A 72,089-nucleotide genomic window follows, 5' to 3' on the forward strand; every position below is an offset into this window, starting at 1 on the left:
CCTCTGCTCGTTGATCAGCCGTCAGTCCCGACTCTCAGTCACATTTAGTTCCACTTCTAAACCGGCTGATTTCATTTTCCAAGAGCGTTTTAGTTTGGTGAGATGCTGCTGCCAACGCACAGACCGAAACAACAGACCGTCCGTCCGTCCGTCCGTCCGTCCGTCCGGAGCCTCAACAGCGGGACAACCTTTAAACTCAAAACAAGGGAAAGAGAGAAAGAAAACTTTTTTCTTCTTCTTTTCTGGAATCCTAACCCTCTGTGGAACTTTGCATGTATTTATAAAGTCCAGTTATCTTGTCATGCACTGCTAATGTTTCATTCATTCCTGCTTATCATTTTACATCAATGTCATACATGTTAAACATTTATTCATGTGAAACTACAATAAGAACAACAGCGAGTGTCCTCCTTCCAGGTTGTTGGAGCTCAGAGCTGGGCTTGTTGGAGCGTAGACGACAACACAAGACTGATGTCCAACCTGGACTTCTGAACCCTTTACACTTTAGATTTTTTGTTTCTAAACACGTTCATGTACTTTCACTAATTAATATCTAAATGAAAGATGAGAATCAACATGGCACCAAAACATAAAAATCACATCATCAACCGTTCTTGAAGAAAAACATCTGAACATCTTTAATGATCCAAACACCAAAAACAGAAATTCAGATGGAAACGTTCTGAGCTGGATTTAATCATGTCCCTGATAAGATTACAAAAGCAGAAAGTCTAAAGAGGAGACTTTGAGGAAACAATCGGAGTAAGACGGTGAGCGAGGAGGAGGAAGTGTAAACGATTCCTTCATTACATTAGGGTGAATGTTGACGGATCACTGAAACATAAATGGAGGAGCGTGGAGCGCTGACCAAGACCAAGTTGGATTGTTGGGAAGGAATGTGTTTCAGCCAAGACGTGTTCTTCAACATCTCTCTATCCGACTTCCAGACAGCAGCAGGACTAAACGCTGAATTCTGGTTCTGTTAAACCTACGCCGTAGGGTACGCGGCTACGTGGGAGTCTCTCCGTAGCTACGCCGTAGCCTGACCTGCACCTCCCAAAACATTTAACTACGACCCAACGCAGACCGAGAGGCTGGGATTGGTTTGCTTGGTAGCAACGCATTTCTGGTTTTCTCTCGGTCGCCATTGTTCAGTGACTACATTTACATGCAGTCAAAATTTGTGTCATTGCTAATATTCCGGTTACTGAAACATTGGGAATATTCCGTTTACATGGTAATTAATCATTTGGGATATCTGGATCAAACCAGCGACGCACGGAGAACATCATGACGCAATTCCCGTCATTTCCACTTCTTCTTCCTGTATCCAAATTCAAAACAAATGCTGCTTCGCGCAACTTTTCTCTCTCCTTCTTGTAAATCTTCTATCCCGGTACTTTCTACCGTCTACAAATGCAGAAATGTTCATATCCTTCATTACATTTATGAAGTGATTAGTCTCCTCCTGGTCTTGTGTTTCTCCATGTTTATAAGAACTTCCTGGACTCAAAAGACCAGGATTCCTTGTGAACAGAGCATGTGCAGAAAACTAATTCCTGTTCCGTTTGATGGGGATATTCCGTTTGGTGTTTACATGACCCAATATTCTGGTTTTAAAAGGAGTAACCCAGGGCTCATATTGGGGTTTTTAAAAACCAGAATATGAGCAAATTCAGGTTATTCAAAGGGGTTATTGGTGTTTACATGGCCGTGCAAATTCGGGTTATTGACAATGATGCATGGAAACACAGTCACTGTGACCGGAAAAGCCAGAAGCTAAACAAAGAATCAACTAGAGACGACGATAATAAAATTGTTGTAATTCAGCCAGATTGGAGGGTTTTCGAGCATGAATCGCCTTTTCTTTTCTCCGGAAAAGAACGCAAGCCCCTAGTGCTCTGGGGGAGTACTGCACCGCGGAGAAATGGAGTGACGGAGAAGTCCGAAGGTTGACGATGGCGTCACGGCAACGGCGTAGGCTCTGCGTTGGATTAACGCAGAACCTTAAATCAGGCTTAAAGGTGGAGAGACTGCAGTTGAGAACAGATGGTAAATCTGTGGAGGAGACGGCCTGATCCCTGTCCAGAGTTTGTGTTCATGTGGTCTTCTACAGGCAGGGCTGCAACCAATACTCCACGTAGTCAAAAACAAATTTAAATCAATGACCAGTACTGGAGTTGAGGGGGATGAGGGGGGATGGAATCCCCCCTGAAATAAAAACGGTCCAAATCATCCCCCCCTGAAATAAAAACGGTCCAAATCATCCCCCCTGAAATAAAAATGGTCCAAATCATCCCCCCCTGAAATAAAAACGGTCCAAATCATCCCCCCCTGAAATAAAAACGGTCCAAATCATCCCCCCTGAAATAAAAACGGTCCAAATCATCCCCCCTGAAATAAAAACGGTCCAAATCATCCCCCTGTAAAACTGCCATCCCCCCTTTCCATCCCTTATGTCATTTCATCAATGAATGTGGTTTTACTGCTATTTCAACATTTAGAGTCATCACCAGAAAAATAACACCAGAAAAATAACTTATTTGACAATTTTCACCTGTTTCAAGTAAATTTTCACTTGAAATAAACGGAAAATCTGCCAGTGGGACGAGATTTATCTTCTCATTACAAGCAAATAAATGTTGATCCACTGGCAGATTTTTCAAGTGAAAATCTACTTGAAACAGGTGAAAATTGTTGTTTTTTCCAGTGATGAGTCTTGCTTTAAGTGTAATGAGATTTTTTTAACTAAAATGAGACATTTTAACTAGAAATAAGACAAATATTCTTGTTAACATTGAGTTTTTGCAGTGATCCATGTTACTTATCCTGTGAAGGACAGAGTCATATTGATAAGTTCAGAAAAGTGTTTTTTATTGTTGTGTTTTGATGTATTTGATGTAAGCCCAGTGGATATTTCAAGCTTACAGAAGGCTGCATTTAACTGCTGCTATGTCATTCCTGCAGTATTTCTGCAGGTGTTTTGGTCACTGCTATTATTTGTAATATATTATATTATTTGTAATCAGCACAAATTATCTGTCCCCATATGATCAAATCCACCATCCCCCCTGATGTTCTTTTACAACTCCAGTACTGTCAATGACCAAGTGCCTGCCAGCGAATTAATAACTGATTATTAGTCGGTGACATCATCACTTGTCTGTTTCGTGGTGTGGATTTAAACGGACAAAATTCTTTAAGGAATAATCCTCACGTTTCTTTTAATGACATCAGTCAACATAACAACTTTAAAAAGTTTAAAAACACATCTTTTCCAGTGTGCTCTCCGTCTGCTGGCGGGCGTGTCTCACTCGTGAGTGCAGAACTCGCCATGAGCGACACAGAGCAGAGAAAACTGACAAAAAACATGTGTTGTGTTGTTTATGAGACCAACACCCAAATAACTCACAAATTGCTCTCCAAAGCTGGATAAAACGGTCCATAACTCTCATTATTCAAAGCTGGTCGCTCAGTGTGCATTTACCGTATTTTCGCGACCATAAGGCGCACATAAAATCTTCTTTTTTTTCTAAAATGTGCCGCGCGCCCTATGAAACGGTGCGCCGTATCTATTACCTGTATTACGGTAATGTGAGGCGGAGCCACCATGAGAACGGTAAAGGGAGAAGGGGGCGTGTGAAGCACCCGTGAGTTGCGGCTGAGTCCAACTGAAAGCAGTAGCGCTGGCGGGAGAAATGAAAATTGAACATTTTCATGGAGGTCCGTCCTGGTGCTTTCGCTTCATGAAATGTTGCCAGCGCAGCAGCAGCGCCCGGCGGATTACATGGAAAAGATGGAGAGCTTCCGCTCATTCTGCAGCCGACACATCCCCGACATGGACGAGGTGCCGCTCACGTTCCACATCCCGGTGAATCACACAGTGGAGTTAACGGGGACCAGCGCCGGGGAGCAGACCGGGTCCACCGCGGGGGAGCGGACGACCGGGTCCACCGCGGGGGAGCGGACGACCGGGTCCACCGCGGGGGAGCGGACGACCGGGTCCACCGCGGGGGAGCGGACGACCGGGTCCACCGCGGGGGAGCGGACGACCGGGTCCACCGCGGTCGGGATCTGAACAACGGGGTATGAAAAGTTCATTTACTGTTGTGCTTGCCTGCCACGCTGATGGACAGAAACTGCCGCCGATGGTGATTTTTAAAAGAAAAACGTTGCCTAAAGAGACTTTTCCAGCCGGAGTCATTATAAAGGCAAATGAAAAGGCAGGTTTATGTGCGGCGACCCGGTGGTTTATTTTATTCTTTAATGCGGAAACAGAAGATGAACCTTTGAAGGGTTTGATTGATGTGAAAAGTGAAATAAAATATCAAACTAAGTTTTGCTCCCGCTCTATTTTTAAATAAGCACACTTGTGTGTGTGTGTTCTGCAGCGCGTGTGTGTTTTGCGGCGCGCGTGTGTGCAGCTCCGTCTCTGTAGACGGCGCCTTTTGGGTCGGTGCGCCGTATGTGTGTTTTAAATCCAAAAATTACACACAAAACTGAGGGTGCGCCTTTTCACACGGTGCGCCGAATGGTCGTGAAAATACGGTACTGTAACATGGAGTGTATCACACGGTTCACCAAAGCTCCTGCTTCTACTTTCAGAAACTGTTTAAATGTTTGATTTGCACCAACCATTCAGGAGTAACGGTAGTGAGAAGGTAACGTTACAAATGTGTGACCATAGGCTGTACATGGGTCAATGACGTGACGCCTATGTTTGTCCAGATGTTGAGGAAATTAATTCATTTTAATATGAATCATGGTTGCACCACATGACTTTTAAGGCTAGTGCCCATTCATCTTGACAAAAAACTCAAAAAATTGAACTGTTGAAAATCCTTATTGGTCATTGACCCAGATACGTGTGACGCGCTGGTGAATCTGGTCTGGGATTATCTGTGATTCAGAAGTCCTGGTGATCCCGTAAAGACTCGTAGATGTGAGCAAAGCTCTTTTTTCTCTGCTCTTCCCTTCAAGCGTCTCCCCACTGAATTATGCAGCTCCTTCTAACCCCATCTTCAGCATCCTCTTCTCTTACACCCACTAACTTCTAACTAGACGTTTCTGAGTTTTACAGATAACCTAAACACACTAGGAGTTCTGGTTGTGAGAAGTACTCTGATAAAACTCGTTGGTGATGACAGGACATCATTAAAGGGGTTTTCATTTCACTCAACTTTGTTTATTTTTTCCATAGTCTTATGAGCAGCAAAGTTTGTTCATCACACAAGTTAAATAAATCACATGTTGGACTGTGAAATCATTTTTACTGTGTTTTTGTTAGTTGCCTCAAACAATCTTAGGCTAACTTTAAAACCTAATAGCTAAAAAAAATCGTTTAAATTTCAGCTCACAATTTGATTAATTGTTTCAATAATCGATTGATTAATTGAGCATAAAAATGGTTGTTAGTTGCAGCCTAGTTACAGTGGAGCAAAAACGTATTTAGTCAGCCACCAGTAGTGCAAGTTCTCCCACTTAAAAAGATGAGAGAGGCCTGTAATTTTCATCATAGGTAACTTCAACTATGAGAGACAGAATGGGTGGAAAGAATCCAGGAAATCACATTGGAGGATTTTTATCGAATTAATTGGTAAATTCCTCAGTAAAATAAGTATTTGGTCACCTACAAACAAGCAACATTTCTGGCTTTTTCAGACCTGTAACTTGTTCTTTAAGAGGCTCCTCTGTCCTCCACTCGTTACCTGTATTAATGCAGCTGTTTTAACTGGTTACCAGTATAAAATACACCAGTTTTAACTGGTTACCAGTATAAAATACACCTGTTTTAACTGGTTATCAGTATAAAAGACACCTGTCCACAACCTCAAACAGTCACAATCCAAACTCCACTATGGCCAAGACCAAAGAGCTGTCAAAGGATGTGAGAAACTAAATTGTAGACCTGCAGCAGGACCAGGACCAGGACTAGACCTGGACCAGGACTCAGACCTGCACCAGCTGGGAAGACTGAATCTGCAATAGGTAGCAGCTTGGTGTGAAGAAATCAACTGTGGGAGCAATTATTAGAAAATGGAAAACATACAAGACACTGATAATCTCCCTCCATCTGGGGCTCCACCAAGATCTCACCCCGGGGGGTAAAAATGATCACAAGAACGGTGAGTAAAGATCCCAGAACCACACGGGGACCTAGTGAAGGACCTGCAGAGCTGGGACCAGAGTAACAAAGGAACCATCAGTAACACACTACGATCAGGGACTCAGATCCTGCAGGGCCAGACATTCCCCCTGCTGAAGACAGTACATGTCCAGGTCTGAAGTTTACTAGAGAGCATTTGGATGATGCAGAAGAGGACTGGGAGAATGTTATATGGTCAGATGAAACCAAAATAGAACTTTTTGGTGGAAACAACTTGTCGTTTTTGGAGGAGAAAGAAAGCTGAGTTGCATCCAAAGAACACCAAACCTACTGTGAAGCACGGGGGTGGAAACATCATGCTTTGGGGATGTTTTTCTGCAAAAGGGACCAGGACGACTGATCCATGTAGGGAAAGAATGAATGGGGCCATGTATGGTGAGATTTTGAGTGAAAACCTCCTTCCATCAGCAGAGGAAGATGAAACGTGGCTGGGTCTTTCAGCAGGACAATGATCCAAACACATCACCACGGCAACGAAGGAGTGGCTTCGTAGGAAACATTTCAAGGTCCTGGAGTGGCCTAGCCAGTCTCCAGATCTCAACCCCATAGAAAATCTTTGGAGGGAGTTGAAAGTCCCTGTAGCCCAGCGACAGCCCCAAAACATCACTGCTCTAGAGGAGATCATGGAGGAACGGACCAATCACTGCTCTAGAGGAGATCATGGAGGAACGGACCAATCACTGCTCTAGAGGAGATCATGGAGGAACGGACCAATCACTGCTCTAGAGGAGATCATGGAGGAACGGACCAATCACTGCTCTGGAGGAGATCATGGAGGAACGGACCAATCACTGCTCTAGAGGAGATCATGGAGGAACGGACCAATCACTGCTCTAGAGGAGATCATGGAGGAACGGACCAATCACTGCTCTGGAGGAGATCATGGAGGAACGGACCAATCACTGCTCTAGAGCCGTGATTCCCAACCCCCGGTCCCCGGACCGGTACGTAGAGCCGTTACTACCGGGCCGTGGAATGGCTTGTGTTCCGATCATAATTAGGGCTGCAACGATTCGTTGACGTTGTCGACAAAAAGCGATAATCAAAATTGTCGGCAATTGTCACCAGACGTTTTTTTCCCAATGGAGTGAGGCATCTCACTTCACTTCAGCTCATACAATCTCTGCGTACAGCCGCGCTGCACGGCACCCTTCTCGCACGGCAGGGTCTCTCTCAGCGCAGCTTTTTCTTTTTTTGCGTCTCAGCGCAGCTGCGGGTAACAAAACTTGGCACTGGCGGTTCTAGGATTTTTCTGAAACAGGGGCCATTATGGGGCCAAATGTAGCCTTCAGGGGCCAACAGTATAAAGCCCCTTTCAGGAGGGCGCAAAGCGGCGACCGCCGCCGGCTTTCCCATTCATTGTGTATGTGCTACCGCAGCGCAAGAGTGGACCGCTCTGCTGGCGAGCTTGGCGGCGCGCGAGAGGCCACCTGCCACGGGCGTTTCACCTGCCTGCGCCTGAATTGAACATTTTTTAATTTCATCGCGCTGTGAGGGCATCTCGGTGCGACCAATAGGAGAGAAGATGGTTGTCATCCTGCTGAGGACCCACTCCAAAACTGGCTGTCAAACTGCTCCCTGTTCAATCTGAAGTAGACCTGGTCATCATGGAGCTGTAGCTCCAACGAGCCTGGATTCCCCCGAATCCTGTCTTCTCATGAGGATTTCATGGAGGGTCCCTGAAATAAAAACGGTCCAAATCATCCCCCCTGAAATAAAAACGGTCCAAATCACCCCCCCTGAAATAAAAACGGTCCAAATCATCCCCCCTGAAATAAAAACGGTCCAAATCATCCCCCCTGAAATAAAAATGGTCCAAATCATCCCCCCTGAAATAAAAATGGTCCAAATTATCCCCCCCTGAAATAAAAATGGTCCAAATCATCCCCCCCTGAAATAAAAATGGTCCAAATCATCCCCCTGTAAAACTGCCATCCCTCCTTTCCATCTCTTATGTAATTTCATCAATGAATGTGGTTTTACTGCTATTTCAACATTTAGAGTCATCACCAGAAAAATAACACCAGAAAAATAACTTATTTGACAATTTTCACCTGTTTCAAGTAAATTTTCACTTGAAATAAGTAGAAAAATCTGCTAGTGGGACAAGATTTATCTTCTCATTACAAGCAAAAAAATCTTGTCCCACTGGCAGATTTTTCTACTTATTTCAAGTGAAAATTTACTTGAAACAGGTGAAAATTGTTGTTTTTTATTTACTTTTTGTATGAACAGCAGCAAAGTTGAATAAAATATTTATTTTTTATTGAAGTACCCATCTTTCTCGTGTTTATTATCATTTGCCACATAATTAAAGCAACCTCATACTAAATTTAAGAAAACAATTTTTGCATTTTTTTGTCATATAATTAGGTTAGGTACAGTCAGCTGCAGAGATGAGCGGACCTCAGCAAACCTCCATGAGCCCTTTCTTTACTGGTTGTTCGAGTAAAAGAAATAGTGATGAACAAGTGGAAAATCCTACCAAAAAGAAAAGCAAAAGCTTTAATCGCAAGTACGACATTATGTATATAAAATACGGATTTGTTGCAACGGGCGATTTGGAGACGCCAAACACACTATGTATTTTATGTGGAGAAACGCTCGCCAACGAAGCAATGAAGCCATCCAAGCTCCAAAGACACTTAAATACAAAACATCCTTCTCTCAAAGACAAACCAGTGGATTTTTTCGAAAGGAAAAAACGTGAGTTAGATTTGCAGAAGCAAGTTTTAAAGGCCACAACATCAGCTAACGTCGCTGATGATAGCCTGCATTTTAAAATGCATTGTTTTTTTCTGAAATGTTTATTAAAATTGACATAAATTGTTAACCGGTCCCTGAGCTTTTTGTTTATACTTCTGCTGGTCCTTGGCACAAAAAAGGTTGGGAACCCCTGCTCTAGAGGAGATCATGGAGGAACGGACCAATCACTGCTCTAGAGGAGATCATGGAGGAACGGACCAATCACTGCTCTAGAGGAGATCATGGAGGAACGGACCAATCACTGCTCTAGAGGAGATCCTGGAGGAACGGACCAATCACTGCTCTAGAGGAGATCATGGAGGAACGGACCAATCACTGCTCTAGAGGAGATCATGGAGGAACGGACCAATCACTGCTCTAGAGGAGATCATGGAGGAACGGACCAATCACTGCTCTAGAGGAGATCATGGAGGAACGGACCAATCACTGCTCTAGAGGAGATCATGGAGGAACGGACCAAAATACCAGCAACAGTGTAGAAAACCTTGTGAAGACTTACAGAAAACATTTGACCTCTGTCATTGCCAACAAAGGGTATATAACAAAGTATTGAGATGAACTTTAGTCATTGACCAAATACTTATTTTCCACTATAATTTACAAATAAATTCTTCATCAATTTCATTTTGTCTCATAGTTGTACGATGAGTACAACTATGGGCCAAACTAAGACAAAGAAAAATAGGAAATTACGAGAAATAAGTCGTAAAATTACGAGAATAAAGTCGTAAAATTACGAGAATAAAGTCGTACAATTACGAGAATAAAGCCATAAAATTACGAGAATAAAGTCGGAATATTACGAGAATAAAGTCGGAATAACTTGTACAATGGGTGTCTGACTAAATACTTTTTGGCCCCACTGTACCTGCTGATGCTGCATCGCCATCAGTCATTTCCAAGCAACACAACAGTTCAGTACATTTATGGAGATCTCTAGAGGTTTCACACCTGTCTCTCTGATACACTTCAGCTTTTCAAGAGTTTGAGTGAAGTCAAGTTGTTTTCTTAAATATGCATTTATTCTCAATTTATAATCCAACCACATAGACTTTATTCACATTTGGAGATGAATAAAGTATGATAAAATCACACGTGTGTGAGAGTCAACATTTCTCCCGCTTGTGGATGATCATGTGAGACTTCAAGTTACTTCTTTGAGTGAAACCTTTTCCACATATGCCGCATGAATACGGCCTCTCTCCAGTGTGGATTCTCATGTGAATCGATAATTTAAAGCGATAAGCAAAATTCTTGCCACATATTGTACAGGAAAATGGCCTCTCACCGGTGTGGATTCTCATGTGAGCAAACAGACCACTATTCTGAGTAAAGCGTTTCCCACACGTCTGACAAGAGTACGGCCTCTCGCCCGTGTGAGTTCTCATGTGTGCCACCAGAGTACATTTTTGACGGAAACTTTTCCCACAAGTTTTACAAACATATGGTTTGACACCTGTGTGGACTGTGTAGTGACGCTGCATGTTGTACATACCTCTAAACACTTTTCTGCAAACATCACATTTGACAAACTTTCTACCTGACTGAGTTTTAAAAGGAGTCTGTGACTCAGAAGAGAGGTCTGCAAGTTTCCCGCCTGGGCTGTTCCTGTGACGTTTCATGTTTGGATTCATCTCTACGTCTGTAGTTGATCCAGAGTCCAGGTTCTTGCTTTGTTCACTTAAAGGAGAGTTCTGAGAGTAAAGCTGCTCAGTGTTTGGTTCTGCTTCACTGAAGTCACTTCCCTGGTAAGTGGGAGTCAACATGAAGGTATCAGTCTCCTGCTTCAGAACCAGCTGCTCTCCATCCTGACTGCTGCAGAGTTCTGGTTCCTCCTGTTCCTCTTTAACCTGAGGAAGTTCTGGTTCCTCCTGGTCCGGGCCGGAGCTCCTCTCCTGGATACGGAGCTGCTGCTCAGAGAGATCTTCCTCCGCTTCAAAGTCTTGTTGATGTGGAAGATCTGGAGGTATTAAAAAAAAAAACTGCTTTAAATATTATTTTATTCTCCGACATCTGCAATCTCGCCAGGAAAAGCTGCTGCTTCCACCTGCCTGCGGTCCCCACCCCCCTATGGTCATCCCGCTGCTGCTTCCACCTGCCTGCGGTCCCCACCCCCCTATGGTCATCCCGCTGCTGCTTCCACCTACCTGCGGTCCTCCACCCCCCTCTGGTCATCCCGCTGCTGCTTCCACCTGCCTGCGGTCCCCCACCCCCCTCTGGTCATCCCGCTGCTGCTTCCACCTGCCTGCGGTCCCCCACCGCCCTCTGGTCATCCCGTTGCTGCTTCCACCTGCCTGCTGCCCCCCCCCCCCCCCTCTGGTCATCCCGCTGCTGCTTCCACCTGCCTGCGGTCCCCCACCCCCCTCTGGTCATCCCGCTGCTGCTTCCACCTGCCTGCGGTCCCCCACCCCCCTCTGGTCATCCCGCTGCTGCTTCCACCTGCCTGCAGTCCCCAACCCCCCTCTGGTCATCCCGCTGCTGCTTCCACCTGCCTGCGGTCCCCCACCCCCCTCTGCTCATCCCGCTGCTGCCTCCACCTGCCTGCGGTCCCCCACCCCCCTCTGGTCATCCCGCTGCTGCTTCCACCTGCCTGCGGTGCCCCACCCCCCTCTGGTCATCCCACTGCTGCTTCCACCTGCCTGCTGTCCCCCTCCCCACTCCCCTCTGGTCATCCCGCTGCTGCTTCCACCTGCCTGCTGTGGTGCTGACGTCCCCAACCCCCCCAGTCTGGCCCTCGGCAGGAGGGTCCCCCCTTATGATCCAGGTCCAGGTTTCTTCCTCCTAAAGGGGAGTTTTTCTTGCCACTGTTTTGGCTTAAACTCCCACTAGGAGAGTTTTTAAAATTGAATTGAATTGAAAAAGAATGAGAGAAATGGCTGTGATTTATATGTTCAATATTATCTTAAATTGTGAAGAAAACTTTCTCTAAAGTTGAGCATCACCCTTCCACTGACACAGACTGCCTGGATCAGTCATGCAAATGTATTTACACAAAAACACACAAAATAAATGCAATGCGAGACTTATGATTACTTACTGCTACTTTTGCTGGACCCGTAAATAATGTCTTGGTAGCTGCTGTGGTTTCTTGTTTTGATGCAACAAAATAGTTATACATTACTTAATTTTCCTCCTTGAGCTGCCACCTTATTGTGGTGGAGAGGATTGGGTGTTCCAGTGATCCCAAAAGATCAGTAAGTAGGGTCACTGAAGGCCAACAGGTCGTAGGTGATGAATGAGACAAAGCGCAGCACATAGGCACTATGATGAATGACTACGTTTACATGCATCAATAACCCTTTTCCAACCGGAATATTAGCAATAACCCGGTTTATGCACGGCCATGTAAACACCAATAACCCCTTTGAATAACTGGAATTTGCTCATATTCTGGTTTTTAAAAACCCGAATATGAACCCTGGATTACTCCTTTTCTAACCCGAATATTGGGTCATGTAAACACCAAACGGAATATCCCCATCAAACAGAACAGGAATCTGTTTTCTGTGCATGTTCTTTTCACCAGGAATCCTGGTCTTTTGAGTCCAGGAAGTTCTTATAAACACGGAGAAATGCAAGACCAGGAGGAGACTAATCACTTCATAAATGTAATGAAGGATATTAACATTTTGACATTTGTAGACGGTAGACAGTACCGGATAGCGGGATTTACAAAAAGGTGAGCGAAAAGTTGCGCGAAGCAGGATTTGTACAAACGCCAGACCAGATCAAGCTCCGCTGGAAGACGCTGAAAAAGGAGAACTACAGGGCTGTTCATTATCCGCCGTGCTGCTGTTATTGTTGTTGTTTTGAATGTGGATACAGGAAGAAGAAGCGGAAATGACGGGAATTGCGTCATGACGTTCTCCGTGCGTCGCTGGTTTGATCCAGATATCCCAAATGATTAATTACCATGTACACAGGGATAACCCTGTTTGCTCACGCATGGAAACACATTATTCCGAATGTTTCAGTAACCGGAATATTGACCATAACCCCAATTTTGACTGCATGTAAACGTAGTCAATGATAGCTTTGTTTTCCATTCCCCCTTGCCTGGGCAATCGGGGCCCCCCACGAGAGCCAGGCCTGGAGGCAGAGCTTGCTATCAAGCCTGCACCCATGGGGTCCACCTGGGCACAGCCCACAAAAGCATCGTGGGTCCCTCTTCCCATGGGCTCACCAGCTGTGGGAGGGGCCATAGAGGTCAAATGTGAGCTAGGCGGTGGCGGAAGGCAGGGACAGATATTTTGGGGCGGCAGTAGCTCAGGTGGTAGAGCGGGTCGTCCAATGATCGGAAAGTTGGCGGTTCGAATCCCGCTCCGTCCCAGTTGCTGTCGTAGTGTCCTTGGGCAAGACACCTTACCCACCTTGCCCCGTTTGAATGTGTATGAATGTTTGGTGGTGGTCAGAGGGGCCGTTTGGCACGATATGGCAGCCATGCTTCCGTCAGTCTGCAGTGCAGCCGTGGCTACAAACGTAGCAGCTGTGGCTACAAAACGTAGCTACCTCCACTGGTGAGAATGTGGATGAATGAATAATGATCTCTGTAAAGCTCTGGGTGCCTTGAAGGGCGCTATATAAAACCAAGTCATTATTCATTATTATATCGCTCTACCAAGGTGTCCGAAGTTGGTCACTATCCACAGCTCGTGATCATAGTTGAGGGTAGGCAGGTACACCGACTGGTTCATTATCATGACAGACTGATGAAGAGTCCGCATGAATGCGGACGCCACACACCGATCCGCCTATCGATATCCCACTCCATTCTTCCCTCACTTGTGAACAAGACCCCTAGATACTAGAATCCTCCACTTGGGGCAGGATCTTTTCTCTCTCTGCAGGTGGTCGTGGGTGGCTTGTAGCTTGCATTACGGAGCACAAGTCTTTCCCTGACCCTGCACCCCAACCTGAGACTTGCTGATTGGGCCGGAGCTTCGGGAGCTGTGTGCTGGCCTGCGGTCCCCACCCCTGGTCATCCCGTTGCTGCTTCCACCTGCCTGCTGTGCTGTTGCTGTCCCTGACCCACCAGTCTGGCCCTCGGCAGGAGGGTCCCCCCTTATGAGCCTGGTCCTGCTCAAGGTTTCTTCCCTCCTAAAGGGGAGTTTTTCCTTGCCACTGTTTGGCTTAAGGTTTTTCTCCCACTAGGGGAGTTTTTACCTGCCATTGTTTATGTAATAACTGCTCGGGGGTCATGTTCTGGGTATGGGTCTCTGGAAAGCGTCTAGAGACAACTCTGTTGTATTAGACGCTATATAAATAAAATTGAATTGAATTGAATTGAATCTGATTCTCGAGCCAGAGAGGACACTCCACCCTTTTCTGACTGATGATCATGGTCTCGGATTTAGAGGTGCTGATTTCCATCCCAGCTGCTTCACATTTGGCTGCAAGCCGCTCAAAAAACCCGGGGCCTCATGCACAAAAAGTGCAGCGATCCTTCTGGATTCCTGAACTGGTCCCAGCAACGCTCCGGTTCGGACCAACATGATGCTTTATTATATCCCATAATTGTGTTAAAACACAATTTGTAGCATAGAAACGGTTCTGTAAAGTTGTCTTTTAAAATAAAACTAACATGTCACTGAAAGGTTGGTTGGTATGAACTGATGTTACTCAGCAATGAATGAATACAGTTTTTATTGAATGTTTATGCTACTTTCAGAGTATTATATTAGAATTAGAATGTATTAAAGGATAGCCCCTTGAGATGTAACATCTCATTTTCAAGGGGGTCCCAAAAAACATACAACATTACAATATATCACATTACAGTACAGACATACATGACATAAAACAAACAGACATCTTGCTCAGCCTCCCACACACAACCCCTACCCACATAAGTCTAGTTACAAAGTAGACTAATTGAATAACCGAAACAATGAGATAAATATAACATAACAGAGAAAAAAGAAAAATAAATAAATAAATAGAAAAAAAGGACAAAAAAATACATAAATTAAAAACATAGGCAATTTGTTTTAAGATGAGAATATAATGACAACTTAAAACAATGAAAAAAGGTAATAGAATGCAAAAAGAGGGGAAGATTATTCCAATCTGATGGAGCTTTAAAATAAAATGATCTTTTATCAACCTCTCTAAAATTCTAGGAACAAAGAAAAAAGGAAAATTCATATGTCTGAGTGAGTATGGAGAGTTATATGGAATCATGAGTTCTTTTAAATATGGAGGAAAAACAGTGAAAATAAACACATTTAAAAAGGAACTGAAGCCAGTGAAACTGCCGTCTAGATTTGGGTTGAAACCAGTTCAATGAATCAAACATAAAACGATGTTCTGAAAAGGACAACGTAACACAAATCTACATAATGAATTAAATAATACAGTCAGAGGTTTAAGATGGGTGTCTGGAGTATTTTGATAAACAATATCTGCATAATCAACAAGTGGGTCAATGAGTTGAAAAATTAACCTTTTTCTGACAGGAAGTGAAACAGTTGATTGAACGGTAAAGTGAAGCGAGACAGCCATGTGCTTTTTTAACAGTATAATCAATGTGAGGTTTAAATGTGACTTATATAAGATGTCCCCGTCCCCCCCAGTTCCCCCTTATGATCCAGGTCCTGGTCCAGGTTTCTTCCTCCTAAAGGGGATTTTTTCTTGCCACTGTTTGGCTTAAGGTTTTTCTCCCACTAGGGGAGTTTTTACCTGCCATTGTTTATGTAATAATTGCTCGGGGGTTTATGTTCTGGGTCTCTGGAAAGTGTCTAGAGACAACATCTGTTGTATTAGACGCTATGCAAATAAAATTGAATTGAATTATATTGAGTTGGCTGCAGGTAAATGGCTTACAGTTATATAGCGCTTTCCAGCTGTACTCTTACAGTTCCAACACTGTACACCCACAAGCCCGTACACCCGTACACCCAAACACCCACACACGGTTGTCGGCGGAGCTGCCACACAACGGCGCTGGCCTTGACAACCGAGAACAACTGGGAATTCAGTGTCTTGCCCAAGGACACTTTGGTGGACACAGGAGGAACTAGGGCTGGAACCACTGACCTTCAGGAAGACTTGTAGTCAAGACCGCCTAAACAGAGACCAAGACGCAACGAAGACCGGAGAGTATCAAGACCAAGTCAAGACCAAGACTAGTTCAGCGAGACCAAAAAAGTTATTTTGCAGATATCCCAAATGATTAATTACCATGTAAACGGAATATTCCGAATGTTTCAGTAACCGGAATATTAGCAATAACCCGTATTTTGACTGCATGTAAACGTAGTCACTGAAAACGTATGTGAACAACTGCTGAAGGGAAAGGAGTGCAGACTCACACGTCTCCTCCCACCGACTGCAGAGCAGCGTAAAGAGCAGCGTAAAGGCAGCTGTGAACATCACACCAACCACAACTCACCTAAACCTCTCGCAGCTCCGTCACCCTGAACATCACTTCAACATTTCACATCTGGAAACATGGAAAAACTGACTGTTGTCTGGTTTCTTTCAGTTCTCGTAGGTACGTATGTTTCTGGCATAAATATCTGGAAAAACAAAGACATTTTTTTAAAACGTTCACAAGATGTGGTCACTTCATGACTGACTAAATAGTTCACATCTGTTTTCACAGTAACTTTCACTGTTTGTGACTTTGGAGCTGTAAATGTAACATGTTGTTTGATCAGCAGGTAACAGCCTGGAGGATGATATTACTCCCACCAGACATGAAGTATTTTCTTCAGAGGCTCGTACAGTTACTCTGTCCTGCAACTACTCAGTTAAAGCTGATAATCTGCAGTGGTATCGACAAGATCCTGGATCAACTCCTCAGTTCCTTATCCTGATCACTGATACACTAACACCAATGGTGGTGGAAGCAAAACCTCCACACCCTCGACTGACTGCTGAGCTGAACAAAGAGAGAAACCAAGTCCGTCTGCAGATCTCCTCTGCTGCAGTGTCAGACTCTGCTGTGTACTACTGTGCTCTGCAGCCCACAGTGACAGGAAACACCAAAACTCTGTACAAAAACCTGCAGGAAGACGACACAATACTCCACAACATCCACTAGAGGACCTCACACACTGTTAAAGCTCTGATTGTTGAGTCATTGGGCTGATGACAAAGACAACAGAAACATGAAGCAGCAATCTAGCAGCCAATTTTTGTTTAGGTATAGAGGTGTCAAAGTCTGGAATAGTTGGTACCAGACAATTGTCCCTATCCATCTTCAAAAGTCGCACAGTGTAGCCAAGAAAGCTCCTGCTTTTCCCACTGTTAATGTTTCTTTTGTACTTCATATTCTGTGTTGCCACTTGTTCAGAATAATATTCATATTTTCATGATCATGTCTTTATAGGTCAACAGTAATTTTTTTATTTTCATTCATGTTCTGCATGCAATTTTCATGATGTATTTTTTTTATTTTATGATTTTGTATCCTCATAACTATATTGTTAAATGTTATTAGGTGGGGGCTCCTCATAAGCCTGCTGGCTCGCTCGCTCCTCCCTGCAGTTTCTTTTAACTGCACTTATTTGTGTGATGTTATTTTTATTGAATGTGCTAAATAAAACCAAATTAAACTAAGCGGTAAAGATCAGAGACAGAGACAGAGCTGCTGAGGAAACACAAAACTATTTGATTGGTTGAGTTGAAGTGAAACAAATCATGTCAGGAGGTAATTGGCCCCGCCCACTGAACTTCAGCTCATCAATGACATTATTTCTTCCTCATTCTCCTGCAGTGGAAGAACATAGTTCATCTGCTGTCTGTCTGGCTTGAAGATCTCCAGACATTCAGCTGTTTCTGCTTCTATCTCACATTCTAGGTGAGTTTAAGAACAGGGGTTCAAGTTTTGTTGAAGCTGCTGCATTAACCACATATCCAGACTGTATTTCACTTCTTTTTTGGTTTCTTTGCTTTGCTTCTTTGCCATTGCTTATCTTACGACAGTGCGAAATAGTGATGTAGTCGAGGCCAGTGACCTGGGTTCTACCTCTGCAGATGTTGATTTCCTTGCTAGTAACACTGCTGATTTGTTGCATTCAGCTTTAGATGAAGTTGCTCCTCTGAAAAGGAGGGTTTCTAGCCACAGGAGCTTAACTCCCTGGTATAATTCAGATATCCGCATGTTGAAACAAAGCGTGCGTAAAATAGAAAGGAAGTGCTACTCTTGTAGGTCTGTAGACTCTCATCGTGAATGGAAAGATATTCTAATAGTATATAAAAAAGCCATTCGCAAAGCCAGAACAGCTTATTATTCAACGTTGATAGAGGATAACAAAAGTAACCCACGTTTTCTGTTCAGCACTGTAGCCAGGCTGACAAAGAGTCACAACTCTGTTGAGCCGTGCATTCCTGCAGCTCTCAGTAGTGAGGACTTTATGAGCTTCTTTAACAGTAAAATCACGAGAATTAGAGAAGAAATCAACCAGCCGGTTGTGGGCGTTTCTTCAGCTTTAGCGACTTCCCAAGGCTCTGACTTGTCTCTAGACTATTTTGATCCTATAGACCTCCCTGAGCTGACCTCACTCGTCAATAGAGCCAAGTCTACCACATGTATGTCAGACCCCATCCCGACTCGACTATTCAAAAATGTTTTTTCTCTTATTGGTGCGACAATACTGGACCAAATTAACCTATCCCTAAGTTTAGGATATGTACCACAGGTTTTCAAAGTCGCAGTAATTAAACCTTTACTTAAAAAACCTTCTCTTGACCCAGACACCTTAGCTAATTATAGACCAATTTCCAACCTTCCATTTGTGTCTAAAATTCTGGAAAAGGCAGTTTCAAGCCAGTTATGTGACTATTTGTATAGAAATGATCTGTTTGAAGTCTTTCAGTCAGGGTTCAGAATGCATCATAGCACAGAGACAGCACTGGTTCGAGTTACGAATGACCTCCTTATGGCCTCAGATAAGGGATTAGTGTCCATACTGGTTCTACTGGACCTCAGTGCTGCTTTTGACACTATAGATCATGGCATTTTACTGCACAGGTTAGAGCATGTTGTTGGGATTAAAGGGACAGCTCTATGTTGGTTTAAATTATACCTATCTGACAGGTTCCAGTTTGTTCATGTACATGAGGTTTCTTCAAAACAGTCAAGGGTCTGTTATGGTGTTCCGCAGGGTTCAGTGCTAGGGCCAATCTTGTTCAGTTTATACATGCAGCCGTTGGGAAGTATAATCCAGAATCACGGCATACACTTTCATTGTTATGCTGATGATACGCAGCTCTATTTGTCTATGAAGCCGGATGAAACAGAACCGTTAGTTAAACTTCAGGCATGTCTTAGGGACATCAAGGACTGGATGTCCAGAAATGTCCTGCTTCTAAATTCAGATAAAACAGAGGTTATCATTCTTGGTCCAGAGCATCTTAGGAAGGGATTAGATGGTGTTGCGATGGCTTCCAGTGCAACTGTGAGAAATCTTGGTGTTATTTTTGATCAGGATTTGTCGTTTAAACCATATGTCAATCAGGTTTGTAAAATAGCCTTTTTCCATCTCCGTAATATTGCAAAGATTAGGAAAATCCTCTCACAGAGTGATGCAGAAAAACTAGTTAATGCGTTTGTATCTTCTAGACTAGATTACTGTAATGTGTTGTTAGCAGGATGTCCAAGTAATTTGCTGAATAGGCTCCAGCTGATCCAAAATGCAGCAGCACGAGTACTGACAGGAATTAGCAGGAGAGACCACGTCTCTCCAGTGTTAGCGTCGCTCCATTGGTTACCCGTAAAATTCAGAATCCAATTTAAAATTTTATTACTTGCGTATAAAGCCCAAAACAGCTTAGCTCCGCATTATTTGCAAGACCTGATAGTGCCTTATGTTCCTGTCAGAGCTCTCCGTTCTCAGAGTGCAGGTTTACTCGTAGTTCCTAGAGTATCTAAATGTAGATTTGGAGGGCGGGCGTTCTGCTATCAGGCGCCACTACTATGGAACCAACTTCCAATCTGGGTTAAGGGGGCTGACACCACCTCCACCTTTAAAACTAAACTTAAAACATTTCTGTTTAGTAAAGCCTATAGTTAGTGTTTAGTAAACCTCTAGCTGGTGTTGGTAAATCTCTAGGTAGTGTAAACTTTAGTGTGTCAGAGTCGCTCCTGTGGTTTCTTGTGCTGGCCCCCCCTTCTCCTCCCTTTTCTCTCTTTTGTCCATGTTGCAGCATCCTTTGCCGGACACCGGAACCTGCAGGTGGTCGTGGGTGGCTTGTAGCTTGCATTACGGAGCACAAGTCTTTCCCCGACCCTGCACCCCAACCTGGGACTTGCTGATTGGGCCGGAGCTTCGGGAGCTGCGTGCTGGCCTGCGGTCCCCACCCCTGTTCATCCCGTTGCTGGCCCCCCCTTCTCCTCCCTTTTCTCTCTTTTGTCCTGCAGGTGGTCGTGGGTGGCTTGTAGCTTGCATTACGGAGCACAAGTCTTTTCCTGACCCTGCACCCCAACCTGGGACTTGCTGATTGGGCCGGAGCTTCGGGAGCTGCGTGCTGGCCTGCGGTCCCCACCCCCGGTCATCCCGTTGCTGCTTCCACCTGCCTGCTGTGCTGTTGCCGTCCCTGACCCACCAGTCTGGCCCTCGGCAGGAGGGTCCCCCCTGATGAGCCTGGTCCTGCTCAAGGTTTCTTCCCTCCTAAAGGGGAGTTTTTCCTTGCCACTGTTTGGCTTAAGGTTTTTCTCCCACTAGGGGAGTTTTTACCTGCCATTGTTTATGTAATAACTGCTCGGGGGTCATGTTCTGGGTATGGGTCTCTGTAAAGCGTCTAGAGACAACTCTGTTGTATTAGACGCTATATAAATAAAATTGAATTGAATTGAATAGAATGGAAATCATGTTTTCATTTTCTCCACTTTTTCCAGGACTAATAGCTGGAGACACAATCTCTCCTGAACAAGATGAAGTCAGTGGAATAGAAGCTTCTGTAACGCTCACATGCAACTATCAGACAAGTAGCAGTGGTGCTCGTCTTAACTGGTACAAACATCATTCTGTCCTTACTGTAGTCTGTTGTCTTTGTGAAATGGAAATGCCCCCAAATAAATTATTTTTCCAGGATGTCCGCAATCACCACTCTCATAAGTACAACACTGTGAACAACAAAAACTTTTGTTGTCTAGGTCCCGGTCTCTCATCACCAGGAGGAGAGACTGCCCTCCATCACCGGAGACACACTCTGGATTCCTGCAGCAGCTGCAGCTGACTAATATCAGACTCTGAAAGTTGCATAAACATTCAATACAAACTTTTTTGCTGAGTCACATCAGTTCTTACCAACCAACTTTTCAGTGACATGTTAGTTTTATTTTAAAAAGACAACTTTAGGGAACCAAATTTTATTTTAACACAGTTATGGGATGTTTAGGATCTGGCTTTGATCTCGAGTAGTCGTCCCATACGGTCGTCATGGTGACAGAGATGTCCGACCTGTTCCAGTTCAGGACAGAGATCCAGAAGATCCTCTTGGTACCTAAACCAGCTGATGGTCCAGTCTTAGTCCTGGACCAGCAGATCTACCTGGTCCCTGAAGACTCGCTCCTGGTGCTGCATCAGCAGGTTCCTCTGATACCCCTTTTACACCAAGCTGGTTCCAGGGCTGGTGCTAGTGCTGGTGCTAGAGCCGGTTCGCGGTTGGTTCTAAGTAAGAACCGGTTGAGAACCGTTTGCTTTTACACAAGCTGGTGCTGGCCAGCAGCTGGCCAGAGAGCCACGTCATCACGTTACTGTATACGTCACCACCACTCCCCCTTGTTTCCATCCCCACCCTGATCAGGAAGCTGAGAGCCAAAAGCTGTTTTAATTTCAGCTGTAAAACCAAAGAACTGGTGCTAAGTCTGGCTCTAGCCCAGAACCAGCCCTGGAACCAGCTTGGTGTAAAAGGGGTATAACAGAACCAAGGCTGCCATTGTGATTGACAGGTCTCATCGTTGTGCTCCTGCCTTTACAGGACTGTCTCAGAAAATTAGAATATTGTGATAAAGTTCTTTATTTTCTGTAATGCAATTAAAAAAACAAAAAAGTCATACATTCTGGATTCATTAGAAATCAACTGAAATATTGAAGCCTTTTATTATTTTAATATAGCTGATTATGGTTTACAGTTTAAGATTAAGATTCCCAGAATATTCTAATTTTTTGAGATAGGATATTTGAGTTTTCTTAAACTGTAAGCCATGATCAGCAATATTAAAATAATAAAAGGCTTGCAATATTTCAGTTGATTTGTAATGAATCCAGAATGGATGACATTTTTGTTTTCGTAATTGCATTACAGAAAATCACAATATTCTAATTTTCTGAGACAGTCCTGTATATGTTCATGTGGTGGATTCATGTGGTGGTGAACTTGTTGACGTCACGTTTCCTCATATTCTGGACTTCACTGCATCACCAGTGAGCGTCGCCAACGGACCAAACCTCAGAAAAGTGCGTACGCCAGACTTGATGTGTGAGTGAAGGACCGCAACTTTTCACGTCCAAGTCACTTTTTGAAAATCCGACCGAGCGTAGTAAGTGGCGTATGCACATTTTCTGCGTGCCGCACATTTTGTACATGAGGCCGCAGGGAATCATCCCCACCACACACAGTCATGGTGGTGCACAGCTTCCCCTCCTGAGCTGCTGGGTGTTGGACCAGAATCTTTTTGAAGAAGCCCAGAAGTCGTTGTTTTTACTCATTATACGAGGTCTTTAGAGCTGCACCTTGCTCCTCACCTAGGACCTATTTATCTTGGGGGATCCTACCAGGGGCATAAAGCCCTGGACAACTGAGCTCCTAGAATCTTTGGAACACGTTACCCCCCCATGTTATTCTTTGTTTTTCACTTAATAGAGAATTACGGTGGCCGAGACCCGCCATTGCTGAAAATTAAAGAAACGCTGCAAATAAAAACAAACGCCGCTGCAAATAAAATAAACGCTTTGCAAATAAAAGAAACGCTGCAAATATAAAGAAACGCCGCTGCAAATAAAAAAAAACGACGCAAATAAATAAGCCACAACAGAAGTGAATTACCGGGGACTATTTTTGCTGATGCACCGGTGTTTTTTACGTGAGAGGAGAAGAAGATGAAGAGGACGTAAGTGAAAAGGAAGAAATAAGAAGAGCGAGGAATAAGAAGAACAACGAACGAGAAAATAAGTGAAAAGGTTAGTGTTCAACATCGCTACGTGTCATTTTTTAATGTGCAACACCGGTGAATCGGCAAAAATAGTTCCCGGTAATTCACTTCCGTCGTGGCTTTTTTATTTGCGTCTTTTTTTTTGCAGCAGCAGCAGCAGAGTTTATTTTATTTGCAGCGGGATTTCTTTATATTTACAGCGTTTCCTTTATTTGCAGCGGCGTTTGTTTCTGTTTGCAGCATTTATTTTATTTGCCAAGCGTTTCTTTTATTTGCAGCTGCGTGGTTGAAATCAATTTAATTCAAATCAAACCTTTGTGTGTGTGTGTGTGTGTGTGTGTGTGTGTGTGTGTGTGTGTGTGTGTGTGTGTGTGTGTGTGTGTTAACATTCCTCACCTGTGTGGATTTTCACGTGAGACCGCAAGTGACTTCTTCGAGTGAAATCTTTTCCACATTTTCCACAGGAATACGGCCTCTCTCCAGTGTGGTTTCTCATGTGGGCCAACAGACTGCTCTTGTGAGTATAACTTTTCCCACAAGCTTTACAATCGTACGGCTTCACGCCTGTGTGGATTATGTAGTGACGCTGCATGTCGTACTTATTTCTAAATGCTTTTCCACACACGCCACATTTGACTGACTTTTTACCAGACCGAGATTTAAACTGACTCTGTGACCCGGCAGAGAGGTCAACAACTATACCGTCAGGTCTGTTCCTGTGACAGCTCGTGTTTGGATTCATCTCTATGTCTGTAGTTGATCCAGAGTCCAGGTTCTTGCTTTGTTCCTGATTTGAACTCTCAGCTACAGCAGAATCGTGAGAGTAAAGCTGCTCAGTGTTTGGTTCTGCTTCACTGAAGTCACATTCCTGGTAAGTGGGAGTCAACGTTAGGGTATCAGTCTCCTGCTTCAGAACCAGCTGCTCTCCATCCTGACTGCTGCAGAGTTCTGGATCCTCCTGTTCCTCTTTAACCTGAGGAAGTTCTGGTTCCTCCTGGTGCGGGCCGGAGCTCTTGTCTGGGTTGTAGAGCTGCGGCTCAGAGAGATCTTCCTCCTCCTTACATTCATGTTGCTGGGGGAGGTCTGGAGATAGAAAGGAAAAAAACCAAAAAGGTTGCTAATTTAGACCAGCGTCTTCATTTTTTTAACATTTTTTTTAATTTCAGAAACAGCAGGAAATTGTTTCAAATAGATTAAAGAACAAGGAAATAAAAATAATAAAATAAGGTTTTCAATCAATCAAATAGGGCTTGGTCGTCTTGACGTCATCACTTGGCGGAGCCGCCATGTTGGAAGCTACCTGAGCTGCTCTTCCGAACACTGAGCACCGTGTACAGACGTGCTCCCTTTTCGTTGTGTCTTACTTGTAATCGTTACTGTGGCAGGGTGGAGGAGGTGCAGCCACTCAGGTGATGAGTCACAGGTGTGGCCCATCAAACTCTCCACCCTGCCAGCCTTGATAAGGCGGGGCTGGACAGCAGCAAAGGGGGTCGGAGGAGCTGCTGCTGAGGAGTTGTGTGATGCTGTGCTTATGCACGTGTGGAGGTGATTTTGCTGAATAAAAGGGTTCTGCACTAAACTCCGTGTCCTCTCTATCCTGTCGATCGGGCCCCCATAGCACCCGCAGTGCTACAGTTACTTTCCGTTATTCTGTAACCATGGTAACCCGTTGCTGTGTTGTAGCTGCAGCAGCTCCACACATAACAGACGTGGGGAAAACATCGCTAATGGTTTAACTTTTCAACGCTTTCCTGCTTGGAGGAAGAACCACGGAGACCAAGTATCTGAGATAACAGAGTAAAAGAGTCGTCGGCTCGCTTAGATCGTGGCTGTAAGACGACCAAATATAACCTTCCACAGTAAACCACAAACAAACACTCACACAGACCGGGGTCAGATCATTCACACAGGTTTTATTCCCCACTTCTCCAGCTAAACGCAGTTCCTGGCCAGCTCTCTGCGGTGCGATTAACCCCAACCTGCAGATAAAACTAGTTTGTTGAGGAAAAAATATTAACTCTATTTGTAGCTGCAGAGGAAAAAAATAATCTCACAAGGAAAACAAAAATATTGCTCACGCCTCGGAGCCTCTTCCGCTTAATATAGCAGTCAAAAAAAAGAAAAGAAAAAGGTAAGAGTAATACAAAACATGTACTGTATGTTGTACTATTATACTAATTTATTGAAACACATGGCGAGTCGAACATTTACCAAAGCAGCTGCCAAACACTCCTAAACAAGGTAGCCGGAGAAGTGGGTTGTGCAGAACTGCGGCAGTAAATCCCTTATAAAGAGTGGCGCTCCGACGAGGAGCTACACTTTTCAGTAAGGATTTCATATGGATCCAAACCATTAATAATCATTATTTTCTCCATATACCGCTACCTGGCTTCCTTGTTTAAGGTATCCCGGTAAGTTCCTTTCCGGCATTTTAACATCTTTTTTTTGCGTTCCGTCCGTTCACTTGGTGCTACTACACTGCTACTACACTGCTGTTTGTTTACACTCATGAGGCTGCCAACACGGCCGCCGCATCCCAGAATGCACCTTGGTGACCAAGCCCTATACAAAACCAAAAGATTTCCATAACTTACTTCTGATTAATTAATTTAATTAGTAATTAATTTTTAATATTATGTTTATTATTTTAACAATTTCTTCTTTAAAAAAAAAAGTGTTGTACTGTTATTATTATCAAAATGTGAAGACGATCATTTCAACTGCAGGGATTGTGGGACCGTCTTGGACACGTTCTATAAATTGCAGTTCTATGCTCACCAGATGTCTTGATGTTGTCAATCTGACCGACCAATCATAGCGAATTAAGGGCAGTGACACGCCTTCCTACCCGCCTCCTTGTTTGTGTGTGTAGCAGGGGCGCATGGAGAGCGATGGCTGAAAGCCAAACGGAGTTGGTCGCAAAAATCATTCCTCCCTTATAGAGAGAATACGCATGACGTCACAGATGCGACTTCACAGTACTCGAGTTGTAAAAAATAATCAGGGGGGGTGGTGGATTTTATCATATGGGGACAGATCATTTGTGCTGATTACAAATAATATAATATATTGTTATGTTATGTTATGAATCTTTATTTCGGATTGTACACACTTTTTGCAGAACAAAATGAAAAGGAAAGAAAAAACAACATTTCTTTTGCCGAAAAAGTGTAGGCTGAAGCCGTAGCTTATAGTGCCTACCCTTTTTTCTTATGATCAGCAAAATATGAGACATTAGCTTTTACTCCGTGGAAGCAAACAATACATAAAGAAGACAAAAATAAGTAAGACAAAATATAAAAGTGACGTTTCACATTCTAGAATGTTTTTGATAGTATATTTTATAATTATAGTGTTTTATATTTATTACAAATAATAGCAGTGACCAAAACAGCTGCAGAAATACTGCAGGAATGACATAGCAGCAGTTAAATGCAGCCTTCTGTAAGCTTTAAATATCCACTGGGCTTACATCAAATACATCAAAACACAACAATAAAAAACACTTTTCTGAACTTATCAATATGACTCTGTCCTTCACAGGATAAGTAACATGGATCACTGCAAAAACTCACAATCTTAACAAGAATATTTGTCTTATTTCAAGTTAAAAGGTCTCATTTTAGTAAAAAAAAAAATCTCATTACACTTAAAACAAGACTAATCACTGGAAAAAACAACAATTTTCACCTGTTTCAAGTAGATTTTCACTTGAAATAAGTAGAAAAATCTGCCAGTGGAACAATATTTTTTTGCTTGTAATAAGAAGATAAATCTTGTCCCACTGGCAGATTTTCCTACTTATTTCAAGTACTTGAAACAGGTGAAAATTGTCAAATAAGTTATTTTTCTGGTGATGACTCTAAATGTTGAAATAGCAGTAAAACCACATTCATTGATGAAATGAGATAAGGGATGGAAAGGGGGGATGGCAGTTTTACAGGGGGGATGATTTGGACCGTTTTTATTTCAGGGGGGGATGCCATCCCCCCTCATCCCCTCTCAACTCCAGTACTGGTAACGCCCACTGAGTGTCAGAAAGACTGAGTGTCAGAAAGACTGAGTGTCAGCGTAAACATTCAGTTTGAGCAACTGGAAAACATCTAAAATGGGAAAGAGCTGTTGTGCGATCGACTGTACTCATAGATTTAGCAAGAAATCAGAGTTATCGTTTTACAGACTGACGAAAAATAAGCTTAAGAGAAACAAATGGATCGCTGCAATTCACAGAAACAACTGGATTCCAGGCACCGAAACGTGGATTTGTGGTTCCCATTTAGTATGAGGTAATGTTGGATTTTTGGGTAGCTAACATTAAACGGTCAAATCATAAAGTTCGGTGTCCTCATCACTTTAATTTCACAACAAATCCCGCCTTGAAGTCGGACCAAGCGTCAAGACTTTTGTAAGCCTTCAAGCTTTGCTTCGTGTATTGCCCCGGCGTAGAAATGAAGTACATATAAATATCAGGAAACTGGATTCGTGGCCAAATATTAATGTCCATGGACCACTGGTTCTTGGTAACTGTACCAAATATTAATGTCCATGGACCACTGGTTCTTGGGGTAACTGTAGCAAATATTAATGTCCATGGACCACTGGTTCTTGTAACTGTACCAAATATTAATGTCCATGGACCACTGGTTCTGGGGTAACTGTAGCAAATATTAATGTACATGGACCACTAGTTCTTGGGGTAACTGTACCAAATATGAATGTACATGGACCACTGGTTCTTGGTTTTAGATCCCCATTAGCGGACGCAAAACACCAGCTAGTCTTCCTGGGGTCCATGAAGATTAAAAGTACATTCATATAAAAGCACAACTATATATGGGTGGTTGACGAATAACAAAATTCTGACTGTCCGTGTGTCACACACTAATAAAATGTTTTATTTTTTCAGAATATATATTTAAATGTTGTCCCTCTGATAAGATATTGTACAATAATACCAAAGATGTTGTGGGTGTATTAAGATTTCTACTTATAATTTTGATCCAAACATCAAAAATGTCATGCGGTGTGACTGTCCGGCATATGTGTGCCCTCAGAAATATGCACATATTTCAAAATAAATTATAAATATTTGATAGTTTTACAGTGCATATAAAATAATAAAGTGTTATCAATAGCCACATAAAGTGTTGATGGCTATGCACAATGTCAAAACAAGTTATGACCAAATACATTTTGTCCACAAAATGGATGTCATACGGTGTGACACTAAAATGTGTATTTTGAACGGGCAATAATTTGGACATCTTAATGATGAAGAGGACCACGCCCAACCAGGAAGTTACAGTAACATCTCTGGAGTGACTTGCAAATTCATGAGGTGAGGTCTGTTTTTTTATGTTTAGTTAAAAACCTATGAATCTGACAAAACCAATAGTGGTAAATATTTTGTGTCTTACGGTGTGACAGTATTTGCATAAAAAAAAAAAAAATTTTCTCAGATTTTACTCATTAATTCTTAATAATCACTGCTGCTATGTGGCTAATTACATGCTAGCTATAGGCTAGCAGTTTTTAGTTTGCTAATAAATTAGCTAAACTGATCAAGATGTCATACGGTGTGACAATGTGTCATGTGGTGTGACAGGTTTTCCAAGTCACACCATATGACATGCCTGTCACACCGTATGACATTCACTTTATTTTACATGAATATTTGGTAACTTTACAATAAGGGTCCTTTAATTAATGCTAGTTAATACATTATTAAGCATTAATTAACATTTAAAAATATATTAAAAATCATTATTATGCATTAGTAAGCAATAAATTAATGTTTATTACTAAAAGCTAGTTCATAAATTATTAAGCATAATAATGTAATTAGTTATCATTATGTATGCATTACTCTTAATTATTATTAATTATACATTAGTTAATATATTAATGCTTAATAATGTGCTAACTAACATTAATTAAAGAACCCTTATTGTAAAGTCTTACCGAATATTTATATATTTAAAATGTTTCAGAGAAAAAAATATTATCTATATGATGAATAATATACTTTACAAGTTTATATTTAATGCAACCATGTTTTACAGTTGTCCATACTGTTCTAAAAGATTTTTTTCCTGCATTTCTTGTCAGAGTGAGGCACATATGTCCAGCAAGGAAAGGACACGCAAGTACAGGGAAAGACTGAATGCAGACCCTGTGACGAGAGAGGATATCCTCAGGGAAAGAAGAAAAAAGTAAATAGATTATGCCAGTTCACATATTACAGACACAGGAGAGGTTGAAGGTCTCTAGGCCACAACCAGCATAGTAATAGCATAGTAATAATGTGATTACTATTACAACTACTTACTACAGTATGATATTGAATCTGAAATTAAATGTTAAAAAATCTTAGTCATTATATATTTTCCTTTAACAGGTATGAAGAGAAGAAACAAAAAGGAAAAAATGACCCTCGCAGTGTCAAATCACTTCCTCCTTCTAAGCAAGACACATTGACACAAGACTTCATTATATGAAGTTCATATGTAGCCTGTTTCCACAGTTGTTGTTTTTGTATTGAATACAACACTTTTTGAATTGACATATTGTGGTGTGTGGTGTTTAGTTCTAAACATGTGAACTACAATGTTCTGTAACTGTACAGCACTTTGATGGAAAGTGCTCTATAAATTAAAATTATTATTTCTATTATTACAAAACAAATTTTAAATGTCATGATTGATGTGATTAATGTATGAATTTGACATTCTAATTAACTGTTTGCTACAAAGGTGTCACTGTCATTCATAGCTCAGTGTTGTTCTGTTAATTCATTCATACACACTATTTTTTATGTTCATTCATGATTGATGTGATTAATGTATGAATTTTACATTATTATTGAACCATTATTTGGAATTCATATGTAGCCTGTTTCCACAGTTGTTTTGTTTTTGTATTGAATACATATAAAACACTTTTTGAATTGATATATTGTGGTGTGGTGCAGTTTATCATGTGTGTGACAATCATGTCATTTGGTGTGACACTCATGTCATTTGGTGTGACGTTCACAATTTTGAAAAAAAACCCAGCTTTGTTAGTGATAAATCATGAAAATATCAATAGAACACAAGGGAATTAGTATCAGCAAGACTCTCAAGCATTTTCTTACAGTTGTCAAAAGGTTTACCAGAATTAATCTAAAGTATCTTGAAATATTGAGGAGTGATGTCCTCCTTTACATGATGGTATAGAAAAATAAACCAAAATATACAAAATTGTCACAAGGAAATGTTAAATATCAAAGCAGTAATGATTAAAATGTTTGATGAATTGAATTAGAAAAAATATAAGTACTCCATTTTCATTTTATATGAAATAACTTTCACGTCACACCGCATGACAGTTTAAGGCACAGATATAGCGAATTCATGAAAAAAATGCATATTTCAACACTAATCTAAAAGAACACATATATATTTGGAAAGTTAAGAGTTATAACAACACAAAAAAATAATTTTCAGGATAATATTTGAAGTTTTTGAAAAAATACTTTTTTTTGGCTTATTCGTCAACCACCCATATATACTTCATATAATACTTTACATTTTAAATGTATGAATACATAACTAAATACATAAGTAAATACAATTACATCACTCCATTAGTGTAAATAAGTATATTTATATAAATATTTATATGGGCATGTGTGTACAAATATATAGAAATATTCAACTATGTGTATGTATGTATAAGTATGTGTGTGAGTATAATTACAGTATATAATAATAATAATAATAATAATAATAATAATAATAATACTGTTATTTAACAGTGTGAGTACAGTGTGTGAGTATTTATAAATACAGGTTAATGATCAGTGAATGGGGGTAGGACTAAATAAGTTTACACTTCTTCCTACTACTTTTTTGGCACATGGAAATCAAGATAGCAAGTTTTAAAGGATGAAATTCTTTGTTTTGTTGTTTTGTTTTCTTAAACTTCTTATGAAGTGTTGTTTTTTTTAGTTTTTTTTTTTACATGTACAAAAATAAAATAAATCAAATCAAAGCCCCCCCACCCACATCATTACACCAGCAACATCACTGTAGTGGCAACCATCACAACCTGCAACTACATTGCAATAAATCACAAAATGTATATCAAACATATATATTAAACATTGTTTATGTCTGTACCCAAAAGTAACCTTTTTAAAACAGTCTCTGCTTGTTGCTTTAGTAATGGCATAAGGCAACCTGTTCCACTGTGAGATGAACCTGGACATACAATAATAATAAGTGAATCATATTCATGTGTTAGTTTATTCAGACTTTTACAGAGTAACAATCCCGTTTGTGTTCAGGTTTCATACCTGTAATGTGTAGTTTTATTAGTGGTTTCATACCTGTAATGTGTAGTTTGATCATGGTTTCATTCCTGTAATGTGTAGTTTGATCATGGTTTCGTACCTGTAATGTGTAGTTTTATTAGTGGTTTCGTACCTGTAATGTGTAGTTTGATCATGGTTTCGTACCTGTAATGTGTAGTTTGATCATGGTTTCATTCCTGTAATGTGTAGTTTGATCATGGTTTCATACCTGTAATGTGTAGTTTTATTAGTGGTTTCATACCTGTAATGTGTAGTTTTATTAGTGGTTTCATACCTGTAATGTGTAGTTTGATCATGGTTTCCCACCTGTAATGTGTAGTTTGATCGTGGTTTCATACCTGTAATGTGTAGTTTGATCGTGGTTTCGTACCTGTAATGTGTAGTTTGATCTGAGGTTTCCAGGTGATTTCCAACAGTCTTCTCTGTCGGTCGATCTCTTCTTCGTACTGAACGATGGTTTTTTCAAACTCTGTGAATATTTCTCCAGCAGCAGCAGTTAGTCGCTTGATGATAAACTCTCTCAGACACTGAACCTGAGACATTGTCGCTGCAGGGACTCAGATATTCATCTGAAACACAGAAATATAACAGTCTTCAAGCGGCGTTCACGCGTGTTAGCGACTGATTGTTTATGTTTACTTCCGCTGGTGTCACGCTGTTACCGGTCCGACGGTGGACACGAGCTGTTCCCGGAAATAGCGACTGGCCGCTAGATACTGCTCTCCTTTGACTCCCATGTTAAAATGTCCAACTTTTGAGCAGAAATAAACATATTTAGCGCCTAGTTTAAAAATATGTTTGGGTCTCATTAATTTGATTTCACACCCATCAAAACTTTGAGGAGGATGAATTTTTTTGTACCACGCCAGGGAAATTTATATAAAGCGTTACATTTTTCATTATTATTATTATTATTATTATTATTATTATTATTATTATTATTATTATTATTATTATTATTATTATTATTATTATTATTATTATTATTATTATTATTATATACTGTAATTATACTCACACACATACTTATACATGCATACATACATACACATAGTTGAATATTTCTATATATTTGTACACACATGCACATATAAATATTTATATAAATATACTTATTTACACTATACTGTATCTGCTCTATATCTATGTATATATCTACTTACACACATAATCACACCACACATATATATATGTACACCCATACATACCTACATATATATAATATATATATATATATATATATATATATATATATATATATATATATATATATATATATAATATATATATATATATATATATATATATATATATATATATATATATATATATATATATATATATATATATATATATATACAGGACTGTCTCAGAAAATTAGAATATTGTGATAAAGTCCTTTATTTTCTGTAATGCAAAAATGTCATCCATTCTGGATTCATTACAAATCAACTGAAATATTGCAAGGCTTTTATTATTTTAATATTGCTGATTATGGAGTATTCTGGGAATCTTAATCTTAAACTGTAAGCCATAATCAGCAATATTAAAGTAATAAAAGGCTTGCAATATTTCAGTTGGTTTGTAATGAATCCAGAAAGTATGACATTTTAGTTTTTTTAATTGCAATACAGAAAATAAAGAACTTTATCACTGAGACAGTCCTGTATATATATACATACACACACACACACACACACGCACACACACACATATATATATATATATATATATATATATATATATATATATATATATATATATATATATATATATATACATACTGCGCTCAGCTCAGTTGCTGCTTCCCTGGAGACTTGCCAGTCTGAGGGAAAGTTTAGGTGGGACAGAGCCATTTATGGGGGTGCTGCCCCTCCCCATCCATCCCATCCTCCTCACCTTCCCCCAAAATAGAATATACAAGAACACACACTCAAAAACTAAATGTATTTATTAATTTGGGGGAATTATTAATTTGTCAAATCAACCTTTGTTACATATGTGTGTGTGCACATGCGTGCGTGAGGAGGAGGAGGGGGTGGTTGTGGTGGATGGGAGTAAATGCCATACTAAAAAGTATATACTAAAAAGTATACTTAAATTTGGCACACTTTTGAGTAAATATCAGTAGTGTGCATTAACTCGGACGTACTATTAAGAGTGCACACGGCACTTCCTGTCGTAGTAAGTAATAAGGCTGGTGGCAGATGGGAAAACATTTTTCTCGTGGCGTGAGGTTTTGGTCCTGGTGGACCACAGCCTCCTGCCAGAGGGGAGAGTCTCAAAGAGTTTGTGACTGGGGTGGGAGGGGTCAGACAGAATCTTTCCTGCACGCTTCAAAGTCCTGGAGTCGTACAGGTCTTGGAGCGACAGCAGCTTTCAGTTGATCACCTACTCAGCAGACTGAATGACACGCTGCAGCCTGTCCTAGTCCTTGGTCGTAGCAGCAGCGTATGGGGCTAGAACAGTCTCATAATTCACAAATGCACACGCGGATCCACAAGAAAATTCACAAATGCACAGGACAAAATTCACAAATGCACGGACCGATTCACAAATGCACAGAACAATTCACACGTGCGTAGAACAAGATACACAAATTTATTTTTGATGCACAAACAAATGTAACCTGATTTACAAACGTTTTTTTTTGTCTGTGAGCTGCGCTGGATTTGCGTGTGACTTTTGAGACTCCCCTGGTCGTTTGTCGGGCCGTTCAACCAGAGCCGTCGGGAGACTGGAGAGCTCTTAGTCCTGCCCATGCAGCAACTGATGATAAGAAACAGCAGAGATATTTATGTATTTGCTCCGTTTGGTTTGACGACATGTTACATGGGATTGCCCCGCTGATTCAGCTCAGAACCAGACGGACGGCAGCAGAGATCTGGCTGCGCTACCTGACGGGGACAAGCTGCAGCGTCAGGTGGAGCAGCATGCGCATGTCAGGAGATTCATTTACCGAAATATCTGGAGCAAAGTCGGTATCAGTCGACTGATAACCGAAGAACCTCTGTATACAGCTCAGAGGATTGATGATCGGTGGGTAAAACCCCCCACCAGCAGCATCACCGCTGCATCTCCCGACTGTCAAGGTGGCCCCTGGCCTCTTACCAGGTGGGGGTTGTGGTCCTGGGGGGTGTTGACCTCCTGGCTGCATGGTTGGCCTACGTCGGGTGGCTGGTGATCGGCTGGGTCCTGGTTCATCACCGTAGATTTACTGGCTGCTTCTTCCCGTGGTCAAAGGGGCCCCGCCCGGGGCTTCCCTCTGTCGCTTGCTGGTGGGGGGTTTCCTCCCGCCCTCTTCTGGTTCTCTGTGGGGCTGTGGGTGGCCTGGGTTCGGGTTTCTTCCTTGTCGACTTATGGTCTCTCGGGTGGCGTAGTTGTGCCCTCCCTCCTCCACTGTCGTTGCAGTTCAGGTAAAGCCTTGTTTTCACTATATAAATAAATATATATATATATATATATATATATATATATATATATATATATATATATATATATATATATATATATATATATATATATATATATATATATATAATATAATATAAAAAAAAGCATTATAGGTTTCTTCCCTCCTAAAGGGGAGTTTTTCTTGCCACTGTTTGGCTTAAAGGAGCATGAGGCAGGATTTATGAAAAAAATGCGTACCGTATTTTCGCGACCATAAGGCGCACATTTTTTTTTTTTTTTAATGTGCCGGGCGCCTTATGAAACAGTGCGCCGTGTCTATTACCTGAATTACGGTAATGTAAGGCCGGCCACCATGAGAACGGTAAAAAGAGAAGGGGGCGGGTGAAGCCCCCGTGAGTTGCGACGTGAATGAGACTCCACTGAGCTGTTTAATGCGAAACAGATGATGAAGACTTTTAAGGATTTGCTTGATGTGTAAAGTGAAATAAAATGCAATCAAACTAAGTTTTGCTCCGTTCTATTTAAATAAGCACACTTGTTCTGCAGCGCGCGTGTGTTTTGCATGTCGGGAACCGAGCATGCACCTGCCGTGGGTTTGCGGGTCCGATCACCGCATCCCGGGCAGATCCGGCTGAAATGCCGGTGCTCTTTCCCCGGGAGCCCCTGCTACAAGTCCATGTGGGCTCCTCCGGTCCCGGCCGGTCGGAACCGGTCACGTTCCCCCGGTTAAAGCCGCGGTGATGGGCGCTGCTGCAGCCCGACTTCCTGGTTCCCCAAGCGGGGTCCGATCGACCTGGTTCTCTGCCGCTTTGCGAGCAGAGATTTCTGGGGTACGTCTCAGGTCGGATCAGCTTCACCCTCCGAGATTTGCAGCCAAATCTGTCGGTTACAAACCCGGTACCGGATCTCCGACATGCGCGTGTGTGTGTTTCGCGGCGCAAAACACACACACATTCTTATTTATGTGGTGCTTGCCTGCCACGCTGATGGACAGAAACTGTATGGTGATTTTTAAAAGAAAAACTTTGCATAAGACGTTTCCAGCCGGAGTCATTATAAGGGCGAATGAAAAGGGGGGGCTGGATGAAGGGATGATGATGATCAAGAAGCTGAGACAGGTCTGGAAATTCGGACTGGTGCAGCTGAATTAGCGGAGCTCCTGTCGGATACAACCCGGTACCGGCTCCCCGACAGCGCGTGTGTGTGAGCGGGACCAGCGCGGGGGGGGCGGACCGGGACCCGGGACCCGGTCCAGCGCGGGGGGGGCGGACCGGGACCGGGACCCGGGACCCGGGACCAGCGCGGGGGGCGGAGCGGGACCTGGGACCGCCGTGGTCGGGATCCGCAGCACAACGGGGTATGAAAAGTTTATTTACTCTTGTGCTTGCCTGCCACGCTGATGGACAGAAACTGCCGGCTATGGTGATTTTTAAAAGAAAAGCGTTGCCTAAACAGACTTTTCCAGCCAGAGTGAAATGAAAAGGGCTGGATGGATGAGGAGATGATCGAGTGGCTGAGACAGGTCTATGTGCGGTGACCCGGTGGTTTTTTTAAATTCTTTAATGCGGAAACAGAAGATGAACCTTTGAAGGGTTTGATTGATGTGAAAAGTGAAATAAAATATCAAACTAAGTTTTGCTTCCGCTCTATTTTTAGCGCGTGTGTGTTTTGCAACGCGTGTGTGTGCAGCTCCGTCTCCGTAGACGGCGCCTTTTGGGTCGGTGCGCCGTATGTGTGTTTTAAAACCAAAAATTACACACAAAACTGAGGGTGCGCCTTTCCACACAGTGCGCCATATGGTCGTGAAAATACGGTATACGTTTTAAGTTTTCTAGTAATAATGTCAGATGAAGCGTTCCAAACCAAAAAGAATGTTTCCTCTAGTGTATCTCTCCGTTGCCTTGAACAGGCTGTGTGCTGCAAAATGTGCTGCAATTCTGGGCCCGAATTTCCCGCGCTGTCCTGCGGATGTGACGTCAAATGACGCTGCATGAGCGTTCTCGACGGCGCTCGGCTTGGACACAGGAAGAAGACGAGCGCGGTGGATCCGAAACTTCTGTTTGGGTAGACATGGATTCTTCCACAGCCGGCAAACGACCCAGCGCCACTCAAAGCCCACTAAAAAGTGCTACCAAGAAGAAAACGAAGCCTTTAGCAGAGACAAGTCGGGAGTCAAAAAGAAATTACGAGCAAAAACGGGCAGGCACACAAGTAAACATTGGATACACGTTTGAGTCATGGAGGCAGCTTCGACTTGAATTGGGACTGAAAACAGATGCTGACATGGCTCATTTCCTACTGACCAGGTAAGATAACATTGTAAGTCTGATTTAGAGCTTGATTTGAAAATTACATGAGATTACCAAGGAGTCGGAGTGGCCTTACGTGCTAAGTAGCGTTAGCCGCAAAGAAGTAAGGAGTCCGTGCGCGCTCCCGTGCCGGCTTCGCTGTTGGCTGCAGGAACCCCGACGGTCGTCGTGGCGCTAATGAGTCTCATTTCTTATTCTTGCCTCATGCTCCTTTAAGGTTTTTCTCCCACTAGGGGAGTTTTTTACCTGCCACTGTTTATGTTAGGTTTATGTAATAATTGCTCGGGGGTTTATGTTCTGGATCTCTGGAAAGCGCCTAGAGACAACCTCTGTTGTAATAGACTCTATATAAATAAAATTGAATTGAATTGAATTAAAAAAGGTCAATACTGTGACACATTGAGATTACTGTCATACCAGCTATACGCCAAATGAATAACCACAAACTAGACAGATGGTTAGACTAGTACAGTATATATTTTCCAGCAATCCACCTGGTATACAATTCTAAACTAATCAGGGTAACAGGAGCTCATTTGGTAAGTACAGACTTGAAACCTGATTAAAGGTCTGATTTTGGTACTTCGCTACTTTCTGAAGCTTAGAAAAATTAATAATTACTCTAAAGTTGAACATCTGACTTGGATACAAGATAAAACTCACAGACTCTGAAAAACACAAGCTGTAACTCTGACAAGCTGCTGGAAACCTTTTTTCCAACTGTAGAGCTCAGCTTTTTCTCTCCACTAGAGGGTGACATCATCAAGTGGGCGGAGCACTACTTCTGCACTGATCAATCATTGTGTCAATAACAACTACTGCTGTGAAGAGAACACTTCTCAGACTGAATTTTGAACATCAGCTAGTTTCTCCTGTTGCTTTAAACCTTGTTGTACAGATGGATCATCGGCTGTGGATTTTTCTTGCTGCTCTTTTCTTTGGTAAGATACAAACATCCACATACTGACTGTTCTCCTTTAATCAATCATCTTTATTGATTCATGTCTTCCTCTGTATGTTTTGTTCCTCCCCAGAGTGTAAAGGAGAAGACAAAGTGATCCAGCCAGCAGGAGACGTCACTGCTGCTGAAGGAGACACAGTTACACTGAACTGTACTTTTGAAACCAGTTCCACGAACGCCTATTTATTCTGGTACAAACAAGAAGAAAATTATTCTCCAAGATACATTTTACGCCGTGATACTTATGGAACCGCAGATAACGCTCCAGAGTTCAGTAAAGACAGATTTGATGCTGAAATCAAGGACAAGTCAGTTCCTCTGAAGATCCAGAAGCTTCAAGTGTCAGACTCTGCTGTGTACTACTGTGCTCTGCAGCCCACAGTGACAGGAAACACCAAAACTCTGTACAAAAACCTGCAGAGCAAAGACAACACAATACTCCACAACATCCACTAGAGGACCTCACACACTGTTAATTTATAAGGTAACAGTTCCTGAAAAAGAGCGCAGACTGTATAAACTGAAAAAACACAAGTGCCTGATTTCTAAATAATATATTTACACACATTTACCACATAAACAGATCTTTCCACGGCAAACATGTATACTGTTGTATAAAAATCTACAACATCTACAATGAGTATTCCCTGTTTGATACTAAATGATAAATGCAAAGGAAGAAAAATCATCCATCCATCCATCCATCCATCCATCCATCCATGCATCCATCCATTTTCCACCGCTTATCCATTACCGGGTCGCAGGGGCAGTAGTCTCAGCAGAGATGCCCAGACTTTCTTCACCCCAGACTCTTCCTCCAGCTCCTCCGAGGGGAGTCCGAGGGGTTCCCAGGCCAGCTGAGAGACATAGTCTCTCCAGCGTTTCCTGTGTCTTCCCCGGGGTCTCCTACTGGTGGGACATGCCTGGAACACGGTCCAATGAAGCCAACAGGACAACATCATCTGCAAAAAGCAGAGATGAAATCCTGAGGTTCCCAAACCGGATCCCCTCCGGCCCCTGGCTACGCCTAGAAATCCTGTCCATTAAAATTATGAACAGGACCGGTGACAAAGGGCAGCCCTGCTGGAGTCCAACATGCACCGGGAACAAGTCTGATCTACTGCCGGCAATGCGAACCAAACTCCTGCTCTGATCATGCAGAGACCGGACAGCCCTTAGTAGAGGGCCCCGGACTCCATACTCACTGACCCCCCACAGAATGGCACGAGGGACACGGTCAAATGCCCTCTCCTTCTATCCAGAAAAAGGCCCAACAGAGGTTATCCTTCCTAAAACAGCTAAAGAAGTTTAATCTGCCTAAGGAGCTGTTCACAACGTTCTACTCAGCCATCATTCAGTCAGTCATTTGGACCTCCAACACTCTAAATCAAGTTATTGGCAGCATTCTACTTAAGGATTAAACTGGAGTTTCAAGAAATCCAAGTATACAGTGGAGCAAAAAGTATTTAATCAGAACCCAGTTGTGCAAGCTTTCCCACTTAAAAAGATAAGAGAGGCCTGTAATTTTCATCACAGGTACACTTCAACTCTGAGAGACAAAATGAAAAAAAAAAAAAATCCAGAAAATCACATTGTCTGATTGTTAAAGAATTTATTAGCAAATTATAGTGGAAAATAAGTATTTTCCGCACTATAAGGCGCACCTAAAAGCCTTTAATTTTCTCAAAAACCAGCAGTGTGTCTTATAATGCGGTGCACCTTATATATGATCATTACGGTAATTTCTGTTACTGTAGTCAGGGGGATTGTGGGTACTGTAGTTGGTGTCGCCGAAGTAATGGTGCTAAAACGGGCAGGAATCGTCACAGACGTTCAGGACAACAGCAGCGACTCACATAATAGTGACTGTGACGAGATGGAGCATTGGAAGTCGGAATCGCCCGGCTGCTCTATTCGACACGGAAGAAGATTTCGAGGGATTCGGGGATGAACTGGAAAAGTTCCTCTCCGCGTTTGTTTTGGGAGTTCAGAAAGCTGGTTTTTAATTCAATTCAATTTTATTTATATAGCGTCTAATACAACAGAGTTGTCTCTAGACGCTTTACAGAGACCCATACCCAGAACATGACCCCCGAGCAGTTATTACATAAACAATGGCAGGTAAGAACTCCCCTGGTGGGAGAAAAACCTTAAGCCAAACAGTGGCAAGGAAAAACTCCCCTTTAGGAGGGAAGAAACCTTGAGCAGGACCAGGCTCATCAGGGGGGACCCTCCTGCCGAGGGCCAGACTGGGGGGTCGGGGACGTCAACAGCACAGCAGGCAGGTGGAATTTTTATTTTGTTAATAAAGTTTGACTTTCAGTACTTCTTTTTTTTTTGAATTTGCTGTAGCATTTTGTAGCATTTCCTGTAGCGCAGCTCCATCAGATAGATACGTAACTCAACCCCGGCCACTATAGTACGGTATCTTAGCATATATTCTGTACGCCTTATAATACAGTGCGCCTTATATATGAAGAGGGTTTTAAAATAGGCCTCTGTCCTGGGCTGCAGTCTCGATGCTGTGGAGGTGGTGGGGGAGAAGAGGATGGTGGCTAAGCTGTCCTCCATCATGGACAATGTCTCCCACCCCCTTCATGAGACTGTCAGAACCCTGGAGAGCTCCATCAGCTCTAGCAGCACCTCACTAGCCTTATTGTGTTAGGTATCGGTTTTGTGTTTGGAACCTGAGAATGCAGAGACAGAAACAAAGTCAGTTTTAACGTGTTTATTGGTAAAACACGGCGTTTCCAAAAACGGAGAACGAGGCAGGTGAAGGTGGCGGAGGACAGGGCTGAGCACGGGTAGACGCTGAAGCTCACGCAGAGTGATCAGGCACGGCAGAGAGGCACCCTGGTATCTGCACAAAATCCCAGGAATGGTTAAGAGCGATGACTAAACACAAAAGTCACTGGAAACTGAAGCCACTATCATACCGGTTGCGACGGAATAATCTGCCAAGAGAAGGCGAGTTTCGCAACTTGGAGATATTGTCATTACAATAATCCCTGGTTTTTCGCAGGGTTACGTTCCAAAAAGAACCCGTGGTAAGTGAAATTCTTTTTACAATTATTATACAAGGCTTCAAATTGCAGAGATCATCCCCGCCTCGCACGTATTCCACTGCTCTTCTGAGCCGCTGAATCCCAACTCTGTAGCATCTTTTTCTCCTAAAGCCGCGGTGCAGCTGTGTTTTTTCCAGAGAAGAAAATAGTTATGGGTCGTTGTTGACGCTCTTTTTTCATTCTGGGCAAAAAGATTCTTCTAAACCGACACCATGGATTTTATCTGAGACTGTAATGAACGATTCACCAAAGGGTCCTGTTCTTGAGCTGCTGCTGAAGCTCATTGGCCGTTCTCAGCTTGTTGCTAAGAGACCAACGTTATTGACACAGGAAGTGAAGAAGCGGGGAGACTGTTTAGAATGCAGAACACGATGCACAATGCAAATCCATACAGTACCTGTTGAAATGAAGGCTAGAGGGGATTAATGGGAGCATTTAAAATAATGTTTTTATTTAAAGTAACTAAAAAGTTACTTTTCATATTAACACATTACTTTTTGGTCAAAGTAACTGAGTTACTAACTGAGTTACTTTTTAATGAAGTAACTAATAACGGTAACTAGTTACTATTTTTCAGTAACTAGCACAACACTGATCCTAACCCTAATCCCCACTCGCCAGTGCGCCCCCCAAAATTTGCTGCTCCTTAAATAGGTCAAAGAACAAATTGAGTAATTGGAAGGAACCATGCAGAGGGTTAAATGAGCAGGCACACGCACTGCAGAGATTGCCAGCCTTAAAAAGCGGTCGTATCATTTGAGAATAAGGCTGTAACTTAGCAAAATGTAGAAAGAGTGAAGCGCTGTAAAAAATGTCCAGATGCACTGAACGATGAAGCATTGCAAAGTAAATAATAAACTGAAATATAGGCGTAAAAAGAAAAACACTTGCTGTTTGTAATAGAAATGCGCTTCATTTATTTACCAAGTTATCCAGTTATGACTGGTAAAAATATTATAAAAGGAAATGGACAAATTCATATTTAATGAGAAAGTTATGCCCTATTTGTGGCCAGAAGTGTTTGTATTTAAGAGCAAGAAAAACAAATTTAATGTGACAATTTATTTATTATATCAAAGACTCTGTAAACCTGTTACATCTACAAACTTGAAACCTGATTAAAGGTCTGATTTAGGTACTTCGCTACTTTCTGAAGGTTAGAAATTAATAAGTACTCTGAAGTTGAACATCTCCGACAATGAGTTGGACACAAGATAAAACTCACAGACTCTGAAAAACACAAGTTATCACTCTGACAAGCTGCTGGAAACCTTTTTTCCAACTGTGGAGCTCAGCTTTTTCTCTCCACTAGAGGGTGACATCATCAAGTGGGCGGAGCACTACTTCTGCACTGATCAATCATTGTGTCAATAACAACTACTGCTGTGAAGAGAACACTTCTCAGACTGAATGTTGAACATCAGCTAGTTTCTCCTGTTGCTTTAAACCTTGTTGTACAGATGGATCATCGGCTGTGGATTTTTCTTGCTGCTCTTTTCTTTGGTAAGATACAAACATCCACATACTGATTGTTCCGCTTTAATCAATAATCTTTATTGATTAATTTCTTCCTCTGTATGTTCTGTTCTTCCCCAGAGTGTAAAGGAGAAGACAAAGTGATCCAGCCAGCAGGAGACGTCACTGCTGCTGAAGGAGACACAGTTACACTGAACTGTACTTTTGAAATCAGTTCTTCCACAAATGCCTATTTATTCTGGTACAAACAAGAAGAAAATTATTCTCCAAGATACATTTTACGCCGCGATACTCATGGAATAGCAAATACAGCAGAAAATGCTCCAGAGTTCAGTAAAGACCGATTTGACGCTGAGCCGAACAAAGAGAAGAAGGAAGTCCATCTGCAGATCTCCTCTGCTGCAGTGTCAGACTCTGCTGTGTACTACTGTGCTCTGCAGCCCACAGTGACAGGAAACACCAAAACTCTGTACAGAAACCTGCAGAGCAAAGACAACACAATACTCCACAACATCCACTAGAGGACCTCACACACTGTTAATTTATAAGGTAACAGTTCCTGAAAAAGAGCGCAGACTGTATAAACTGAAAAAACACAAGTGCCTGATCTCTAAATAATATATTTACACACATTTACCACATAAACAGATCTTTCCACGACAAACATGTACACTGTTGTATAAAAATCTACAACATCTACAATGAGTATTCCCTGTTTGATATTAAATGATAAATGGAAGAAAAGGAAGAAAAATTTGAACCGTATGAATTTTCCGATTTCTTTGGAGCATGCTGAAAATATCTACTTGGAAGCTGAAGAATCCATCCATCCATAATAATAATGACTTGGATTTATATAGCGCCCTTCTAGGCACCCAGAGCGCTTTACAGAGATCATTATTCATCCATCCACATTCTCTCTGGTGGTGGTAAGCTACGTTTGTAGCCACAGCTGCCCTGGGGCAGACTGACGGAAGCGTGGCTGCAATATCGCGCCAAACGGCCCCTCCGACCACCACCAACATTCATACACATTCAAACACATTCACACGGGGCAAGGTGGGTAAGGTGTCTTGCCCAAGGACACTACGACAGCAAACTGGGACAGAGCGGGATTCGAACCGCCGACCTTCGGATCATTGGACGACCCGCTCTACCACCTGAGCTACTGCCGCCCCGTCCATCCATCCATCCATCCATCCATCCATCCATCCATCCATCCATCCATCCATCCATCCATCCATCCATCCATCCATTTTCCACCGCTTATCCGGAACCGGGTCGTGGGGTCAGCAGTCTCAACAGAGATGCCCAGACTTCCTTCACCCCAGACTCTTCCTCCATCTCTTCCTCCAGCTCGTCCGAGGGGAGTCCGAGGCGTTCCCAGGCCAGCTGAGAGACATAGTCTCTCCAGCGTTTCCTGTGTCTTCCCCGGGGTCTCCTACTGGTGGGACATGCCTGGAACACGGTCCAATGAAGCCAACAGGACAACATCATCTGCAAAAAGCAGAGATGAAATCCTGAGGTTCCCAAACCGGATCCCCTCCGGCCCCTGGCTACGCCTAGGAATCCTGTCCATTAAAATTATGAACAGGGCCGGTGACAAAGGGCAGCCCTGCTGGAGTCCAACATGCACCGGGAACAAGTCTGATCTACTGCCTGCAATGCGAACCAAACTCCTGCTCTGATCATACAGAGACCGGACAGCCCTTAATAGAGGGCCCCGGACTCCATACTCACTGACCCCCCACAGAATGGCACGAGGGACACGGTCAAATGCCTTCTCCAGATCCACAAAACACATGTAGACTGATTGGGCAAATTCCCATGAACCCTCAAGCCCCCTGCGGAGGGTGTAGAGCTGATCCAGTGTTCCGTGACCGGGACGAAAACCGCATTGTTCCTCCTGAATATGAGGTTCAACTATCGGCCGTATTCTCCTCTCCAGTACCCTGGCGTAGACTTTCCTGGGGAGGCTGAGAAGTGTGATCCTCCTATAGTTGGAACACACTCTCCGGTCCCTCTTTTTAAAAAGAGGGACCACCCGGTTAGCCACTCCAGCGGTACTGTCCCCTTCCTCCATGCAATGTCGCAGAGGCGTGTCAAGACAGCCCTAAGACATCCAGAGACTTGAGGTACCACTGAGGAGCTTATGAACCACCTCAGTGACCTCGGCTTGGGTGATGGATGAGCACGCCCCAGAGTCCCCACTCTCTGCTTCCTCAATGGAAGGCATGTCAGTCGGGTTGAGGAGATCCTCGAAGTATTCCTTCCACCGTCCGACGATGTCCCCAGTCGAGGTCAACAGCTCCCCACCTGCACCGTAAACGATGTTGGCAGAGAACTGCTTCCCCTTTCTGAGGCACCGAACGGTCCGCCGGAATTTCCTCGAGGCCGACCGAAAGTCTTCCTCCATGGCCTCACCGAACTCCTCCCAGACCCGAGTTTTTGTCTCCAGGACTGCCTGAGCTGCGGTTTGCTTGGCCTGCCGGTACCTATCAACTGCGTCAGGAGTCCCGCAGGCTAACATAGCCCGGTAGGACTCCTTCAGTAAGACGAACCTTTACTTCCGGTGTCCACCAGCGTTTTCTAGGATTGCCACCACGACAGGCACCTGAGACCTTGTGTCCACAACTTCGAGCCGCCGCGTCTACAATGGAGGCAGGGAACATGGTCCACTCGGACTCAATGTCCCCCGCCCGCCCCGTGATCTGAGAGAAGTTCTCTTGGAGATGAGAGTTGAAGATGTCCCTGACTGAGGGCTCAGCCAGACGTTCCCAACAGACCCTCACCATACGTTTGGGTCTGCCCGGTCTGTCCAGCCTCCTCCCCTGCCAGCGCATCCAACTCACCACCAGATGGTGATCAGTTGACAGCTCAGCCCCTCTCTTCACCCGAGTGTCCAAGAAATGCGGCCGAAGGTCAGATGAAATGACAACAAAGTCAATCAATGACCTCCGGCCTAGGGGGGTCCTGGTGCCACGTGAACTGATGGACACCCTTATGTTTGAACATGGTGTTCGTTATGGACAAACTGTGACTAGCACAGAAGTCCAACAACAAAGCACCACTCAGGTTCAGATCGGGGAGGCCGTTCCTCCCAATCACGCCTCTTCAGGTATCACTGTCCTTGCCCACGTGAGCATCGAAGTCCCCCAGTAGAACAATGGAGTCCCCAGTTGGAGCACTATCAAGTACATCTCCCAGGGACTCCAAGAAGGCCGTGTACTCTGCACTGCTGTTCGGCTCATAGGCACAAACAACAGTGAGTGACCTTTTCCCGACCCGAAGGCGCAGGGAAGCGACCCTCTCGTTCACCCTCCAAATCTACATTTAGATACTCTAGGAACTACGAGTAAACCTGCTCTCTGAGAGCGGAGAGCTCTGCCGGGAACATAAGGCACTATCAGGTCTTTTAAATACTGCGGAGCTGAGCCGTTTTGGGCTTTATATGCAAGTAATAACATTTTAAATTGGATTCTGAATTTTACAGGTAGCCAATGGAGCGAAGCTAACACTGGAGAGACGTGGTCTCTCCTGCTGATTCCTGTCAGCACTCGTGCTGCTGCATTTTGAATCAGCTGGAGCCTATTCAGCAAATTACTTGGACATCCTGCTAATATCACATTACAGTAATCTAATCTAGAAGATACAAATGCATGAACTAGTTTTTCTGCATCACTCTGCGAGAGGATTTTCCTAATTTTTGCAATATTACGGAGATGGAAAAACGCTATTTTACAAACCTGATTAACATATGGTTTAAATGACAAATCCTGATCGAAAACAACACCAAGGTTTCTCACAGTTGCACTGGAAGCCATCGCAACACCATCTAATCCCTTCCTAAGATGCTCTGGACCAAGAATGATAACCTCTGTTTTATCTGAATTTAGAAGCAAGACATTTCTGGACATCCAGTCCTTGATGTCCCTAAGACATGCCTGAAGTTTAACTAACGGTTCTGTTTCATCCGGCTTCATAGACAAATAGAGCTGCATATCATCAGCATAACAATGAAAATGTATGCCGTGATTCTGGATTATACTTCCCAATGGCTGCATGTATAAACTGAACAAGATTGGCCCTAGCACTGAACCCTGCGGAATACCATAACAGACCCTTGACTGTTCTGACGAAACCTCATGTACATGAACAAACTGGAACCTGTCAGATAGATATGATTCAAACCAACGTAGAGCTGTCCCTTTAATCCCAACAACATGCTCTAACCTGTGCAGTAAAATGCCATGATCTATAGTGTCAAAAGCAGCACTGAGGTCCAGTAGAACCAGTATGGACACTAATCCCTTATCTGAGGCCATAAGAAGGTAATTCGTAACTCGAACTAGTGCTGTCTCTGTGCTATGATGCATTCTGAACCCTGACTGAAAGAGTTCAAACAGATCATTTCTATACAAGTAGTCACATAACTGGCTTGAAACTGCCTTTTCCAGAATTTTATACACAAATGGAAGGTTGGAAATTGGCCTATAGTTAGCTAAGGTGTCTGGGCCAAGAGAAGGTTTTTTAAGTAAAGGTTTAATTACTGCCACTTTGAAAGCCTGTGGTACATATCCTAAGCTTAGGGATAGGTTGATTTGGTCCAGTATTGTCGCACCAATAAGAGAAAAAACATTTTTGAATAATCGAGTCGGGATGGGGTCTGACATACATGTGGTAGACTTAGCTCTATTAACGAGTGAGGTCTGCTCAGGGAGGTCTATAGGATCAAAACAGTCTAGAGTCAAGTCAGAGCCTAGGGAAGTCGCTAAAGCTGAAGAAACGCCCACAACCAGCAGGTTGATTTCTTCTCTAATTCTCGTGATTTTACTGTTAAAGAAGCTCATAAAGTCTTCACTACTGAGAGCGGCACGAATGCACGGCTCAACAGAGTTGTGACTCTTTGTCAGCCTGGCTACAGTGCTGAACAGAAAACGTGGGTTACTTTTGTTATCCTCTATCAATGATGAATAATAAGCTGTCTGTGCTGAACAACTGGCGCCAAGCTCCATGCAGATCTTTAACCAATCACTGGAGCTGTGTGAAGTACCCTCCTGCTTCAAACGCGCCACCATCATTCCAGTCCCCAAAAAATCTTTCATCACAGGATTAAATGACTACAACCCATTGCCATGACATCTGTGGGCATGACATTTTTTGAAAGAACATAACCCCCTGTAGTTTGCCTACAGGGCAAACAGGTCGGCAGATGATGCTGTCAATATGGAACTGCGAAATCATCCTGCACCACCTTGATTGCCTAGGGACATATGCCAGAATCCTGTTTGTGGACTTCAGCACAGCGTTCATGAACTCCTATATCAGACGCTCACCCAGTTCTCAGTGCCTGCCTCTACCTGTCTGGGGATTATCAGCTTTCTGACTGAAAGGCAGCAGCATGTCAGACTGGGAAGCATGTCATCCAAAACTCAGTACAGGCGCCCCACAGAGGGGTGTCCTTTCCTCACTGCTCTTCTCCCTCTACACTAATGACTGCACCTCAAAGAGCCCATCAGCAAAACTCCTGAAATTTGCAGATGGCATTACCGTCATTGGTTTGATCCAGGAGGGTGGTACAGGCAGGACGTGAAACAGCTGGTCTGGTGGTGCAGTCAGGACCATGTGGAACTTAACCCCAAGGAGACTGTGGAAATTACAGTGGATCCACCCATCCCCCCACCATTCATAATGACACAGTGTAAAATGTGGATTCCAGATTATCCAGAAAAAGGCCCAACAGAGGTTATCCTTCCTAAAACAGCTAAAGAAGTTTAATCTGCCTATGGAGCTGTTCACAACGTTCTACTCAGCCATCATTCAGTCAGTCATTTGGACCTCCAACACTCTAAATCAAGTTATTGGCAACATTCTACTTAAGGATTAAACTGGAGTTTCAAAGAAATCCAAGTATACAGTGGAGCAAAAAGTATTTAATCAGAACCCAGTTGTGCAAGCTTTCCCACTTAAAAAGATAAGAGAGGCCTGTAATTTCCATCACAGGTACACTTCAACTCTGAGGGACAAAATGAAAAAAAAAAAATCCAGAAAATCACATTGTCTGATTGTTAAAGAATTTATTACCAAATATATTGGAAAATAAGTATTTCCCGCACTATAAGGCGCACCTAAAAGCCTTTAATTTTCTCAAAAACCAGCAGTGTGTCTTATAATGCAGTGCGCCTTATATATGATCATTACGGTAATTTCTGTTACTGTAGTCAGGGGGATTGTGGGTACTGTAGTTGGTGTTGCCGAAGTAATGGTGCTAAAACGGGCAGGAATCGTCACAGACATTCAAGACAACAGCAGCGACTCGCATAATAGTGACTGTGACGAGATGGAGCATTGGAAGTCGGAATCGCCCGGCTGCTCTATTCGACACGGAAGAAGATTTCGAGGGATTCGGGGATGAACTGGAAAAGTTCCTCTCCGCGTTTGTTTTGGGAGTTCAGAAAGCTGGTTTTTATTTTGTTAATAAAGTTTGACTTTCAGTACTTCTTTTTTTTTTTGGATTTGCTGTAGCATTTTGTAGCATTTCCTGTAGCGCAGCTCCATCAGATAGATACGTAACTCAACCCCGGCCACTATAGTACAGTATCTTAGCATATATTCTGGACGCCTTATAATACAGTGCGCCTTATATATGAAGAGGGTTTTAAAATAGGCCTCTGTCCTGGGCTGCAGTCTCGATGCTGTGGAGGTGGTGGGGGAGAAGAGGATGGTGGCTAAGCTGTCCTCCATCATGGACAATGTCTCCCACCCCCTTCATGCGACTGTCAGAACCCTGGAGAGCTCCATCAGCTCTAGCAGCACCTCACTAGCCTTATTGTGTTAGGTATCGGTTTTGTGTTTGGAACCTGAGAATGCAGAGACAGAAACAAAGTCAGTTTTAATGTGTTTATTGGTAAAACACGGCGTTTCCAAAAATGGAGAACGAGGCAGGTGAAGGTGGCGGAGGACAGGGCTGAGCATGGGTAGACGCTGAAGCTCACGCAGATTGATCAGGCACGGCAGAGAGGCACCCTGGTATCTGCACAAAATCCCAGGAATGGTTAAGAGCCTTCTCCTCCCTTTTCTCTCTCTGCAGGTGGTCGTGGGTGGCTTATAGCTTGCATTACGGAGCACAAGTCTTTCCCTGACCCTGCACCCCAACCTGGGACTTGCTGATCGGGCCGTAGCTTCGGGAGCTGCGTGCTGGCCTGCGGTCCCCACCCCTGGTCATCCCGTTGCTGGCCCCCCTTCTCCTCCCTTTTCTCTCTCTGCAGGTGGTCGTGGGTGGCTTGTAGCTTGCATTACGGAGCACAAGTCTTTCCATGACCCTGCACCCCAACCTGGGACTTGCTGATTGGGCCGGAGCTTCGGGAGCTGCGTGCTGGCCTGCGGTCCCCACCCCTGGTCATCCCGTTGCTGCTTCCACCTGCCTGCTGTGCTGTTGCCGTCCCTGACCCACCAGTCTGGCCCTCGGCAGGAGGGTCCCCCCTTATGAGCCTGGTCCTGCTCAAGGTTTCTTCCCTCCTAAAGGGGAGTTTTTCCTTGCCACTGTTTGGCTTAAGGTTTTTCTCCCACTAGGGGAGTTTTTACCTGCCATTGTTTATGTAATAACTGCTCGGGGGTCATGTTCTGGGTATGGATCTCTGGAAAGCGTCTAGAGACAACTCTGTTGTATTAGACGCTATATAAATAAAATTGAATTGAATTGAATTGAAGAGCGATGACTAACAGTGTTGTGCAAGTTCATACTTCTGATGAACTAGTTCAAAGTTCAGTTCACATAGTTTAAAAATGAACAGTTCACGTTCATAGTTCACTATTTTCATTTTGAACTAGTTAAAATTCAGTTCATTTCAATATTTTTAGGTGAGAAGTACGAATGAAACGCCCCCCACCGTATACCAGTGGTCTTCAGCACTGGTCCTCAGGACCCCTGTCCTGCATGTTTTAGATATTTCTCCTCAGAACCCTGATATAAATGACTGGCATTAACAGACTTGTGCAGACCTGGATGACAATCTGATGACGGCCATTAATTAGAATCAGGTGTGATGATGCAAGAAAACATCTAAAACATGCAGGACAGGGTTGGAGACCCCTGCTGAATACAATCATGTATTGTCCTAGTGGCGTTTCAACTTTATTCAGAGGCTGTATATCTCCAACATTGTAGTGCATTATCAATTTGTCTACCTGTTACTGGGAAATCAGACCTCTTGGTCTTTCTGGGAACTTTTTTGATTGTTAAGGACTCGCAGATATTTTCTCCCACTGGACAGATGCTTTAACTCCACATGACGTTTCAAATTTGAAGTTGACGAGGCAGACGCTCGGACTTGTTTTCTCAGCGCAGGTGGATATAATCTTCAAAGAAAGGATAGTTTCCTACCGTCAGACTCTTTGGGAGACGATGTGTAAAATTCCCGCAGATAATGATAAGGATCATCATCTGACGGCTCGCTGACGCTGCGTCTGCAACGTCTCTCTTCACCCGTCAAGGCTGATTTATGGTTCCGCGTTAAATCGACGGCGAAGACTACGGCGTAGGTACGCGGCGACGCGAACCATACGGTCCGCACGCCGCGTACGTAGGTGTAACGCGGAACCATAAATCAGCCTACATTCGTAAAGATTGCACCGGGCTCGTCGAGTATTTTAAATGTGTGCGCCGCCCGCTGGTGAAATAAGGATTATTCCGTAATAATTGGACCTAAACAGTGAAGCTCACATAATCTGAACAGATCAAATTCCAGTTCATGATCTGCAGAATGAACAAGTTCACGTTCAAGTTCTTTATGTGTAAATATGTTGCGTTCAGTTCAACGTTCTCACAGAAATGAACGTGTTCAATGAACGCGTTCATTTGAACGCGTTCATGCACAACACTGATGACTAAACACAAAAGTCACTGGAAACTGAAGCCACTATCATACCGGTTTGTAGGACCCCCTCGTAAACGAGTTGTTACAACTCAAGGGGCTTATCCTACTATAAATAAACAACTTCAACAACAACCGGTTGCGACGGAATAATCTGCCAAGAGAAGGCGAATTTCGCAACATGGAGATATTGTCATTACAGTAATCCCTGGTTTTTCGCAGGGTTACGTTACAAAAAGAACCCGTGGTAAGTGAAATTCTTTTTACAATTATTATACAAGGCTTCAAATTGCGGAGATCAGCACCGCCTCGCACATATTCCACTGCTCTTCTGAGCCGCTGAATCCCAACTCTGTAGCGTCTTTTTCTCCTAAAGCCGCGGTGCAGGTGTGTTTTTTCCAGAGAAGAAAATAGTTATGGGTCGTTGTTGACGCTCTTTTTTCATTCTGGGCAAAAAGATTCTTCTAAACCGACACCATGGATTATATTTGAGAACTGTAATGAACAATTCATCAAAGAGGGGATTAATGGGAGCATTTAAAATAATGTTTTTATTTCAAGTAACTAAAAAGTTACTTTTCATAGTAACGCATTACTTTTTGGTCAAAGTAACTGAGTTACTAACTGAGTTACTTTTTAATGAAGTAACTAATAATGGTAACTAGTTACTATTTTTCAGTAACTAGCACAACACTGATCCTAACCCTAATCCCCACTCGCCAGTGCGCCCCCCCAAAATTTTTTATCACCAGTCGCCACTGCTCCTTAAATAGGTCAAAGTAGTAATTGGAACGAACCATGCAGAGGGTTAAATGAGCAGGCACATGCACTGGAGAGATTGCCAGCCTTAAAAAGCGGTCGTATCATTTGAGAATAAGGCTGTAACTTAGCAAAATGTAGAAAGAGTCAAGTGCTGTAAAAAATTTCCAGATGCACTGAACGATGAAGCATTGCAAAGTAAATAATAAACTGAAATATAGGCGTAAAAAGAAAAACACTTGCTGTTTGTAATAGAAATGTGCTTCATTTACTTACCCAGTTATCCAGTTATGACAGTTATGAATGGTATTATAGAAGTAAATGGACAAATTAATATTTAATGAGAAAGTTATACCCTATTTGTGGCCAGAAGTGTTTGCGTTTAAGAGCAAAAAAAACAAATTTAATGTGAGCAAGAAAAACAAATTTAATGTGACAAATTATTTATTATATCAAAGACTCTGTAAACCTGTTACATCTACAAACTTGAAACCTGATTAAAGGTCAGATTTAGGTACTTCGCTACTTTTTGAAGCTTATAAATAAAAAATTACTCTGAAGTTGAACATCTCCGACAATGAGTTCGACAAAAGATAAAACTCACAGACTCTGAAAAACACAAGCTGTAACTCTGACAAGCTGCTGGAAACCTTTTTTCCAACTGTAGAGCTCAGCTTTGTCCCTCCACTAGAGGGTGACATCATCAAGTGGGCGGAGCACTACTTCTGCACTGATCAATCATTGTGTCAATAACTACTGCTGTGAAGAGAACACTTCCCAGACTGAATGTTGAACATCAGCTAGTTTCTCCTGTTGCTTTAAACCTTGTTGTACAGATGGATCATCGGCTGTGGATTTTTCTTGCTGCTCTTTTCTTTGGTAAGATACAAACATCCACATACTGACTGTTCTCCTTCAATCAATCATATTTATTGATTCTTCCTCTGTATGTTTTGTTCTTCCCCAGAGTGTAAAGGGGAAGACAAAGTGATCCAGCCAGCAGGAGACGTCACTGCTGCTGAAGGAGACACAGTTACACTGAACTGTACTTTTGAAATCAGTGGTTCCACAAATGCCTATTTATACTGGTACAAACAAGAAGAAAATTATTCTCCAGGATACATTTTACGCCGTGATACTTATGGAACCGCAGAAAACGCTCCAGAGTTCAGTAAAGACAGATTTGATGCTGAACTGAACAAACAGAAGAATGAAGTCCATCTGCAGATCTCCTCTGCTGCAGTGTCAGACTCTGCTGTGTACTACTGTGCTCTGCAGCCCACAGTGACAGGAAACACCAAAACTCTGTACAAAAACCTGCAAGCAAAGAAAACACAATACTCCACAACATCCACTAGAGGACCTCACACACTGTTAATTTATAAGGTAACAGTTCCTGAAAAAGAGCACTGACTGTATAAACTGAAAAAACACAAGTGCCTGATCTCTAAATAATATATTGTACACATTTACCACATAAACAGATCTTTCCACGACAAACATGTACACTGTTCTGAGCTACAACATCTACAACATCTACAACGAGTATTCCCTGTTTGATACTAAACGATAAATGCAAAGGAAGAAAAATTTGAACCGTATTAATTTTCAGAATTCTTTGGAGCATGCTGAAAATATCTACTTGGAAGCTGAAGAATCCATCCATCCATCCATCCATCCATCCATCCATCCATCCATCCATCCATCCATCCATCCATCCATCCATCCATCCATCCATCCATCCATCCATCCATCCATCCATCCATCCATCCATCTTCCACCGCTTATCCGAAACGGGTCGCGGGGGCAGAAGTCTCAACAGAGATGCCCAGACTTCCTTCACCCCAGACAGTCCCCACATCACCAGATAAGTTACACACGAGTGGAACTGTAACAATCTCACAATCAACCACATGATCTGAACATACAACTAAAGGCAGGAGCTCAACGATGGAACCAGCCAATCCCGATGGCAGCCTTGGCTCCGTTAGAACCTGCTGATGCAGAGTGAAGACTGGACCAGCTGGTTTAGGTCACCAAGAGGATCTTTCTGGATCGCTGCCCTGAACTGGACCCAGCGACGCTATCAGCGGGAACTGCTACAGGTCGGACATCTCTCCATGCCGTGACGACCGTATGGGACGACTACTCGAGATAAAATACAGATCCTTAAAATATCCCATAACTGTGTCCGGACAGAAAAAAATTAAAACACAATTTGCAGCGAAGAACCGGTTCTCTAAAGTTTTCTTTTAAAATAAAACTAAGATGTCACAGAAAGGTTGGTTGGTACGAACTGATGTAACTCAGCAATATATGAATAAACTTGTTATTGAATGTTTAGGCAACTTTCAGAGTCTTATATCAAGTCGGCTGCAGGTGCTATAGGATCCAGAAAGTGTTTCTCCGGTGATGGACGACGGGACTAAGACAGGTCTCTCGGCCGGGACCTGGACCGGTCTCTCCTCCTGCGGCTGCAACACGAGTTACACTAACTTTGTTCTTCATTTCTTCACGTTTGCACCTCGATATGATCACGTTGGCACAAGTTGTCTTTATTTCTTATTTATTTTATTTCCGTGAGGAGAATCCAGCATGTCTCAGCTTCTTGAGAAGCTTCTTGTTGTGTTTTTTCACCAGGTGGGAGGTGTTCATGGACCAAGAAAGGTCAGATGAGATGTAGAGGCCCAGGAACTTGATGTTGTCCACACGCTCCACTACTTCTCCGCCTATGAGAAGGGGGGCGTGATCTGTCTTCCTGGACCTCCTGAAGTCCACAATGACCTCCTTGGTCTTCTCTGTGTTCAGCACCAGGTTGTTGGCTGAACACCACTGAGTGAGGTGCTGGATCTCCTCTCTGTAGTGGGTTTCATTGTCCAAAATGAGACCCACTACTGTTGTGTCATTTGCGTACTTCATGACTGAGTTGATGGGGTGGATGGAAGTGCAGTCGTGTGTGAACAGAGTGAAGAGGGCTGGGCTGAGCACACAGCCCTGCGGCATGCCTGTGTTGAAGACCAGAGACGACAATGTCATGTCTCCTATTCTCACCACCTAATGCGGGTTAGTGAGAAAGTCTCTGACCCAGTGGCATAGAGATGCAGGCAGGCTCACGTCTCGCAACTCCAGCAACAGCTTGTCTGGAACAACACTGAAGCTGAAGTCTACGAACAGTGTCCTGGCGTAGGTGTTGGGATGCTGAAGGTGGGACAGGGCTGTGTACTCAAAGCACTTCCTGATTACCGGGGTCAGAACGATCGGTTGGTAATCATTCAGGCAGGTGATGGATCTCTTCTTGGGTACCAGTGTGATGACGGAGGACTTGAGGCACTGAAGAACCGTAGCCAGCTGCAAGGACCGTAGAAGATGTCCAGGAACACTCCTGCCAGCTGGTCAGTGCACAATCTCAGAGCCTTATCCACCTTATCCAGTCCTGTGACTTTTCGGGTGTTGATCCTCCTCAGGGTGGAGGTCACCTAGTGCTGCTGCAGGACAAAGAGTTGGTGTTGCTCCTCTAGCGGGGAGAGATGTGTGGTCTTGAATCATGTTGAGAGGGATAGTAAAACCAGTGTTATGATAACTAAAACACAGCATGTTTTTTTCTACAAAGTGCCATCATGTTTAGATAAGGAATAAATGCTAAAACTAGATGTTTCTTGGGAAAGCACTGTAGAGCGCAAGAGAACACGCAAGAGTACGCAAGTGCACACACACACACACACACACACACACACACACACACACACACACACACACACACACACACACACACACACACACAACCACACACACACACACACACACACACACACACACACACACACACACACACACACAGTTCACAAAAACATGACATCCCCTTTTCTATTGGTGGAAAATTGCACCATATAAACTAATGAAGAAAATCATATGGCATATGGCAAGCACAGCATTTTGTGGCTGAGGAAAATTACGGGAGTAAAGGATACAGATACGAGTATTTAAACAGTGTCTGCAGTTGGATAAAAGGTGAAAAGAGAGGCTGGAGGTGTCAGGACTGTGATGTGAACATCTGTCTGTAATTGACAAGAAATATTTTTCTTGTAGCAGAAATTAGCCCGCATTTAAAGAAAATTGAAAGATTTAAAGAAAAACACATTTAGCACCAAAGGGGATCTGTGTGTGTGTGTGTGTGTGTGTGTGTGTGTGTGTGTGTGTGATTTAAGAGTGATGTATGTTATAACCTCTGCTACATTCGCATTCATGAAGTGCTTGAATATGAAACTCAGACCTTACCCGGTGATGAAGCATTCTAACAGCATGTGGCCACTGCAGGGACAACGACGCCTTGTGGATTGCTCGAACCTCCTACCCCCTGCGGGGCTTTGAACTGGACTCAACACCTTTGAGGTAGCTTCAACTTCCTATCACACCTTGGAAGTTGCCTCAAACAGACTTAGAATACTGATTTTCGTCTGTCTCACACATGTTCCGGCGTCTTGCATCCCTGCCGAGACAGGCACCGGGGGAGTGGATTTGACTTCCAGCCCCTGCAGAGACGAAGACCATATATGGACTTCCTGACTACTCAGGGGCAGTCCCAAAACTGAAAGTTCACACCTCTCACTTAACTTGTTTATTCCTGTCTTTGTTGATTGAACTTTTGTATAAAAACCCTGTGGCCAAATCAATCTGGGTCAGCATTTCAACCAGACCCCCTGGTCGACGTGCTCACCGCCGGCTGAATAAAACTCATATACCACAAAGCGGACTTCTGAAACGGTTTGGTAAATTCCTCAACACCAGCAACAAAAAAAATGTTTTTGTAGCAAGGCTATTGCTACGGGGGTCGACCGACAGGACAGAGGACACAGGGTTTAGTGCAGGAACTCTTTATTCCCTTCTTTCACCCAAGACACACGTGCCGTTACCTTCAGCAGCTTCCTCCAGCCGAGCTCTTGCTGGTGTGCAGCTGCTCTTTATGAAGACAGGCAGGGTGGAGAGGCCGATTGGGCACACCTGTGCCCAATCAACTGAATGGCTCCTCCTCCACCCTGCCACACACCCCCATCGCCCAACTCAGGCCGGGGACCATCCGGCCTAGCCAACACCCCCCCCCCCCGACGCAGCACTCCACCAGCAGCTGGTCCGCCTCCGGAACCGCAGCGTCCATGACCACCTCGGCGACCGACGTCTCCGCCTCCGCCTTAGCCTCCGAGACCTCCGCTGCTTCCGCGACATCCGCGTCCAGGACCGCCTCCGGAACCGCCGCATCCAGGACCGCCTCCTGAACCGGCGCGTCCAGGACCGCCTCAGGAACCGGCGCGTCCAGGACCGCCTCAGGAACCGGCGCGTCCAGGACCGCCTCAGGAACCGGCGCGTCCAGGACCGCCTCCTGAACCGGCGCGTCCAGGACCGCCTCCTGAATCGGCGCGTCCAGGACCGCCTCAGGAACCGGCGCGTCCAGGACCGCCTCAGGAACCGGCGCGTCCAGGACCGCCTCAGGAACCGGCGCGTCCAGGACCACCTCCTGAACTGGTGCGTCCAGGACCGCCTCAGGAACCGGCGCGTCCAGGACCGCCTCAGGAACCGGCGCGTCCAGGACCGCCGAGGGCCGCCCCAGACGGTCCCGCACTGCTCGCCTCACGTAAGGGCATGTGAAGGAGAAGGGGTTGTCCTCCGAGGACCGCCCTGGACAGTAAAACAATGTAAAACATGCATCTATGTAAAACAATAGAGGCTTGCGTTAAAGTCGGAGGGAGGGTACCACGTTCTAACGATTCATTAAATGTAGCTAAAAGCAAGGGGCGACAATTTTTCTATAAACCTCTTATAGAATTCGATAGGGAACCCATCAGGGCCAGGTGCTTTGTTTGATTGCATTGCTTTAATTTAATTATTTATTTCAGCCAGGCCGAGTGCAGAATCTAGGTCCATTGCTGTCAATCACCGGTCAATTACCGGATTTGATAGGTCCCTATGAAATTTGTACATGTTATCTGAATCTTTTGGAAATTCTGACGTGTATAGAGAAGAATAAAATGATCTGAATGCAGCATTAATTCCACCAGGATCTGTCGTAATTATACGCTGGGCATTCTGAACACTACTAATAATGCGAGAGTTCGCTGACGCCGCAGCTGAGGAGCTAATAGACAGCTCGCTTTATCTCCATATTCATAATGAGTAGGCTACCACGACTTTGTAGTAATAATCATTCAGCTTCTTGAGTCGAAATGAGATCAACTTCTGATTGTACCTCTATGCGCTGTTTAAATAATTCTGGTGTAGGATTTGAGGCATATCTTTGATCTATATTGCTTATAGCTAAAGTGAGTTCAGTAAGCCTAGCGTACCGCCTCTTATTAGAAAGTGCGGTGTAATAAATGATTTGCACTCTGAGGTAGGATTTAAGTGTCTCCAAAGTAATGAATATGAGGTAGAATCATTTTTATTAAACAATAAAAACTCGTCAATTGAGTTAGAAATAAAATCACAAAACTCTTTATCTGCCAAAAGAAGAGAGTTGAACCTCCATGAAGGAAGATTACGTTTATGGGTGCCCAACTGAATATCTAAAAGTAGTGGTGCATGATCAGATATTATTATACTTTGATAATCGCAGGAAGCTACACAGGAATTCACAGAACAGTCAATAAAAAAGTAATCAATCCTGGAGTAAGAGTGATGAACCTTAGAAAAAAAGGAGAATTTTTTACTAGTTGGCCAAGGCCATTCTGTGTCATGAAATCGGAAAATGTTTGAGACATTAAAGATTTATTTGTATTACGGGGATTAGATCTATCTAGTGATGGATCAAAAACACAGTTTAGATCTCCCCCAAGAATTAGTAAACATGAATTCAAACACGGTAGGCTACTTAGCAATTTGTTTGCAAAATCTGCATCATCTATATTCGGGGCATATACATTTACTAAGAGAACCTTTTTCTGCATCAAAGTCCCGGAAACTATCACATACCTGCCATTTTTATCTGCTATGATGTTACTAGCTGAGAATTGTAAATTTGTATGTATGAGAATAGCAACCCCTCTTGATTTAGAGTTAAACTCAGAATGGAAAACTTGGCTTACCCATGAGCAGCGCAACCGATTATGATCTTTTATCCGAAGATGGGTCTCCTGTAGGAACACTATGGAAGATTTTAGTTGTTTTAAGTGAGAAAAAACTTTTGATCTTTTGACAGGGTGACCCATGCCTTTGATATTCCAACTGATGAATCTCAAAGATGTGCCTAATGGAGTTGAACCAGGGCCTTTATTGGTACTAGTCATTTACAAAATAAAAATAAAATCAGAACCGCTATTGTGAGCTGAGGTAATAAAAAAAAACACCATCCACCCAAAAAAACCCAAACAAAAGTACACCCAGAGTCTCCATTTAACCACAAACAAAAAACGACGGTGACAGCAGTGATAAACATACCCAAAAAAGGTTGTTCACAATAAACTAGGAACAACTCGGAGGCAGTGCCAAAAAGAAATCGACTCCGCCAACTTCCAAAAATAGAAGAAAAAAAAAGTGTGTGCAAAAATAGAGTTACATACTGTATTGCACCAGTAAAACAATCTGAACAAAAATAGGAAAAGTTGCTGGTAATGTTAAAGTTAAACTCACCACTTCTTAAATCACCTCCAGCATATCACGAATAACCACAAATGTCCAGATGGTAATAATAGCACTTCAAAAGACCATGCGGACATATGAATTATACTCAGCTGGAGATCAAAGTCTTAACATATACCATGGCTTCTTCTGGTGAAGTGAACTTCTTTTCGGCCCCCTGGTAGGTAACGCGTAGCTGTGCCGGATGAAACAGTCCATATTTAACCCCCTTGATGCCACGAAGCTGCCGCCTGACCTCGTTAAACGCCGCCCGAACCCGTGCTATCTTTGCGGTGTAGTCTGGAAAGACAGACAGCGTCACATTTCCAACCTTGATCCCCTGAAGCTCACGCGTCCGCCGTAAAATGTCAACACAGTTAACGTGGTAGTGAAGCCTGCACACAATGGCACGTGGTCGGTCCCCAGGCTTAGGTTTAGGCTGAAGAGTACGATGAGACCGGTCCACTAGCGGTTCTTTATCCAGGGAGAATGCATCCTTTAGCAGCGCAGCCACCGCGGTGGGAGAGCACGAGCCAGGGCCCTCCTCCACACCAATAATCCTTATATTATTGCGTTGCGATCTTGATTCTATGTCTTCACATTTGTCTTCAAGCATAGCAACCCTGGCAGTAAGGCAGTCAACGCTTGGTTTCATGACAGCCACATCATCTGTACATCCAGTGAGGGCCTCCTCCATATCACCCAAAGTAGCCGTTAGCTTAGCCAACTTAGCATCGATAGCAGCGTTGTCGCTCGCCATCTGCAATTTCACGGACTGCATCTCAAGTCTAAGAGGGGCCAAAGCCTCACCGATAACCTCTTGAAGCTCCTTCTTAATGATACCAGCGATATCTTCTTTTAGGGAGGACAGGAGCTCCAATTTCAGGGTCGCAGCGTCCAAAACGGGGGCTGGTTCAGCATCTTGAGCTAGCGGGTCGGACGTCGAGGCCTGTGCGTGAGCCCTTAGCTGCGTCTGGATCGTGTGGCTTTTTCCTCTCCCCGACATCATAAAGCGATCCAAAAACGAACAAAAAAAATCTTGTGGAGGTCGATGAAAAGGAGCAACCAAAAACAATAGTTTTTTTTTTTTTCGAAAAAATGCACTACTGAATAACAATTTTATCAGAAGTTGGCAGGAGCCCCAAAAAGTACGTCTCACTCCATTGACTGCTCAACAGCGCCCCTATTTACCGCAGGCTTTTGCTGGTTCTGCTCGCCTGCGTGTGCATGTGTGTGGAGTGTTTGCTGTTAGACATTGTGTTATCCTGTAGGGAAAAATTTGATGTTTCAGAAATGTATGTGTGAGATCAATCAACGTTTTTGAACAAGTTTGTCCTTATGAAAATAGGAAAACTATCAGAATTAGGCTTAATTAGGTCAGCTCAGAGAAGCTGACTGCTGGATTTTTCACATCCTTACCATTGTTCACAAAAGTCACAGGACAGGCCACTCCCTGAGGGTATTTAGGGGGGTTGTCTGCTCTGTTAAAAGGAACTCTGGCTATTAAGACATGTAGTCCCTAATTAGCCACAATTGTTCTCTTATACTAAAATATGTTGTTAGAAACACATAAAATAATCTAATTGCTTTAAAAATCTACAATGTTTATCACATATTTTGACCTGCGGGAGGCGCCATGTTTTACCTGCGCAATGCATTCTGGGGGCGATGACGTAGAGTGGTGGCTCTGGGAGGATAAGCCGCGTTAGTTTAACTGGGACAGGTATCCAAAACATAGATTAGCAGCTCTCTCCCGGCCGTGGAGGCTGATGAGGGAGCCCATAAGACGTCTCGGTTCAGGCAAACTGGATCAAAGTTCTGTGATGCACGGGAGATCTGCAAAAATGATCAATGTCGTGCGCATCTTACCAGTGCATTAGGCTCCTGCGTAGTCTGCGTAGCCTACGCTGTAGACGGCGTAGCCGGGGCTTTAGAGCCTGCAGCGCACCGCCATCCGCTCTCGCCGCTGCCGGGATGGAGACGCCGGTGGGCAATATGCACGTTTGGGTGGGCATAGCCCACCCCTGCCCCCCCCTAAAAACCGGCTTCGGTGCTGGGTGATGACAGACCAGAGGCTGAGGGGACTGGCCCGGGACTTTGACGAAACGGGAGGCGCAGACTTCGCTTCAAATAGGCAAGAACATCTTTATTTAATTTAATGACACCAGATCTGGCTGGGGTTTTTATTGCAGCATCGGCTATCTGCTAGTTGAAACGTGTGGTTGGTTAGTCTATCTGAGTTTTATGGTGTTTTTGTAGTTCATGCTGTATGGTGTGGCACTTTTTTTTTTTTTTTAAACTTTTTTGTAGGTGCGCCGTCACCTTAATGTTTAGCTGTGTTTTGATCTGTGTTTCTGGTGCGCCGTCACCTGTTTAGCTGTGTTTTCATCTGTTTCTGGGTGTCAAAACAGTGGACGGGGGCTAGCAGGAGCCACCGTCTGACGTCACTACCCAGAATGTAAACAACAATGGCGACCTACATGTTAAATTATATTTTCAAATTTTATAAAAACGAAGACATCAAAAAGGTTTTTTATATCACATTGTTATAATTGATACCAACATTTATCTTTTAAGACCTACATGTCTTAATAGCCAGGGTTCCTTTTAACAGTTGACCAGTGTCTTTAGACACATCTGTGCAAAACCTCACAGTTCTCGTTTGTCCAGAAGGGGCCCATTTATTGACCCTTCGTGTTTCTTAAAGACTTTAAGCTGACTGCTGGTTATCACATGTTAACAGATGACAGGGCAGCCCTTCCTGAGTTTGGGCTGTTCAACAACTATCCCATTGTAAGTTGGACAATCTGTTCACACCACAGATAAGTTGCTTATTAACTGAAAAGTCATAGGTGTGACTTTTCAACCATCATCTGATACAATGTCTGTGTTCTCCATCTAATTCTTCTAATTGTTCATTGTTTACCAAATATGGTAATTCCTGTCGCCGTTTGCTCAAATAAAAAGCGTCCTGCAGAAACAACAAGTTGGGAGGAAGAGCTTGGGAGTTCTCTATGAGGGCCAGTGTGCCCTGCACTCCTCAGCTCTCTTCCCCAAGCTTCTGCAGAAGCGCCTTGAAAATCATTTCTAACAGTCTCTGTGTCTTTCCTAAGTTATTAATTTATGTATGATGATTTAGGAACCTAACAGTATGTTGTGGAACAAATGCCATTACAGAACTGGACCCTGTGTGTCTGTTCCATATTCCCCTTTACAGGGGTGTAACATCAGCACTCGGGTTGCTCTATTTAGATCAGCTGGAGCCTATTCAGCAAATTACTTAGACATCCTGCTAATAACACATTACAGTGATCTAGTCTAGAAGATACAAACGCATGAACTAGTTTTTCTGCATCACTAAAGATGTAAAGTCATCTTCCTCTACCTCATGCTTTACAAAATGACCTTTTATCAGTTGGAGAATGCCGCTGGGAATAGCATTAATCATTGTTTGAAATACTTTATATTTAACAGGGAAGATTTTAGATGTAAGAAATTCTTCATAACAAAAACGTTATCATTTTGTAAATCTTTAAGGTAGATTATTCGTTTGTCAATCCAATGTTTCAGAAATACTGATTCATTTTTCCTAGTTATGAACTCATTATTCCATATAATAGTTTTATGTGGAAAGAAATTATGATAATTTAAAAGAACTTTCACAAAAATATTTTGTGGTATAAAGTACCGAAGAGATTCCAGTTTTCTCAAATATTTTTTTATCCATTTTGTCTTAAATGTATATGCATATCCATATAGTCAAACAGCTCCATGCTGCCCTAACCTTTTGGGGCTGCTAAGATTTCTTTCTTTAAATGATGACATTTGTTTTTCCAGACAACACTAGTTAGGGTATTATTTATTTCTTTACAGATGGATTGTTGAACAAACAGAGAGAGAGTAGGATATATAAATCTAGAAATACTGTCTGCTTTACTTAGAAGAACTCTACCTAATAGGGAAAAATCTCTCTGAAGCCACATATTGAATATGCTTAGTATTTTGTATTTTAGGTTTAAATTTTTTTTGTTTGATGTTCAAGTAGATTTTTAGAAATATGTATTCCGAGATATTTAACACTTTCTTTAACTGGTATTTTACATATTAGTGTTTCATTTGTGTTGTATAGACATAATATTTCACATTTTGTCAAATAAAGTTTTAACCCTGACGCAACAAAAAAAGGTGTCTATTATTGTGTCTATTTGTTGTTTAATTTCCAAAATAAGACTATTGTCCGCTAATTGAATTATCTTAATCTCTCTCTCAAAAATCTTTAAACCGCGAGAAACATTGCTCTGTCGAGTTTGTATTGAAAGTAATTCCACAACTATAAGAAAGAGAAATGGAGAGCAAGTGTAGAAAATCCTTTTCGGGACCCCCACATAAACTAAGTTTTTCCTATACACGAATCCAGCAAAAACCGGAAGTCGAGCGGCCACCATTACTGCGGTGGCGGTTCCCTGCCAGGCTCTCTTAATGTATTTGTATCATCGGAAAACTCCTGTCCCGTCGCGTGCATTTGTTTTGATAGCGAATGAAGACGGGACGGACTTTCAAAACTACTTTTCTGTTTCACCAAGTGAACAGACAGAACGCAAAAAAAAGATGTTAAACTGCTGGAAAAGAACTGGAATTTACCGGGATACCTTAAACAAGGGAGCCAGGGAGCGGTATATGGAGAAAATAATGATTATTAACGGTTTGGGTCCATGTGGAATCCCTATCAAAGAGTGGAGCTCGGATGAGGATTTACTGCCGCAGTTCTGCACAACCCACGTCTTAGGCTACCTTGTTTAGGAGTGTTTGGCAGCTGCTTTGGGAAATGTTTGACTCGCCATGTGTTTCAATAAATTAGTATAATAGTACAACATACAGTACATGTTTTGTATCACTCTTACTTCTCTTTTCTTTTTTTTTTGACTGCTATATTATGCCTAAAGAGGCTCCGAGGCGTGAGCAATATTTTTGTTTTCCTCGTGAGATTATTTTTTTCCTCTGCAGCTACAAATAGAGTTAATATCTTTTCCTCAACAAACTAGTTTTATCTGAAGATTGGGGTTATGTATGTGTGTATTCTGTTTCATCCGGAGCTGAGATAGTTCTGCCCTTCAATTAAAGACCTGTAATTGCGTTTTTTTTTGGTCATCGGACGCCAGGCGATCAATAAAATATTCTTGGATACCTAAAATAAAACAAAACATAAACAGGTGTTGTTGTTGTTTTTTTTTAATCACGTAGCCTTTCCATAATGATTAAATGTCGCGCTGCTAGCTTGCTAACGTCAGCACAAGTAACGAATGCTATATTACAGTGTTTAATCATACACTCCCTTATCTCCCTATTCCTCTATTCTTTCCTGCTTATCGCTCAAACAAATCATTATTTATAAATTAACATCAGCATTAATTTAAGATACCTACATTAGTTATGGGAGGCCACTGTCTAACATCATCAATCCAGCTATTCATGATGCTGTGTAGAGCGTCAGGTTACAATAACAGCGGTGCGGTGGCAGATTGACACCTGCCACCCCAGCAATGGCGCTGCCACAAGATGGCGGCACACACAAACCGGTCGCCGGATTCGTGTTTAAGTAATAACACCTTAATCAATGGACTGAAGAAAAACACCGGAGTCAGGTTTTGGCTGGTGTTCCGTTCAAATACTGCGAAGGTCTTTATTGCAAGAATTACAATCAGTACCAAACACAGGAGAGCCGGCTTCCGGTGACCGACTCTGAAAACTTGTAGATTTTTACTCCTCTTTTATACTGTTCAAAAAGCAGGGGCCGCCCCCCAACTTCACCAGTCTTTCTCCGTTATGCGCAATCTGTCTCATTTAGGCCTCCCATCAGACAGGTTTTGCCTTCAATTCAAACCCAACAGACCATATAATTATAACATCACTGGTATATGTGTACAATTTAGCGCATACATATGACTTTCTGTCGACATTTGGCCCCGTATCTGTATGTCTTCTGCAACCAAATTCACCTCTCCTTCATTATCTGATGCCCACTACGCTCCAATACTTTTCTGTCTCACACGTCTTGATCAGATAGTGTTTTTTGATATTCCCTTCCTCCGGCTCCACATCTCAATGATCGCATAGTCCAGAGCAGTTACATTTTCTTCTCCTCATACTGCGGCATCATAGTCATAAATTTGCGCTCATCTTTATCAGCAATAGCAGTGATGATCAATGAGCAGTGATGATCAATTATTTGATTTGATTTGATTTGATCAGCAATAGCTGTTTTAGTACTACTGTGTGTGCGTGTGTGATCTATAAAGTTCTATACAGATCATTCTGAAGTAAAAAGTTTCCAATGTTAGATTCCAACCAAATGATTATATATATAAAAACACCAATACCTCTACACAAGGACAGCTTTGACGGACTGATCTACACACTGAAATTTGTCTTGTGGTATTTGGGAATAATATAACACAGCTGCTAATTTCTTTACAAAGCATTCTAATATAGGACATCACATTTTGACCAATACCAAAAGTTGAGATTTGAATAAAATGTGATGCTCTACACTATCAAATGCCTTATAGAAGTCTAAGAATAAAATTAAAGCATCTGAATCCATATATTCAGAGTAATCTATTAAATCAAGGATAAATCTAATGTTGCAATTGTTATGTGGCGATTATTCATTAAGCCAGTTTGAGTTTCATTTATAATTTCACTTAAACCTTTTCTTACACGCCTGGTGAAAATTAGTGAGAGTGTTTTATAGTCAACTTTGAGCAATGTTATTGGCCTCCAGTTATCCAATAGAAGGTGGTCTTCGTCCAGCTTGGGAAGCAAATTTATCATGACTTGTTTCATGGTTGTGGTCATTTCTTCATTATTTGTACATTCTTTCAGCATTTCAAAAAGAGGGCTTTCAATTATATCCCAAAAGTATTGGTAAAATTCAACGGGAAGACTGTCCATTCCTGGAGATTTTCCTTTTTTCATTTTGTTTACAGCTTCATAAAATTTCAACTTTGGAGATTGGTTTTTCGCAATCCAATTTAAAATTATCTGATATTGCAGGGCATGGATAAATCATTGTGTCAATAATAACTGCTGTTGCGGCCTGCACGGGTGTCGCCTTGTTGGGGGGTTCCCTCTCTCCGGGCCCGTCTCCATTCCCCCGTGCTGCCTCCGCGGCGGGGCGCCCCTCTGTTCTTGGAGGGCCACATTCGTGGGGGGCGGGTGCGCCTGCCCGCGTCGGCGGCCGGGGCGGCTCTGTCTCTCCGGGCAGGCTGGCCCCCTGCCGGGTGGGGGTCGTTGGCCTGAAGGGTGAGGGCCTCCTGGCCGCGTGTCCGGCCCGGACGGGGTGGCCGGGGATTGCCTGGGTCGCGGTCCGCCGCCGCGGGATCCCTGGCTGCTTCTTCCCGCGCCGTGGGGGCCCCGCCCGCGGGCCCCCTCGGCCACACCGCCGGGGGGGGGGGGGGTGGGGTGCCTCGTAGGCGGTGGGTTGCCTCCCTCCTACTTCTCCCCTCTGTGGGGTTGCCGGTGGCCTGGGTTCCGGACTCTTCCGTGTCGGCCTCTGGTCACGCGGGTGGCGGGGTTGCTCCCCCCCCTCCCCCACTATAGATACACTTCAGGTGGAGCTTTGTTTGGTTTATTACACACACACACACACACACACACACACACACACACACACACACACACACACACACACACACACACACACACACACACACACACACACACACACACACACACCCACACAGTCACTTAGTCACATGCATATACACACACACACACACACACACACACACACACACACACACACACACACACACACACACACACACACACACACACACACGATCATATACATACACACATAGACATACACACTGGCTTGTTCACCTGCATGCTGGCTCTCTAGTTTTTGGGTTTAGGTAGCGGTAGCGATAGCTTAGCTCAGACTGCGATCAGATCTCAATATTTAGGTCGATTGCTGTTATTGTTTTGGTTGGCTCCGTGCCGGTTTCGTGCTTTGTTTGTGGTTTTTTGTTGCAATTTCCAGTGCTTGACGTGTGTTTCCGTGTGTTCCTGCTTCCTGGATTGGCAGTGGATGTCGTCACCCCCCCCCCCCCCCCCAAAAAAAAAAAAAAAAAAAAAATTCACTGGGTTTGTATGTGTATATTTATGTATGTGTACGCTTATGTATGCGAATATATATGTACATATATTAAATATAGTAATAATGCACATATATATACTTTTGGTTTCTACCGTCATGGTATCAATCATTAATATGTGTGCAGACAAGGGGAAAAAAAAAAAATAATAATAACTGCTGCTGTGAAAAGAACAGTTCCCAGACTGAATGTTGAACATCAGCTAGTTTCTCCTGTTGCTTTAAACCTTGTTGCAAAGATGGAACATTTGCTGTGGATTTTTCTTGCTGCTCTTTTTTTTGGTAAGATACAAACTTCCATATTCAGATTGTTCTCCTTCAATCAATCAAATGTATTGATTCATGTCTTCCTCTGTATGTTCTGTTCTTCTTCAGAGTGTAAAGGAAAGACAAAGTGATCCAGCCAGCAGGAGACGTCACTGCTGCTGAAGGAGACACAGTTACACTGAACTGTACTTTTGAAACCAGTGATTCATTTCCAAGGTTGTTCAGGTACAAACAAGAAGTAAAAGGTTTTCCAAAGTACATATTGAAACAGACCAGGCTTTCCCCAAAACGTCTTCCAATTGTCCATAAAGGCCACGTTGTTTTCTGAACACCAGCGAGAAAACCAGCAGTGGAGCGATAACATGCAGCTAAACATATCATCAATGGTCAGATTGGGGAGGGGACCAGAGAAACCTATGGAGTCCGACGTGGGTTTGGCGTAGTTACACACCGCCACAATACTAATTTTAGTGACTTCCGACTGGCGTAGACGGGAGTTATTAGCGCCGATATGTACGATAACTACCATGTTCCGTGTGCCTTTTAGGACTACGCTTCCTCCGAACCGTCACCCAGCCGCCCTGACTGGCCGGCTGCTCGGGAGCTGCAGGGGAGCGGCTACCAGCAGCTGCTACAGGCCGATCCGCCGCTAACTTAGCCTGGCTACCTGACGAGTCTATCGGACTATGGTCTAGTTGGCAGAACCAGACCTCTAACTGACTGAGCCTTGCCTCCAATGCTATGAATAAACTACACTTCAGAAACTTATCGTCTTCGCTAAAGGAGGCAGAGTAATAGCTTAACATTTCACACACTGAGCATTAAGAGGGAGAAACGGTGGGAGAAGAGGAGGCCATACAAAGAGTCTAACAGACAGAAAGTGTACCATGATTGGTGACAATGAAAGTTACAGAAGAGAAAATGTGCAAGTGCTCAATTGAAAACAGAGGTTTACCAGATATAGTAGTATTTTATCAGAAAACAAGCTAAGTTTAGAAATAAAAAGTTTGGAGGAATCAGAGACCTCAATACCGTGCAAATGGCAACAGACTTCAAACAACAAACAGGAAGTGACGCAATACGTGACGCAATACCAAATCAGAGAACCACATGGTTGTGTTGAGTGTAAACTTGTCAGTTGGGGTAAAAACAGGACCATGAATGAGTCCTGTCACTGTGATCAGGCTCCTCCTCCTCATCCTCCAACTTAGTGTTGATGAAGACTAAACAGAGACATCACAACCTTCTTTATACTGGCTGGAGCTCACAGTCACTCAACACTGCAGATATGAAGCCTCTGTTCTTCTCAGTGCTGCTGGCTGCTGCGTCTCTTGGTATGAACATGACTCTGATTCTTTGATATAAATCCAACACTGACTGATCCTTTACCAACACACTGATACTGTTTTTTGGGGTTTTACAGAAACCAGAGCACAAAAAGACAGCGTGCTGCAACCAGAAGGAGATGTGAAAGCTGCTGAAGGAGACACAGTTACACTTGGATGTTTGTATAACACCAGCTCATCTCCTTATCTCTACTGGTACAAACAGGACAGAAACAACAGACCCACATTCATCCTGAGTCGCTTTAAACTGGACGAAGGGACCACAGCAGACGAGATCAAGGAGAGATTTTCATCTACGCTGAATTCAACCTCCAGATCAGTTCCTCTGAAGATCCAGAAGCTTCATGTGTCAGACTCTGCTGTGTACTACTGTGCTCTGCAGCCCACAGTGACAGGAAACACCAAAACTCTGTACAAAAACCTGCAGAGCAAAGACAAGACAATACTCCACAACAACCACTAGAGGACCTCACACACTGTTAAACTTCTAGTAATCAGGTTCCGCTCCTCTCAGACATGAAGGGGTTTCTCTAACATTATTCCTCTGTGGTTTTTGTTGTGGATTTCAAATACTCTTTAATGTGTTCTTTCCAACTAGTGAATGTCTGGACTGAAACCGAAACCGCGTGTATCTAAGTTACCGATTAGCCCGATTTCAGTCGATTTAATTAAATGGGTCAAAACATACATCAGGGGTCTCAATGCAGATATGACGGGAGGAAAACAAGATTTGAGTCGTTGTTTAGTCTAACAGATGTTCAGTTTGGGAAGTTTTCGTTCTTAACGCTTTCTGGTGTCCTGATTCCTCCCATATAATTCAATTGAATTTAAATTCACTTCATCAATCCCAGAGGTGAATTAATCAAAATTACTGATATGCCTTCGATTTTTTTCCTTGTTTCGATTTTTTATCTTTTCCACAATGTCTCACACGCACAACTTTTACTCTACGAAGCCCAAGAACTCGCTGACATCTTAAGAGCAATCTCAGCGCCATATAAAGCGGAGAATCAATAAAGAATCAATAAAGCTGATTCTGATAATGCTGCTGTCAATGCATCAGACTACCATTTGGGGGAAAATTAAAAAAAAAAGGATTGTGTCTTGTGTGGATAGAAGAAAAACATCACGCATACAAAGACAAAGGACCACCCAAAGGTGTTTTGGCACCTTAACATTTGTTTGCCCCATCTTTTCCTCCGTGAGTCTCAAACATTCACAGTGCACTGTTTTATCTCAAATTAGCCATCGCTACTACTCTACTTCAAAGCCGCTCTTCTGCCAGCCACTGGTGGGCGACTGACCACGCCAGTCTTACAAGTTCGGATTTCATAGGATTAGCCTTTGCTAATCAAACAACTTTGGAAATACCCCAGCCACATGCTGGGTCACAGGGCACATCTCCCATGGCCACGGGAGGAGGCTGCCAGGAAACCTACGGGGCCAAGAGTACCACAACCCCCACCCGGCGAGAGGCCAGCCTGCCCGGAGAGCCGGGGCCACCTCGACCGTCGACGCCGACAGGCCGCCACCCGCCCCAATGAAAGTGAAAACCCCACAGTCAAAGGCGTGCCCAGCTACAAAGGCTGCGGGGGGAAGTGGAGAGGGGCACAGAGCACGAGAACCCCCGGACAAGAAGCCACCCATACAAGCCCAACAGCAAAGAGCCCCAAACCCAGGTTAGACAATGGACACCCATCCATCCATCCATCCATCCATCCATCCATCCATCCATCATCCATCCATCCATCCATCCATCCATCCATCCATCCATCCATCCATCCATTTTCTATACCCGCCTTATCCTTTGCAGGGTCACGGGGGTCTGCTGGAGCCTGTCCCAGCTAATTACAGGCGAGAGGCAGGGGTACACCCTGGACAGGTCGCCAGTCCATCGCAGGACTCCCATACACACAGAAACATACACTCACTGACAAAGACATGGACAATCATTCTCTCACCATGTCCCTCAGAGCCCGGCAGCCCTCCCTCAGGCAGCACGGCAAGCCCATACCTGGGTCCGGCCATCAGTCCCTCCAATGGTCCCTCCGCCCCAGGCCGAATGCACGGGGGGGGTCCACCAGGTCCGGTCAGCGCCACGCCGCACCCCAAGGAGTGGGAGATGGTACAGACAGTCCTCCATTCACAACCACGACAAATAATATAGAAACCTGAGAATGAGTCCCCCAGGGGCCTCCTCCAAGACCCCGACTCTCGCCGCACTGTGAGCAGCTTCCCGCACCTCCGGCCGGCGCGCAGTCTGGCACAGAGGAGCCGATGCAGCTGGGGGGAACTCACCTGCGGGCACTTCAGCGCCTCCTGTCCGTTGCGCCCAAAAGACCAGGCTTGCCAGCGAAGGTAGGCGTGCTGACGAGCGCAGTTTCTGCCTGCCCAGAGTCGTCGCGTCTGATCCTGCGGGGGATGCTCCTTTGGGGGGACTCCTCACTTCCGGTTCCCCTGATGGTGG

At 43.5% G+C, this 72,089-nt stretch overlaps 1 protein-coding gene across 1 annotated transcript; it reads right to left on the bottom strand.

Annotated features, from left to right (window-relative positions):
* Nucleotides 1–10,022: 10,022 nt before the first annotated feature.
* On the bottom strand, nucleotides 10,023–32,026 carry LOC133453150 (zinc finger protein ZFP2-like). Its single transcript, XM_061733045.1, has 3 exons — nucleotides 31,760–32,026; nucleotides 23,430–24,116; nucleotides 10,023–10,892 (listed from the first exon to the last, which is right to left on the bottom strand). Exons 1-3 carry the CDS (start codon nucleotides 31,929–31,931, stop codon nucleotides 10,039–10,041), a joined length of 1,713 nt encoding a protein of 570 aa, XP_061589029.1. The 5' UTR covers nucleotides 31,932–32,026; the 3' UTR covers nucleotides 10,023–10,038.
* Between the last annotated feature and the right edge of the window lie 40,063 nt (nucleotides 32,027–72,089).

This window comes from Cololabis saira, chromosome 10 (genome assembly GCF_033807715.1).
Source record: "Cololabis saira isolate AMF1-May2022 chromosome 10, fColSai1.1, whole genome shotgun sequence".
NCBI classification, from domain to species: Eukaryota; Metazoa; Chordata; class Actinopteri; order Beloniformes; family Belonidae; genus Cololabis; species Cololabis saira.

Excerpts from the sequence above, each read along its gene's own strand:
- LOC133453150 (XM_061733045.1), bottom strand. The coding sequence starts at position 31,931 with ATGTCTCAGGTTCAGTGTCTGAGAGAGTTTATCATCAAGCGACTAACT. Across the intron at positions 24,117-31,759 it reads GATCAAACTACACATTACAG|ACCTCCCCCAGCAACATGAA; the intron begins GTACGAAACCAC and ends TTCTATCTCCAG. Across the intron at positions 10,893-23,429 it reads TCACGTGAAAATCCACACAG|ATCTTCCACATCAACAAGAC; the intron begins GTGAGGAATGTT and ends TAATACCTCCAG.